The sequence below is a fragment of the Electrona antarctica genome, assembly GCF_951216825.1.
Source record: "Electrona antarctica genome assembly, chromosome: 4".
Taxonomy (NCBI): domain Eukaryota; kingdom Metazoa; phylum Chordata; class Actinopteri; order Myctophiformes; family Myctophidae; genus Electrona; species Electrona antarctica.
The window spans coordinates 20,572,805-20,643,666 of NC_136809.1; the positions used below are offsets into that span (position 1 = coordinate 20,572,805).

General features: G+C 41.0%; 5 protein-coding genes across 11 annotated transcripts in view; all 5 read left to right on the top strand.

Annotated features, from left to right (window-relative positions):
* The first annotated feature begins 6,098 nt into the window (after positions 1 to 6,098).
* LOC306921515 (uncharacterized protein) lies at positions 6,099 to 13,948 on the top strand. Its single transcript, XM_079498663.1, has 12 exons — positions 6,099 to 6,106; positions 6,371 to 6,478; positions 7,796 to 7,970; positions 8,595 to 8,647; positions 9,074 to 9,233; positions 9,414 to 9,506; positions 9,599 to 9,676; positions 9,775 to 9,867; positions 9,956 to 10,036; positions 11,042 to 11,101; positions 11,314 to 11,556; positions 11,818 to 13,948. Exons 2-12 carry the CDS (start codon positions 6,461 to 6,463, stop codon positions 12,615 to 12,617), a joined length of 1,854 nt encoding a protein of 617 aa, XP_079354789.1. The 5' UTR covers positions 6,099 to 6,106; positions 6,371 to 6,460; the 3' UTR covers positions 12,618 to 13,948.
* A 287-nt stretch (positions 13,949 to 14,235) lies between these two features.
* On the top strand, positions 14,236 to 25,070 carry LOC306921549 (uncharacterized protein). 3 transcript variants are annotated; one of them, XM_079498720.1, is made up of 11 exons: positions 14,236 to 14,375; positions 15,368 to 15,780; positions 15,886 to 16,311; positions 16,641 to 16,979; positions 17,604 to 18,092; positions 18,499 to 19,218; positions 20,725 to 20,786; positions 20,917 to 21,069; positions 21,506 to 21,719; positions 22,675 to 22,941; positions 24,145 to 25,070. In XM_079498720.1, exons 2-11 carry the CDS (start codon positions 15,693 to 15,695, stop codon positions 24,771 to 24,773), a joined length of 3,387 nt encoding a protein of 1,128 aa, XP_079354846.1. In that variant the 5' UTR covers positions 14,236 to 14,375; positions 15,368 to 15,692; the 3' UTR covers positions 24,774 to 25,070. The 3 variants fall into 3 exon arrangements, with proteins under 3 accessions (XP_079354846.1, XP_079354847.1, XP_079354848.1); XM_079498721.1 differs by having other exon boundaries at positions 14,252 to 14,372; positions 15,388 to 15,780; XM_079498722.1 differs by lacking the exons at positions 14,236 to 14,375; positions 15,368 to 15,780; positions 15,886 to 16,311 and having other exon boundaries at positions 16,704 to 16,794.
* Positions 25,071 to 26,522: 1,452 nt separating this feature from the next.
* Positions 26,523 to 36,988, top strand: LOC306921800 (uncharacterized protein). 2 transcript variants are annotated; one of them, XM_079499103.1, is made up of 6 exons: positions 26,523 to 26,725; positions 30,845 to 30,981; positions 31,300 to 32,246; positions 33,733 to 33,919; positions 34,036 to 34,152; positions 34,623 to 36,988. In XM_079499103.1, the coding sequence occupies exons 2-6, from the start codon at positions 30,864 to 30,866 to the stop codon at positions 35,762 to 35,764; spliced, it is 2,511 nt and encodes an 836-aa protein (XP_079355229.1). In that variant the 5' UTR covers positions 26,523 to 26,725; positions 30,845 to 30,863; the 3' UTR covers positions 35,765 to 36,988. The 2 variants fall into 2 exon arrangements, with proteins under 2 accessions (XP_079355229.1, XP_079355230.1); XM_079499104.1 differs by lacking the exon at positions 26,523 to 26,725 and adding an exon at positions 26,787 to 26,932.
* A 920-nt stretch (positions 36,989 to 37,908) lies between these two features.
* Positions 37,909 to 52,436, top strand: gaa2 (alpha glucosidase 2). Of its 3 annotated transcripts, XR_013789827.1 has the most exons (22): positions 37,909 to 38,331; positions 39,277 to 39,380; positions 40,154 to 40,714; positions 41,214 to 41,359; positions 42,272 to 42,437; positions 42,912 to 43,008; positions 43,410 to 43,529; positions 44,070 to 44,188; positions 44,843 to 44,974; positions 45,253 to 45,363; positions 47,057 to 47,170; positions 47,310 to 47,394; positions 47,543 to 47,660; positions 47,842 to 47,975; positions 48,556 to 48,707; positions 48,853 to 49,001; positions 49,085 to 49,226; positions 49,430 to 49,528; positions 49,625 to 49,789; positions 51,416 to 51,562; positions 51,672 to 52,252; positions 52,289 to 52,436. XR_013789827.1 is itself a non-coding variant. In XM_079499063.1 (21 exons), exons 2-21 carry the CDS (start codon positions 39,285 to 39,287, stop codon positions 51,735 to 51,737), a joined length of 2,919 nt encoding a protein of 972 aa, XP_079355189.1. In that variant the 5' UTR covers positions 37,909 to 38,331; positions 39,277 to 39,284; the 3' UTR covers positions 51,738 to 52,436. The 3 variants fall into 3 exon arrangements, 2 of the variants coding, with proteins under 2 accessions (XP_079355189.1, XP_079355190.1); XM_079499063.1 differs by having other exon boundaries at positions 51,672 to 52,436; XM_079499064.1 differs by having other exon boundaries at positions 51,675 to 52,436.
* Positions 52,437 to 58,842: 6,406 nt separating this feature from the next.
* Positions 58,843 to 70,862, top strand: part of micall2b (mical-like 2b) — a 25,017-nt gene continuing 12,997 nt past the window's right edge. The window contains exons 1-5 of one of the 2 annotated variants that reach the window (XM_079499670.1): positions 58,843 to 59,184; positions 63,408 to 63,456; positions 68,234 to 68,375; positions 69,796 to 69,989; positions 70,315 to 70,445. In XM_079499670.1, the coding sequence (XP_079355796.1) occupies positions 59,042 to 59,184; positions 63,408 to 63,456; positions 68,234 to 68,375; positions 69,796 to 69,989; positions 70,315 to 70,445 (659 nt within the window). In that variant the 5' untranslated portion in view covers positions 58,843 to 59,041. The remainder of the gene's footprint in view (positions 59,185 to 63,407; positions 63,457 to 68,233; positions 68,376 to 69,795; positions 69,990 to 70,314; positions 70,446 to 70,862) is intronic. The other variant, XM_079499669.1, reaches the window with a different exon arrangement.

A 70,862-nucleotide genomic window follows, 5' to 3' on the forward strand; every position in this document is an offset into this window, starting at 1 on the left:
AAGACTGATGTTGGCTTCATTTGTCAGACTGGAAGCCTCCGCTTGTTTTGACCTCTATGCACCTGCACCATGGGAGATGTGAATTTCCGCACACTTTCTTACAAAATCACACCCAGACTGTGGTATTTTTGTCTGTTTAAACGTAAAACGCTTACAGCAGTCAAAATGTTGAAAATTCAAGAAAAAACTAGTCAACAAACAGTTTGTGTGTATTGTGAAATATGTTGGTGATATTTGATCGAAGACTGAGCAAAGAAATGGTTTACAGTTGTACTGTACAATATATAATTAAAAAACATATAATCTCAAAATTGTAGGGAATAAAGATCCACTCTTTTCCAGTTTAGTCCAGAACTCCAGATATGCCATTTGCACGTTTTTTTGGTCATTTGGAACTGTAACTGTTCCAGTTCATGGGACAGAGATCCTGCAGAAGAATAATCCTAACAAATGTATACAAGCAATTGACCAGACCAGTTGTAGAATGTGGAAAGGTTATCATTTGTGGCGGACCCTGGTGGCAGAATATCCCAGGACTGGGCCTAGACTGGACCTATTTGGCATCCCAACAGGTGCATCAAGACTACCAGACTGGTATAGATACTATTGAGCAAAGAATAATAAACATACCTGTATTGCTGCTTTAATAGAACTTGGAAAAGATGACTGGAGCGACATGTTGCTTAAGGTCATCACCTCTCTCCCAGACTCAATGATTGCTCAATCGATGACACCAGGCTGACGAATCTTCCACTCCACATTGAAGCCCTTTGAGTTGTTAGGATCAGGACCACGGGGCTGTCTCACAATAACGAGGCGGGGACCGTTGGCATTGTCCAGGGTGGTGCTCTTGACTCGATTCACCAGCCGATCAGGACGCGGGGTCGCCACCAGCCGATCGGGACGTGGGTTCGCACATGGCCGATCTGGATGTAGGGTTGCCACCAGCTTCACTCTGTTGTCTTCATATGCAACCACTCCCTCCTCAGCGTCCTTTTCCTTTCCCTTGCTGGGACTAGCATTCTTGGTGGAGGCTGCGGCCACTTCCTTCTCCGCTGCACCTGCAGAGCAGTCCTCTGACTGTGTGTGAAAAGACACAGTTCCCTTAGGCAGCTTCTTGATGCGCACTGCGTGGTTCCTTTGAGCGGACATAGTGTCGGGTACGACGGTGAACTCCACTTCATCTGAGATGTGCAGCTGACTGTCTTCCAGGACCTGGCTAAAGTGAAAGAACATCCTGGCATCCCGATTCACGCATGTGACAAAACCAAAGCCTTCTCGCATAGCGGCGACCACACCCATTTCACGACTTTCCTTGGTGAAGCTGAAGGTGTCAGGGAGGATTTCAATGTTGGTGGCTCTCTCCAACTTGTCTCTGCGGTCGATGGAAATGTTGAACTGGACATGGTCACCTTCCAGGAGGGTCACCTTGGACATCGTGTCTCTCTGCCCGAACTGCAGGTCCTTGTCAGTGGAGACAATTCTGGCAGTGATGCGGCCTGGTAGTGGGTCGTTCTGGTTCTTGCTCAGAACTTTGGGGATAACCTTTGTGACAATGCCCTCAAACTGCTTGTCGCTGACGTCGTCAAACACTACTGTTCCCTGGGGGAGCAGCCGCACGTCAATGGCCACCTCTTTACCCTGTCTTTCTTCGATGGTGAACTCCACATCATCTCCCTCCTGCAAAGTCTCCAGATCACCTTTGAATTCACTGTAATGAAAGAATATTTCCTTAACGACGTCTGCCCTCTGGATAAACCCAAAGGCATCCTTGGTGGCAACCACCACACCCTGGCACCCCATTTGCTTCTTCTTCGCCAGGTAATTGTTAACAATGATCTGTTTGATGGTCTCCATGTTGAAAGCTGACTTTGAGAACTGTAAGTCAGAGTATGAATTGTCCAGGTAGCGGTTCGTACAATGTTCGTTAAAAATTATCGTGCGTTTCTCTTTTCTTTTCCTTTTCTTTTTTCATGCAAAAACATCAGACCACACAGGCCTAAATACAGTGGAAGGCTGTAGCTTGTTTTTGTTTTTAAAATTAGTTTTAAGTATTTTTGGGAACAAACATTTGAATCTGTGTGGTGCGCTTGAAGTATAGTGGTTCACCACCAGACTTATATAGGTATGCACAGCTGCAGGCTTATATTGATGATGTATGCCTTCCCATATATGGTGTTTTGCGCTACGTTAACATTCTGCAGAAATAGCGGATCTACAAGCTCACATGCATTGCATCGCGTCTGCATGGTGTCGAGGTAAAAACGTAGGGGACCAAGTAGCCTATATTTAAGTGGTTATAATTAATTAGCACTTAAAAAGATCCCTGGCTAATAATGACAAATATGCCTTAATACATTTTAATTGCCTTAAACTAAAATAAAAAAATAAAAACACCTTAAATATTTTATTTATCATCAACTTGCAATAGGATTTGACCCTATTGAGTGAAAGATATGGGGGGTCAGATCAACATGTCAGAACAGGTCAGCTCCATATATTATGGAGATCTAAGGGTACAAGCGGGGGCAGTGTCTTGAGTGTACAGGGTTTGATGAGGGCCCAGGTAGGGCCGGGCCTTAATTTTCAGGCCTGTTGAGAACTCTAGTTTTCGCCGGCTGCACTAATAACTTTGGGGCGGGCCCGTCTAGAGTTTGAATGGACAGGTATCAGTCAAACGGGAGAGATCGAGTTGCTGGCCGGCTCCTATATGCAGATCTATAGACGATGATCCAGTGAGGTCAGTGTTGTGATCTTCATATATGGAGATGGCCATATATGGTGGCGTGACGTGTCACGAGACGTGATGTCACGAGGCATGTCCATATATGGAGGCGTGATGTCATGAGGCGTGACCATATATGGAGGCATGACCGCCCAACCAAGTAATAGTAAACTGCGATCTACTGTCGCAATTCAGCGAAAATAAAGTAACACAAGAATGAAAGCATGTATTTTCTAATCTGTTGGGTACTGGTCAGATGAAATTCTATGGAATCTTCTGAACATCGTAGACACTCAGTGGGTGCAGGTTATTATAGGAGCATTTGGAAGTGGGCAAGGCAATAAGGCATCATCAAAGATTCAAAGTATCTGATCAGCTTTCAGAATAGGTCAACCTGGACAGTCACTATCAGACAGAGTTACAAAAACTCCGTTCACTTATATGGGGCCAGTCCAATGGCGTTGTTGTGGGTATCAGATCTTCTCCACAGCGGCTCTTCTACATAGACTTAAAACTAGGCTCCAGACTTCCCAAAACAAACTGGTCAGGCTCCTACTCACCCCCCGAACCCACCTCACCCCTGCCCACTTTGACAGACTGGGATGGCTTAGGGTCAACGACAGAGTACAGCATCTTGCAATGGGTCTGGTCCACAAGATTCGATACTCCACCAAGATACCCATGTACCTGTCTAGATACTTCCTTAATGTTAACGAAGTCCACACCCACAACACCAGAGGAAGTGCAACGAACCATGTACAACCCAGATTCGGCACAAACAAGGGACTAAATTATTTTCGCTCCTATGCCACCAAAATGTGGAACGCCCTACCAACAGTCATTAAGACATGCGAATCCCTTGACTCCTTCAAAAGCGCTCTCAAAGGGCACCTACGGACGGCTGCAATTCGAAACTGGCCCCAGTAAAAATCTGAATCCCCCCCCCCCTTTTTTCCCCTCACTGTATATGTTTCTTTTCCCTTTTTACCTCTATGATGAATTCCTGTTCTGTTCTTTGACTATATAGAAGTGTCTATTTGTACGTCTCTAAATGTTTTGATGAATTGAACATGATGGACCCTCTTGTAAACAAGTGTAATGCTTAATTGGGTCGTCCACTCACAGTTAACAGTCTTTGTATTGAGTTTGTGCTTGAAATGTACTGTAATTCTGCAAACTGTTAATAAATATTTCAATCAATCAAAAAAACTTCTATTGAAAATGGGGACAACAAATTGGGACAAGTCCTGGACCGGAAGTAGGCAGAAATGCATTGGCAACAGCCAACAGCCCAGCTTTAACGATCTTATTCTTAAATCCCTTTGTTTTAGATTGTTTTGTAGTAAACGTACAACATAAACATTACAGAGACTTTAGTTGTTATTGTACAATACTTTAAAACAGTTGGCATGTTGCACACATGCCTAAAATTGCTCTTATTTACGCCGCCCTCGTTGAAAACAATGTATTTCAAACTCCTGCAGCTTGTCCCCCTTTCAGGCTGCATGAACAGCGCTCGCCTCGAGCGCTCGGTTTCTGCCCCCTCAATATCATAACTCTTCTATTAGATGGCTCTGGACACTATGTAAGCATATGTATAGAGAGTGGTATAAATATTATATATGACTGTAGTCGAGTCAGGTATAAAGTTATGTAGGAGTTAACCATGTAGTAACTAAATCCAGAGTGTGGCAGTAATGCAACACAAAGGACGCAGGCTGCCGTTAAACCGCAAAGAAGAAAAATAAGTGGCCCAGCCCAGAAGAAGAAGATAAAGCCAAATTATGCTTCGCCGCAAGGCGGTGTGTTTTGCGCCGAAATTAGCAGACCTGCAAGCTCACAACGCGTCCCGTTAACGTCGCGTTGTGAGCTTGTAGATCTGCTACTTTCAGCGCAAGACACCGCCGTGCGACGAAATGGAGTCATAGCCATTACTATTACGCACTACTAGCCTACCAGACCAGTCAGTACTTTCTTGCTCTGCTTCATATCCAACATAAAACTTAATTTAACGTATTCGTACTTTGCTTCTTGTGGGTTATTAATGGTACAACAAAGAGCCATCGAACACGCGGCAACCGTTACAAATGCTTGAGGTAGTAGACCGTATTCAAGTTCTGTCAAGATAGCTGCACGTCGACTACATTAACGTTCATATTATTATTGCATACATTGCAGCTAGTTGTAAATAAAGCTAACTAGCGACTGCAGATTTACCAAACTATTAGAGAAAAGTGTTTAGCGATAACATTGACTTAATTTGCTCTGCTTAAGTTAACGTTATAATTGCTTTATTGTGTGAATAACGGATTTTATATCAAATGTATTAATGCCACATAATTGGTTAGCTAACGTTAGCTAAATAGCTAATGTGTTGTCCTAAACCTATAACCAGTGCTGGCTGCATTCAAGAGAGAACTCTGAATGTTGTTTAAAGCCTCCCATAGATTTTGACCATGAATGTAGTCTTTTAAAGATCTTTCCGAAATGTTGTCAACAAATCTGGTAGTGAATGGGAGGCTATATGGTTTTATAGTTAAATAGGGACTTAATTAGACCCTGTTTAACGAAACGAAACTAGTCTGTTTAGTTTCGTTTCGTTTTTTCGTTTTTTTCCTCATGTTTTAATAGTAAGACCTTGTAAACTATGGTCTTAATATTGACATAGATTCTTAAATAGTTTAATATGATAGATGGTTATAATAACCATATTAAAGGGGTATTTCACTTTGAAAGACTTCTTGACATGTTAACATCTACCCAGGGTTTGTGTGCACCCAGTCCAGTTTTTAAGTTGCTTGATTCAATATTTGTTATTAATATTGTCACTATGACAAACTCACAAACTCCACTTTCTTTCTAATGCGTGATATCCTTTAAAATTGATTAATATAATATAAATATTAAAGTGAAATACCTCTTTAAAATAGCCACACTTTTTTTTGCTTCATTGTTTGTCCTTTTATTTTCCCTCAAACTGTCCAGGTTAGAGCTCTACTTGTGCTTCAAATGAAGACGAGGCAATTTCAAAGCTGCATGTCAACACAACTGCCCAGCGGACACTAAAGCGTAGTGACTGAATGTTCAAACTGTGGAGAAAATCTTTGACTTTGAGGAAGTGCATAGCCTGTGCAGACAGTCTAAAGTCCCATGTATGTCAATGTTTTCAGGAATCAGGAGGCCTGCAGCCATTTAGTCACCCTCTCTGTTAACTGGTCTATTCTAATAGATGTACCTACAGGAGAGCCACATACTTGTGTAACACCCGGGAATCGAACCCTGGTCTCCTGTGTGGAAAGCCAACTTCTTATCCACTAGCCTAGGGGAATTCCCTCTTGGCCAGGGGACATTGGGTTTTGGTCATCAGGCAGAGGCTTTGAGGTACTATTGCTACAGTAACTTATATACTCTGGAGACATACTCCTGCATTCTTAGTGGAGCTTCTCCCAACCCGGTAGACGTGACTGTAAATCCCCTCATAAACAGTAAACACTGAAGAAAAACTCATGCTATGCCTGTGAGAACACCATCGTCCAGAAAGAGAACATGAAAGCCCATGAAAGGTCAAATGCAGGCGAGCAGTACCAATGTTCTGACTATGGCAAAGACTTCTCTGCGAGGGCTAACCTAATGGCTGACCCACAGCCCCACCCAGAGTGCTGTGCTCAGGACCAGAATGCAGGCGATGAGCAAAGTACAACTTTGCATGAAGAACCTGAGGATCAAAATGGAAAGATGGCATCTGGTCACCGAGTAGGTCAACATGAAATTACTACTGTACTACATTATGAGGATTCTATATTAATTTAAAATCAGCTTCTATATTTCCTTTATGGTAGTGGTTCTTTAACCAGTTCACAATTGTGGCTCCAATGTTTTGACCCCTGAACCCACAGACCTTGTTGTGTCAACTAGAAACAATGTGAGCTTCAATCACTTTTATTGGTTCAGGAATGAACTTTGTTTTGAAAACAGATGAAAACTAGAAAAATTTGCTCCTCGGAGCACAGGTCTCCACCAGGCCAGTTAGTAGAAGTCAATCTTAGGCAATCAGGATGAAATTTGAAAAATTCCGTCTTGATGACATGAGTAGAGATGTGTGCCGCATTTCAAAATCTATAGGAGTAACAGCAAAGAATGTGTTTAACAAAAAACGACCTCCTGGCAACAGGCTGATGCAAAATCTTTGGGGAAAACGTTCTGCTCTGGCCTCCAGGAAGTGTTTCACGTCGATCTGGCCAACGGTACCGGAGATTAGCTGTACACAGAGGGATGGACACACACACACACACACACACACACACACGGACAGGGGCCTTCGGCCTGGCGGAGACAATACATTTGTCTTAGAATGCAGAATATTAGGGTACTAAACACTGTTATTTTGTGATACGCTACCATTATGCATTTATAACCATTCCCATGATAGCTTTCTAAAAAAAGTTATGAATTAGCCAGTGGTGGAGTCCTGAATAGGCTCTGTGCATGTTCCCTTTCCCAGAGGGTGGCATTCTCGTTCCACAAATGTTGCTATCCAAACATCACGCATACAGTATCAGTTCATTATCTCTATTATTTAGTCATGCCATATTAGCCTGATTGCCTAAGATACTACCTGGCCTGGTGGAGACCTGTGCTACTGTGATATTGGTCCCATTATTGCTACATTGATGGTGTAACAGGCATCCTTTTGCTTGGCACTCCAAAAACACCAAAATGTAGATTTGAAGCTATATCTCTTTCAACAGCAACAGGGCTGGACTGGTCCCTAATACACCACTTTTACCAAAATACATCCTACCATGTTCTGATATTTACCGTAATGAAGACGTTTTTTGGACCACTGGCCCGGCCATTCACACACCGGGCATATGCCCGCTGTGTCAAAAGGCCAGCCCACCACTGAACAGCAAAATCTGCATGTGAAATTATGTTTTTATTTTCCCTTTTTTAAACAAAGCCTGATTGGGTTGATGTAATCTTCAACTATAAATGTAAACCACAGTCATTGCAGTTTATTTCCAACAAATGCTGAACCTGGTGTTTGATACCAACTTCTTATGCAATTAGGGTTCTGGCGAATTAAAACGGATGATTCCTCAAGATGTGAAGATTGTGCCAGAAAATGTGAAGGATGAAACACTCCACCTGACTGTCAAGCTGCAACAGGAAGAGGAGCAGCAAGAGGAGACAGAAGAAGTCATTTTGATCAACTCTGATGGTGAAACGGTTGATTGGGATCCTAGTAAGTAGGAAAAACATCAAAACACTGCATATTCAAATTTTCATTTGAATATGCATTCAAATATGCAATATTCATCAAAGTGGGCCAAGAAATTATTTTGGAGGAATTTCGGATGGCTGGCCATTCTGTGATGATAGCCACAAACGCTTGATTTTGTCAAAACTGCCATAAATCAGCAAAACTTATTTCAAATGAGATTTTTTTCACAGCAAATGTGAAATGTGAAAACTACTTAGAAAGGGAGAAAGATTCTTCAAACATATAATGTCCAAATTACCATGTTTTTGCCAGGGTAGGCCTAAGCACTATTTATATTTTACATTGACAGAAAACTTGGAAATAACATAATATAAAATATCAGATCATGTTATGGCCCACGCCATAAACATTGTCCTTCTTTCACTCCAGAATGGGTTTGTGTATTTCAGAATCAGAAACGAAATGTATGGCCAAATGTATCTACCTTAGAATCTATACTAAAAGAATGCAGAACTATATAGCCCGCAAAGTCAAAAACTAGGCCTAAGTGGTAGGTACACTACACAGCATTTTGTAAGACTTCTGTATTTCATGTCAGTACTGTCTGTGAAGTATCTCATTCTCTGCATTACTTTATTTTGATAGGCTGCTGTGATAACACAGAAGATGCTCAAACAACACAAACCACTACTAGCAAGGTAACACCTTTTTTAAATGCTTTTTTAAATGATAGCCCAAAGGGGAATTCCACTCATGTTCAACATTTTACTATGTCATTAATATACCTTAGAGCTGTTGTGTGGAAATAATAAAGAAAACTCCCTCCAGACCTAGGTTCAAGGAAACACAGATTGGGGGGACTTTTTTATTATTTCCACACAACAGCTCTAAGGTATATTAATGACTGTAAATGAGAGAGACTGAAAATGTTGAAAATGAGTGGAATTCCCCTTAAGTAATTCTTCAAATGAAAGTAGTACTTTGACTAAACTTTCTCACTCCGATGTTATCACTTTAACTCTGCAGTTATTAATTCTCTGGGTAAGGCCCAGCCCCCCGTCCCCCCCGTGTGGCTGTTGTGATGCAATAAGATATGTGGTATATGTGATAATTTTTGACTCCAGGGTGACAGCATTCCCTCAGTGTCTTATCTGGAATGTGCTTTCCAGAGGGTGAGCAGCAGTCCAACCCTCATGATGGAAGTCACAACTGAGGGTGAAACGGCAGAGGGAGGAGAGAAAGAAGAGCGAGTAGTAAAGATAACAGTCTCTCCAAAATACCATGGTAAATTAAGTCACGATAGCAGTGGTTAGAATTAACACTTGTTAGGTCTAAATAACACTTTGTTGTGTAAAGCTGGCCGTGGCTCACCAAAAACAACAGATTTCCAACCTACAACAGAAGTTAAATAGATTGGGCTCTAGATGTATTGGTTTGCTGATGTCTTTGCCCCACTGTTAACAGGAAAGAGACGTGGCAGGAGAAAGAAGGCTCCGGCAGAAATAGTGGTGTCTCTGGACACCACAGAGGAAGAAAAAAGAATTAGTCCGTATCCCGGTGAGAAAAGTATTATGTTAGAGAGACCCAAGCAGTGACAAGGGTAAATGGAAGAGTCTGTGAAAACATTCTAATTTTTCTTTGTCACTCAGGGAGGAGAAGAAAGAGGACGGTAACGGCACCAGTGATTCCAGTAGAAGATAAAATTGTTAATGCCCACCTCAATCCTGGTGAGTGTGCCTTTTTACGCTTAAAAAACCCATCTGACCATTGTTCTGTTTTTTAAATGTATAATTGTATTAATTGAAACTCACATACTACCGCGTAGTTAAAAGGTATTCCCGAAGAAAGAGGGCATTTCCTACTGCAGTGGCATCATCACAGGGTGAAATGGACTCAAACGCTGTCCCACCCGCTCCCGGTAAGAGCATAGAAAAAGTGCATAGTACTGACATTACAGCCTTAGTTGTGTTATTTGTGTTTTAATTTGTAATATTTCTATCAACCAGCAAAGCGACCTTACAGGAAGAGGGTTACCACTCCATCTAAAGCACTGGATATGGATGGCACATCTTCTGAATCCATTCCTGGTAAGTGCCGATAAACTGCTTCACGAGCACATACAATAAGTCAAGGATAATACCTGTCTGATTGTATACAGAGGTGACCATTTACTGTAAGCCCTGTTGTATACATTGGCCGTTATGTCATATGATGGTGTCATGTGGTGCAAATAACCAATCTACATGCTCACAAAGTGACATGAGGAGAGAGTGTAGATTTTACTATTTTGGAAACGTATAGCTCACCTATGCTTAAAATAGTGATTCCAATTTTAAAGTGGTTAAATAATTTGAATGGATGCTGTTTCTTTGAACAATAGATGATGCAGCAAATACCAATACCCCTTAGTTCCGACATACTATTGGTCCTGTCCTATTGGACTGTCATTAGACCGACACCCTACCCAAAACCCTAACCCTAACAGCAAGCATGGACCAACGCATGTCGGACCTTTGTGTCGGATCTGCGTGTGCCTCCCAGGGGAGGGACGTTTCTTCCCAGTAATAATAATTTGCAATGCATTGATCTTAAAGATGGTGATTCAATAAAGCGACAGATGTAACATCAATCGCTTATGTACCTATATCTGTGCGTATATGTAACAATATGACTTAAGACAGACTTGATGTTTGCTGTATCATTTGTATTGTCTGTATTCCACTAATATTGAATAAATCAGTTCCTCCAGTTAAATTTGAGAATTCCGTGTATTTTTAAACATAATTCCGTTTTGAAATCAATTGATTGTTTAAAATGTATCACTGTGCAAAAATTAGGCATTGCATGAGCATCGTTTCTTAATAGTAATTGAATTTAACCGTTGTGAGGTTTAAAGATTTAAATCCCTACATAGTATGCATCCAAATGGTTTCAAGTAATGGTCAAATTGCACTGCACACATTACCATGGCCACTTGCTTTCAGACAGTGGTCAGTCATGGACACTCCAGCATGTTGAATTGTGTTCTCTTGGCATGTTTTAATATAAGTTGTTCCCAATGTTTATTCAGTTCATTCTTTTTGTTAACACAGGAAAGAGGCGCTACAGAAAGAGAAAATCTCACACAGATGGAGAAACAGAAAATAATACAGGTATTAACCTTTCTGGTAGTTGTAGCAGAGGAAATCACTCAGTGTTATTTAAAATGTAGTACAAAGCAAATATTGTATGTGATATATTTTTTTTTTTTTTGCATTATCTTGCTTTCTGTATTATTCAAAAATGCATTATAATTACAAGCTACGTCTGTGTTAAATAACAAAATAATTAAGTCCACACTGTTCTCTTTTCTTTCTCTGAGCAGCCAATAGACGCCCTGGCAGAAAGAAAGTCCCTGTACCAATAGAAATACCACCTGAGCTCCTGAAGAAGCCCCGGGAGAAGTTAGAGTACCACTGTTCAGTGTGTGGCAAAGACTTTCCTAATGGATACAAACTAGAGAGGCATGAATTGACACACACAGGAGAGAAACCTTACCGCTGTTCAGTCTGTGCCAGGGGTTTCAACCAGAAGGGAAATCTTAAAACGCATTATAAAGTTCACACAGGTGAGACAATATCTCCACAGTGCAACTCATTATCACATTGCCAGTTACAATGTTGTACATTACATTACTCCAATATTTTCATAGAATTCTAAGAGTTCAGGGAAATTATTTGAATATTTTAAAATTAATAATTGCCATAATCACATAATACATAGACTGTGTGCAGATATTTTTTTAGTTTATTGCATTACATTGCATAAACTTTTATAAGTGAAGACAGAGAAAAGAAAGCATAATTTGTTCTCCTGTTTCTTCATGTAGGCGGTAAAGGCATCAAGGATTGGTCTGGTGACGTTGGTCCCATGACAGGGGGACTCCCTGATGCTGAATATGTGGAGAAGTCACCATCACCGTCCAGAAATGAGTCATCTCTACGTTGCCTGGAATGTGGAAAAGAGTGTGAAAACCTCTCAGCCTTACAAGCACATCACATCACGATGCATACACAGACAACAGCTGACACACATGAGGTTGATCCCAGTGCACTAATGCTGTATGCCTGCCGTTACTGTGGGATTCAGTTCAGTAAAAAAGAGCAGCTGGAGGAGCACACGAAAAGCCATGTCAAAGAGAAACCCTACCCCTGCCCTGACTGTGGTAAGAGGTTTATCACCGAGAGTTACGTGCAAGTGCACCAGCGCCTCCATACTGGGGAGAAGCCCTTCCTTTGCTCCCATTGTGGTAAAGGATACCACACAGCTTCATCCCTCAAGCTGCATGAGATGCAGCATTCAGGAGACAGACCATTTGCTTGCACCCTTTGTTCGAAGAGGTTTCGCATTAATTCCTATCTGTTGGCTCATTACCAGACCCATATTAAGGATAGACCTTTCCTATGTAGTGTTTGTGGGAAGGGTTATGCCAGAGCTGAGGAACTTAAGGTGCACCACAGGCTTCACACAGGAGAGAGACCCTATCAGTGTGCTGTGTGTGGGAAGAAGTTCAGTTACCGCCAGGGCCTGAGACAACATCAACGCACTCATGCTGGAAGGCGTGTGGGTCCCACGAAACAGCTTGGTAGACCCAAGCAACAGGCCAGGCAGGAAGACTCCCAAGAATGACACAATATACAGTGCAATGGTTTTGTAAACTGTGGTTTAAAAAAAAAAACTATTATGCTGGGGCTATTAATCTAGTCCACTTTTCTTTTGCATTTATTTCTTCCTTATCGTCTTTTGAAGCGTTGTCAATTCATGTAGTTAAAAGTTAAAAAGTTACTAAAGTGTATTATTTTACCATAATACATAAATAAATACAGAAATGCACATTGTTGGGTGGAAAGATTCAGTTGTAACATGACTGAAGCTTCTCTAGACGAATGAGTGGAACATGAGTGGAGCAAGTATTTTGCCTTTGGATTCATAGAGGACTGTATATAGCCAGCCACTTCCCCAGTTTATGCCTGTTCACTGTCTAGTGAAGTTACATGTAAATCTGTCTGAAGTAAATACTTATGTCTGTCTTCTAGGAATGTGATGACATAGGAATAGGGTTGGAATCTTCTGCTATCACGATTTGATTCTGATTCTTGTTTTTTTTTGTAATCAAAACAATTAGCGATTCGATTCCGATTCTTGGGGTCATGATTCTTTTTTTAAAGGAGGAAAAACTTTAACCAGTTTGGGAAATTGTGAAATTCGAATTCAAATCGATTTTTTCCCACACCCCTACATAGGAATGTGATGTTTTGGGGTTGTGTCTGAGTATAAGGCAAGGGGCAGTGGAGGAAGGGATATAAAGAAAAACTGCTATTACATAACTACGATGCAACCAGAGTCGACGATGGGTTGTATGGAGTCAAACGTTTGGGGGTCAAAAAGTAGTGTGGCATGTTGTCATCGCTAGGACAAACCTATATACAGTACATTGTAGTATGCAGACATACGACACAGACAGGGTTGAAAACATGATCTCCTGGTGAAGAACAAAAAGATTACTCAAACATTTTAGTGGTTTATTGTCTTTCCATTAAAATACAATTATTTAAAAAAAGAGGGCATACCTCTCATTTTGTTTTCAAGTCAAACAATGAGTAAAACAGGGTTGAATCCTTCATTACAGTCCATGTACCATTTGAGACCTTTGTGTACTGTAAAAAAAAAAATAGATCAGAATGAGATATGTGTCTTAAACTAATACCCACATTTCTATGTTGTGAAGTTAATAATTTAGAAGTCCATTATGTTCAATTTTGAGTGCCTTTATACCTTGCATGGCAAATTATATTCACTGTTGCCAAGTATGCACATTACCATTGTTATGTTAAAACAATACTGAATGAAATAGAAGAGTTTCTAATAAAATGGTGTTGCTTTCTCCCTCCCAATATGTGCAATTCTTTACATGATTAAAGTTTGGTCAGGGAGAGACACATTGCTTTTATTAAATTCCAATTGGCTTTTTAATACTTGTTATTAACTTTAAGTGATACTAAAACAAAAACATTTGTTTTGATTCATAAGGGCTCTTGAATACATTTGCTGTCTGCAAACAGGTCAAGAAGAACAGAAAGCACACGAGTAGTCTTAGCTGTGACTGCGATGCAACATGTTTAATCCGCTGTGTGAATTTATTCCACTAGGTGGCGGTATGCGCTTAAATTACCAGACGCAAGTCAAGGTAGAAGAACCCAGAACTGAAGAACCGGGGCCGTGCTCTGGCAACTACTTCATTAGCATAGGCGCTAATAGGACAGTATCGATTGGCTTGCTCGACTACACAATCAAACAAACCAATTTGACCATTCCAAGGGATATTGTTACGTTGAACTTTAGCAGATCATGCTATTGCTAACCCAGGGATTTGAATCCATGAATGTGGTGAGTGTGTAATGTATTGTAAACCTCTTGAGGAGGCTCAATCAGTGCAACATACTGTAACTAACTAGCTAACTGGCTAACAACAACAAACAGTAATGATTTATTTATTTTAGTCGATCGTATAGTAAAAGTTCTCGTCTTGTTATGATTACATCTGAAATCTGATGGTAACAGAGACCAATAAGGGGGGCTTTATTTGAACACCGTGGATGTCACATATTACACATTCTATAAAGTGTTATTACACTTTTCACCGTCCTTTTCAAAACACCCCTTTCTCATTACATATCCATATAAATTTAGCCTATAACCTGTTTAACACGTTTATTATAAAGTGCTTCAAGAAGAAGTAATCTTTCTCTACATTGAAACCTATAACTGATGCAGTTTTAATTAAATTAATCTATTTTAAAATTATGTTCTGGACATATTTTTATTATTTTATTCCCACTCTGTTTTGATGTCACATCACACACAACAACTAACCTTCCCATATCAATGGAACAATGGAAGAAAATTATGATATGAACTAGTTAACTAGTCTGTAACAGAGTAAGTTGTGTAATTTTACAATTAATTAGCTGTGTCATTTTGATGGCATGCAAGAAAATTAGGCTGCCAATGTCTCATCTAATTTTTATGGTTCTTTTTGAGAATATTAACATTTAGCGTGGTTTATATTTGATTATGTGCTGTGTTGTGCATCAAAAAGCAGATCTGCGAGCTCAGACGAATGCGTTGACGGTTTATTTTTATTTATGTTGCATGCAGGATCACACTGGAAATAAGTGTTTCATTACTCTATATCCAGGGTATATCCAGGGTTTAAGTTATATTGTGATTACAAAATCAAATCAGATCAAATACACAGAAACAGTATCTTAACACCTTACCACGTCCAACAAGTGTAGATTATCTTTGAATCGTTGCGAAAATGAACAGGTCGGACTATTATAATAGTTTTACTAAATCACTTTTATTTCTTCTTTTAGGAATGAAGGGAGTCGGACAGCATTAGAACAACCTAAACTGTACTGGGAGGACCAGACCGGCCACCAAGATATATTACTATCAAAGATGCAACAAACCACCTGATACTCTCATTATGCTGTGTCAGCATGAGAATAGCCTCGGTACCCAGGTTTTTATTTTCGTCCGCATGAGAAGGATCACTATGGAAGAATAAGTCCTCACAATTGTGTCCAGAGGAAATAGATTTGCGTGTCGAAACGCATTCATCTAATCTGTGATGCGTTTGGCAAACATATTTTATCAAATAATATCTTGCTTAATAATTCAACAACAAAGACCACTGTGATGACCAACATGCAAGAGGGAGAGGATTTAGTGTCTGGTTTGATCAACTCAGATGGGGAGTTTGTTGATTGGGATCTTGCCAGTCTTGGTGAGTTGAAGCTTGATTTTGTTCATTGCTTAAAAATCAAAGAGACTGAACTTATTTTCCTTACTGACACACAATGTTTTACACTCCATATTGTTTTCTCTATAGGCGATCAGAAACCCTTCTCTGATGACAAGGTGCCACATCAGAATGCATCAGAAAAAAATAAACCACACCACGAAAACCAGACCAATGTCAAACATAGCTGTAAATTGTGTGGGAAAAAGTTTGGTAGTATAAGTAGACTTAGTCGACATAAGAAGAATCACAGAGGAGTCAAAACCTTTGAGTGTGTCCACTGTGGGAAACGGTTTGCCCATCGAAATGCCCTGAAAGTTCACCTGGCAATCCACACTAAACGGAGACCCTCACCGTGCCCTGTGAGTGGTAATCTGGGCAGTGCAAGATCTCATAACAACACACACACCAAAAAACCCACTGGCACAACCAGTGGGGTGGAGGAAGGCGATGAAGCAGCCAGTGATTTTATCAACTCGGATGGAGAGGAAGTTGAATGGGAGCCTTCCACTTATGGTGAGTGGAAATGGTAGAAATGTCTTCACATATCTATTTGACAGTTTACTTGGTAGCTATACTTGCCCAAATAAACTTTTTGTCAGGATGATTTTGCCCTTTGATATAATATGCTTAACACCTTAGAGTTACATCGTTGGCTTTACTGTTTTTGAGACCAACCAGTTTCCATGCCAAGGAAACAGTTGGCCTAATGCTTACATGAATGTATCATGTAGCTGACCGTAGATTCTATGACAGTAACCAAGTTGTAGAATCTGTATTTTAAAACACTTTTGACAGTTTCTCTATCATTACTCTAATTTGGCCTTTTCCTTTCCATCTTCTAGCTGTTGACGTGAACTGGACGGGTCATCAACAGGCTGACGCTGGCAGTACGCGGCGTCTTCGCTCTGATGTCAGTGGGAATGACTTTGATTCTCAGAGCTCCTTGTCTCGAAATGAGAGGGACCACACTAAAGACAGGCCTTACCAGTGTGTCAGGTGTGGACTGAGATTCAGATTCCGCCATAATCTGAAGAAACATGTAAGAAATCACTTGAGAAAGAAGATATTAACGCGCACGCGGTGCAAGACGATGGCTCTGCGGGAGACACACGGCAGAACCTCGTTAGGAGAAAACAAGGAAAGGGCTGAATTAAAAGAGGAGGGAAGAACGCCAACCCAAGGTCTCTTCGTGGCAATCTTTTTCATTTTTACTTGAGCAAATCAAATGACGGGGATGAACATTGTGTTTATCATCCAGTTTATCCTGGTTTACACTACTTGCATGTGAATGTGCATGTGGATTCTAGGTACACTTTCCCTTGAAGTTAGTACTGTATTTGATAATATGGGAAACCTTGTTGAGCATACTTGAAAGAGAACAGGCAAACCATTAGCATTACATTTCCGAAAGAAAGAAAGAAAGAGAGAGAGAGGAAAAAATAATAGATAAGACTCTATTTTAAGATAAGAATCTAATTTCATTTTGTTTACTGCTGCAGAAAATATTGCAATGCACACACAAGCGTGGTGTAGATCCTCACAACAATGAAAGGTAGCTAAGAGAAGCAGATTTTCAAGGTGGTGCCATCATGTATTGATATGATAGTATTATTGGATTCATTTGACTATGATCAACCATTTCGCTATTTTTTTAATTGCAGTATTTTTGGCAAGTGACTTGTTCTAACAAAGCCTTAGGTATAGAGGAGAAAAAGACCAAAAAGCAAACAGGATGCCACGTCTTGGCAAGCTGGTGTTGTTGAACGTATGCATACCTTCTCTAACGCTTATATCGTTATGTGCAGGAGAGGCTTCAGATGCAGAAACGTCTGACGATGAGTGTACCACGTCACCAGCGAAGCCTGAACACACTCGAAGATTGAGACCCAGGAAGCGTCGAAGGAAAGATGATTCTGGGGAGCTCTTCAGTTGCGAGGACTGTGATAAGAAGTTTCGGAGCGTATACACCAGAGATCGGCATTTGAGGGAGAAGCACGACAAAAACCTTCGTCATAAGTGTTCGGACTGCGAGAAGACGTTCAGAGCTAATCGAAGCCTGATGGTTCACCGGCGCATCTATCATCCATCTCCAGTTGTCCCGGTCGAACCTCAGGAGCAGTCCAGGGTTCCGAAGAAGCACCTCTGTTCAGCGTGCGGAAAGGAATTCCCCACCAGTGCGTCTCTAAGTAGACATCTGATCATTCACTCAGGAAAGAGGCCATACAAGTGTCCTGTGTGTGGAAGGGGTTTCACGCAGATTGGAAACCTAAAAACACACCAGAAAGTCCACAAAGGTGAGAGTCTTTTCTTGAGGTTGGTCGGTCTGTCTGTCTGTCTGTACTGTCTGAAGAAATGGTCTAGTGTTCTAGTTTGTACTTTAGTTAAAAGTGGAGATAAAATGAGGGACTTGCAAATGCTGCTTCAATTTAAGCTTCAATGATGAACTAGACATCAATTAGAAAACATCATATATTATTTTCTATAATCACTGTAATAATAATAAATATATAAAGGCGCAATATCAACAATATTGTTTTATTTTAAAAATAAGATTGTCTTCATTTCCTGAAAAAATATATTTTTAATTTCCTGAAAAATGAACATTTTGGAGTTAGCTGGTTTCTGCCTGACAGCAGAGATATGTTGATTCTACATAAATACTTATTTAGCTACATATTGCTCATTGTGTCTTTCATGCAGGGGTGAAACCCACCAATGTCACAGTGAATAAGAAGAGTTCTGCTACACCCGAAGAGGCTCCGCTATCAGTGGGAGTCTGTATCTGTCATTTGTGTTGGACACAGTTTTCCGAGAAAAAGCTATTGGAAGAACACATGAAACTGGTCCATGAGTCAAAGAAACCATACGCCTGCACAGAATGCAGCAGGAGATTTACACATGTCCAGAAACTGAAAGAACATCAAGCTGGGCACGAGGGCGTGAAACCTCATCAGTGCACACAGTGTGAGAAAGGTTTCCAAACGCCACAGGGACTTGAGAACCACATGAGAGATCACACCGGAGAGAAGCCTTTCCCGTGCACTATATGTGGAAAACGGTTCAAGCAAGCATCGACTTTGAGAGCACATTACATAACCCATTCTGGAGACAGGCCTTATCTCTGCTCCATATGTGGGAAAAGTTACACCAGGGCCGAGGAGCTAAAGGTCCACTTAAGAGTTCACACCGGAGAGAAGCCGTACCAGTGTGATGAATGTGGTAAGAGTTTCTACTATAGGCAGGGCTTCAACAACCATAAGAAGACTCATAACGCCAAGCCCATTGGGCCCACGAGGCAGCTAGGCAGGCCTAGACAGCAAGGCAGTACCAGGAAGGCAAGGAAGCCCAAGAGGATCCCACGGAGACGCCTACATGATTCTGATGGAGAAGAAGATCTGACCTGGGAGCCTCCTAATCTTGGTAGGTGCTAGCTTTTTGACACAAGTTTTTTTTGTTTTTTTTAAATCGGTCAGATTTGACCCGAACACTATTTTATTTGTCATGCACATCAACTCTGGTGAACAGGTGCGCCACAAACAGAACATCTCTCTGATGTCTGTTAGATCTCATAAGGATGTTTGCAAATCCTTTTGGGATCTACAATAAACAGAGCGGGTAAACAGTGTGCAGACTCTATTTGCATTTGTACCATGCTCATAACAAATATGTGCAGTGAAATGTTAGTGGCATGCCATGTAATACCAGATTGTGCTAACATTGTCCAACATATAGAAAGCCAAGACAGAGACAAGACATTAGTCAACACGCAACAGCAACTATTTACCACCTTTTCTATAGTTTTAAGTATTAGTGTAGGAAATGTTTTTCTTGTCTATGTAGACTTAGGTTGACTTAGATTGTTGGCTGGTTGCCAGGAGGAGAAGAGGGCCTTTCAGCCAAGCAATGATTTATTGGAAAGTTGACCAGTGCATGGATGAGTGACACACACAGCCCAGTGGAATTCAATGCAGACAAGTAGCCATGGCTCCTAAGTCACATTTTCTTTACATTCTTGGATCTTCAAGAGAAAATTACTGTAAAACACTGAGTTCCTATTATCACTTTCGGTCTTCAATTGGCCACTTGATGCCAGCATTTACAAGTTGTTGCCAATATAATGAATTATGATTTATGGTCAGATATTGGCTTTTGGAGCTAAGGTTGACCCAAAATGTTATCAGGCGTCCAAGAGTGACATAGATACACAAATGTCAGAATCGATAAAAAAAAACCTCTCAAGTCTTGGTTCAAGGTTAGCTTGTCACAGGATATTGCAGTTGGTCCTGCATCTGTGAACAAAACAACTAAAGATGGAATAGGTGTGTTTTTATGATACTTGGTGGGAATGATCAGCCGAAGAGATAATTCACTTTTAGGTTAAAGTAAAAGGTCACGGCGATCAGGAGAAAAGTTAGTTTCTACAATAGATGTTAACAATTTAGGCATTTAGCAGACAATTTAGGCATTTAGCAGACGCTCTTAATCCAGAGCGACTTACTTTAAGCAATAACAAAAAAGCATGGCATACATCACATACATAAAAAGTAGTTATCATGAAACATGGATAAGCTAAGAGTGTAACAGTGGAGTATCTATATAATGAAACTATATAAACTATGCATACTATACTATATTATACTATTATACTTACATAAAATGCAATTCTAGTGCTGTCTATGTAACATGCTATAAGTCTGTATAAAATGCTATCTAAGTCTACATAAAGTGCTATCTAAGGGGCTAGGGCAAGTGCTACGGGCCATGGTGGAGTCTGAAAAGGTGGGTTTTCAGACTACGGCGGAAGATTGGGATTTGGGAGTGAGGCTGCAGTTCTGACTGCAATGGGAAGTGCATAACACAGGCAGGGTTTGCAACAAGTGTATTATTATTCTTTTTTAATTTATGTAATCTGATTTGTTGATGCAGGAGATAGTCCTAACCATCGCCCTGGTAGCCAGGAAAATCATACTGCACCTGACCACAGCCAGGTGAGGGAAATGGCATCACACAGTGGATACTGTTATAGTAGTACAGTGTGATACGTTTATACTAGTAAACCTACACACATACTGCCAAGTCCTTGCATCGGAATATCGTCATTAACGTGTTTATTTCTAGATGTCTCAGTGGAGCTATGATCAATACACATCATTCAATCCCTGGGGACAACATCCAAACGCATCTTACTGGAAAGGAACGGAGGGCCACCAGCAATACTATGGCCCAGGAGAGCCTAGCATGAGTTTTAGTGCCCTGCTGAGGAGTACAACAGTAAGCAACGCTTGTGGCATTCATTGTTCTTGGTTTACATTTGAGGTTGAGAATACATAACAGTATCTTTTTGTGCTTCACTTGCTAAGGAATAGCATAAAAAAATGACTTGAAAAGAATCTCAAAATAATTCACTTATGCTATAGCATTAATACATCTGCAGCTTTATTCTTTTGTGGCGAAAAATACATACCACATCACAATGGTTTGAAACTATAGGATAGAATTGTTTGGCCATAACTACTGCAGTAGTCTAATTACTTTTTAATAATATTGAAGAACAGACAAGATGAATTAGTACAAGAAAGATAACTTAATATCTGTCATTGAAATTAAAAATACTATGTCAGTGTCCTGGCCACTTTATGGAAAAAATGTAAGTACCGGTAATATCTGTTATGATAAAAGAATAATACAACACAGTGTTCTATTTTAGGATGAAGAGCAGCAGGTCCAGGATAATTGCATAGCATGGCGTTCTGGGATTCCCCTTGTACCGCCACCTTCAGAACATGGGCTGGAACCCTCGAACTCACTTAACACCACATCACAGAAACCAGACTCCAGCACGAGGACCTCAGAGATAGATGAAGAAGAGCATGAAGAGAGCACCACAACACAGGACCAGGACCAACAGAAATCACCCTTAGGTGACCTTTTGGAAGTCCAGAAGTCATAATTAGGATTTCTGTGATGTAGAACAATAGATAAGAGCTTATATACCTGTACACATCCAAATATAACCATCTGGGCTGGTGCTGAACTGAATGTAGGAATTGCAACATTCAGCGTTTGCACACTGCAGGTGCATAATAATTCGCATAATTTAATTCACTGATCTGACACAGGAGTTTAATCAAAGTGTTTTTTTTACGAAAAGTCAGCTCATTCGGTCACCGACTTAGAAGTCTTATGAGCAATACATTCTGGCTGAATGGGGATTGGGGGGTCATTTTTAATTGCAAGTTATTCTGACATACATATGATTATATAGGAACAATGAGGAATTGTATATTACACATTGTTAAAATGAACTCCAAAGAGACATTGGTTTTCAACGTCATAGAATAAGAAGTAATAACTTTAAACACCCTCTTGTGTAATATTGCATTTATAGACCAATATTTCTTTTTTATTCTACAGAATATAAACTCATCATACAACAGAATATGTAGACATACTGTGGCCTCTCTTAGCTATACTGAACAGGTCAAATGTCCATGTAGGATGAGTCACATTAACATTCCTTTCTTTAAATGTCAACTGTCACTCAGTGGTGCATCGAATTAAATCATGTAAAGGGAGCCCTGCACAGTTCAAAGGATAACTCTGATAGTTTATGAACATGAGCTATTCATACAAAGTTCAAATGCATTTTTGTTTCTTTCACTTATCATAATGATGCTTTTTTAGCTTAGCCACAGTTGAACTGTATTATGGCCAACTAGATTGGTCATTCCCTAAAATGTATAATCTTAGAGAATCAGCCTGAACGTGAGGTTGTGATGATAACATGATGACAAGTAACCCTCTGAAAGAGCATAATGCTTACACAATCAGTTTGTTCATGCAGAATAAATTAATTTATCATTATTTATCCTGTAGGTGAAGCTTGTTGTGAGAAGACAGCTGTTCCAAAAACACACAAGGAAGCTGAAGAAAAACAGCCTGAGGAGCCAAAACAATTCCAGGGGACACGCAAGCCAAAGAAAACCTATGATTGTCCAACGTGTGGAAAAGTGTTTTCTAATAACACAGGCCTAGGACGACACCTGGTAATCCACACTGGAAAGAGACCTTTCAACTGCTCCTTATGTGGGAAAGGATTCACCCAAAGTGGGAATCTCAAAACACACATGAAAGTGCACAAAGGTCAGTATAGAATGTTTAAAATGTATCTTATGTAGGAAGACACTCTACTTGTAGTTATTAGACACTCCATGCCCAGTTTTACATCTCATCATCTAGTGTAGCACTATGGCTGACATTTTCAGAACACTGCTATACAAGCTAAACATTTATAAAGCCAAGCGACAAAATACCAGGTGCTGGACAGAAGAACTAAATAGAGTCCGACCACTGGACATTCATGCTCCTATGAATTACATTACCACCAAAGATGATGTGTTGAGCATCTGAGGAAGAAAAAGCCACCTGAACCAGTGTAGTGGTAGAACAGTGGAGAAAACCCCTAACAAACCTATACTGACTGCTTTGAAAACCAATTTGTATATACCATCCCAGTATGAAGGACTGCCTTTTGTATTGGTTCAGCAATGTGGTTTATTTTGAAGTTTTGCAGGGGTTTGCATTGTACACCAATTGGTTCCTGAAACGGGCACATCCATCCATCCATCCGCTTATCCGTAGTCGGGTTGGGGGGGCAACAGCTCCACCAGAGAACTCCAGACCTCTCCACAGCAACATTAGTAACTTCATTCTGGGGGATCCCGAGGCGATCCAAGGCCATTTGGAGATATAATCCTCCCATCTCATCCTCGGCCTGGCCAGAGGTCTCCTTCCAGTGGGGTGTGCATCGAGGAGCTCCCTAGGGAGACCCTCGAGAGGCATCCTAACCAGATGCCTGAACCACCTAAGCTGGCTCCTTTTCAAGCAAAGAAGCAGCGACTCTACTCTGAGTCTCTCAAGCGTAACTGAACTTCTCACCCTATCTCTAAGGGAGATGCCAGCTACCCACCTGAGAAAACTCATTTCAGCCACTTGTATCCGCAACCTTATTCTTTCGATCATGACCATAGGTGAGAGTAGGAACGAAGATCGCTCGGTAGACAGAGAGCTTTGCCTTCTGGCTAAGTTATCTTATCTTATCTGTCACAACAGTGTGGGGTACAGCACCAGCAAACGTTGCCACTGATTGTTTGCATACAACACTGTTTTGTTTTGGGGTTTGTTTGGGGGCAGGAGGTGGCATTCAACAGTTTTAAGCACCCACGGGCAGAAACATAATCGGTGCTCATGGTTCAGGTACTGCACCAAGTGTGCCTAGAAGTGCAATTGTTTCAGGGGTTCCACTTGGTATGTTCTTAAAATACAAAAACTGTGTTTCCATTACAGGAGAGGTACCCATTGATGCAGCAGTTGAGGAGAGCATTCCTGAACCTGAAGAACCTGCCATAACTTTCCATGTGTGTGGAGATTGTGGGATGGACTTCCCTGAAAAGAAACAGCTTGAGGAACACCAAAAGGTCCATGACAAACCATACGCCTGTCCACACTGTGACAAGAGGTTCAAAAATGAATATTACTTTAAAATACATAAGCGCCTTCACACCGGGGACACGCCTTTCCTTTGTTCCGAGTGCGGGAAGAGTTGTGTCACACTAGATGTCCTTAAAAAACACGAATTGACACACACCGGAGAAAAGAAATTCCACTGCGATCAATGTGGACGGGCGTTCATGCAATCGGCCCACTTGTATGTGCACCTGAAAACGCACACTGGTGAGAGGCCTCACCTGTGCTCCATCTGTGGTAAGAGTTACTCCAAAGCCTGTGATCTCAAAGTTCACCTACGAGTTCACACTGGGGAGAAGCCGTACACGTGTGAGACATGTGGGAAATGCTTCTATTACTCTCAAGGTTATCGAGCACATCTAAAGACTCACGAGAAGAAACCAAAACGACAGACGAAAACATTAGGTAGACCAAAACAAAAATCATTAACAGATGAGACGGATGATTAATGTTGTATATTACTTTACCTGTCTTATTTTGTGAAATTGTATGCATTTTAATATTTTTTTAGTATCGATTGATTGTGATGTTTTCTATCATCCTCGTGTAATTCATCATTAAGAGTATATGGAAATGAAAACAAAAAACAACAATATTAAAAAATAATACAATATTGTGAAATAATTTATTTTTCATTTTGTTCATTTGTGGGTTGCCTTTTCAATTTAGCTCACGATTAATACACTCTAAAAAATGGTGCAAATGATTTTTGCAATAAATAAAAAATAAATATATATACATTTCTATATACCGTAGTATCAGTTTTATAATTTCTATATTTTCTGATATGGACATTTATGTAAGCGTCTTTTGTGCCTTTTGGTCAGCCCTTCAATTGGAATTTTACTGTGGTATATTCAACAACGTTTTGGTTTCTTGTTTGTATTTACGTCACAGTTATTACTGTAAAACACTTGTATTTTTGACCCATGGATGCTATTCCGATTCCCTTTATTACTATTTATTTGTTGGGGCTGTTAAGTGACCTTGCATTGTTTTGTGTCTTTTCATTTCAGAAATGTAATGGGTATTATACATACTAGGCCAGTGGTTCTCAACCTGTGGATCGGGACCCCCAGGACGGTCCTCTCATGATTTTGGGTGACAGTGTAGTGGCAATTTAAGGGAAAAATATATATGAAAAAAGGACCATAGGCCTACTGTATCAAAAGTAATCAACAAACTACTATTTAAAAACTGGTCAAGCATTGGCCAAATTGACATAATATAAGGAAGAGGCACAAACCTACAGCCAGCGAGCTCGCAACGCTTTGCGTTGCCAGGTGTTGTGAGCTTGTAGATCGACTATTTTCACAATATCTGTGGAACCGAGTCAAACAAAATGCAATGCCTCAACTCTACATTCCAAGAGCTTGTCAGGCTTGCCAGTTTATGGCCTGAAAAGTTTGAGAACCTATGCACTAGATTTTGGGGCTAATGGACCAAACTGACAAAAAAAATATATAGTCTTGAATCTGAGTGTCCTCCTGAGTCCTGACTGTTCAGCCCAAAATGTGGTGTATGTACTGTAGATCTGTTCATTACAATATACACTTTGATTGTATCTGTAGTCCAATGTCATATTGATCACTGGTTTATGCTTGGTTCTGCCAGCTGCAATAAAATAAAATGTTTAAAATACTGTATTGCTGAAGCAACTTCAGCTTCAGTTTAATTCATTTTCTGGAGATGGTGCCTGGCCTGCAGTAATATTAAGTTTCTCTAGTTTCCCTGGATTATATGAATATTATAGTTTGAGCTGCTTTAAGGGGTTTATCTACTTGAAACAGTTCTGTATATTGATTTGGCATGCTTGCATCTGTGATTGAGAATTTGTTTGCTGAACACTTTATTTGCCGATGGGATTCTCATTGGCTGAACAGATTGGAAACGAGTATGGCAGCGGTGGCCGAACGGATAGCGGCGCGGTCTAGATACCGGAAGGTTCCCAGTTCGAACCAGCCGTCCGACACGTTAAAATTACCACCGCTGAAATGCCCTTGAACAAGGCATCAACCACTACGATGAAATGTGTTCTATGAGCAGGGCCTGGCTGGAAACAAGTTCTTGAGCTTAGCCCAGATACCCTGGGTAAATATAGATTTCATTTCATTTCATTTCATTTCATTTCATTTCAATAAAGTTTTGCTTTTATTTTGATAGAAAATCAAATGAACCGGAAGCTGTTACACTAATGGCAGCAGTAGGGCTAGCGGCTAAAGGGCTAGTTATGTGCAACAGCCTACGGTAGTTATTTAGTTTAAGTCACTAGCTGATAAAACACACACTTTGCTTGATGATAATGAGCACAAACGTGACAAAGCAGCAAAATATATTACCAAATCTGTGTTGGTTAACTATCGAGCGAATACTCTGTATCTAAAGGGAAATCCATGCCGAGGTTTGTCAAAGACCTATTGTCTCTTGTTAGACATTAGCTAGCTTACATAGCCACTAGTCGAATGAGATGTTTTTGCAGAGATGCTAGAAACGTTACTGTAATATCACTGGGACATGATGGGATGCGGTTGTGCACTTCTATTTGTAGTGTTTTGCTTGGATTGCAGCATCAATGGCTAAGGATGCTGTCAAATATGTCCTAGTCTAGGTAAGCTATTATAACCATGTTAGGACCCTGTATAGCTGTTAAAATGGTGCTGAGCAGCAATGAGATATGTAGTACATCCCTGTGTTGTTAATGAATGAGACTTGTAAGGTCATATTGGCGTGGCAGTGTGTTTCTTTCAACAACTTTATATTATGGGTTTCCCAGGATCACCAGTTCTAGCTTCTACCTTAGCCGACAGGGATGTTGATGCATGGTGCACAGTATAGCAGAAGTTATTTGTTGCAGTAAGCTAACGTTGTAGGCTATACCTATGCGTGATTGTGAAGGGCTTTATGGAACATATTTCAATATCAAAGCCACCGGAAAAAAATGTCATCATATCAAGCAAAACGGCTGTCTTTGAAACACAAGTCATTTTTAGAGAAATGTACAATTACTGGGTTGTTGGCAGTGGACTCAAACGGTGCATGCATATTGTTTGCTGTCTTTGAATGTAAAGGGATACAACTCAAAGTATGTGTACATGATCCCAGAGGACAGTGACAGTCCCTTCGGAACATCATGTACTGACTGGACTGTCACCATCTTTATTACATCTCAGTTTCAATTTCCACCGATGGTTTGCTATGATGTTTCAGTTGTTGTTAATTAGGATTATATTATGTCATAAACATGAATTCAAACTTCAAAGCAAATATGGGTGGAAAATTATTTAAATAAATAAAATAAGGAAGATGCTGAAAGTGTTTTTGCCAGCTGCTTGAAAATATCTTGGACTACATTTGCTACTACCTCTAGTAGCGACCGTAGTGGACACTTTTTCATGATTGGTTGCCTCGTCTCTAGTCTGCCTCAGAGTAGTATAAAAGAGAGTAATGACACTCCCGTTGACTCTCATTGTAACAATGGAATGCGGAAGTGCTCATTCTATCTCAATGGAATAGTTCCAGCCATAGGAGCAATGTTTGGAACTATCGCCCATAGGCACCCGCTTTGCGGCGAGATCAAATCGTGTCACCACTCTCTTACTACATTACTCTGGTCTGCCTCTAAGCCATAAAACTCATAACCCATAGTCTGAACAGCGTAAAACCCCATACTCTGAACTCTGTGTGCCTCAACAGTGACACTTTAGGTTACCCAGTGGTATTGCAGCTGTTTTTACTCTAAACGGACATACATAGGGACATACATAGGTAGTTGGGTACACACAGAGAGACACATATGGCCAGTTATTGGACGGTATGCACCGCTCAAAAAACAACGGCAAGAGGGGCAACAGAAGGTGGCGGTAGTGTCGGTAGTGCTGTCGCCTCACAGCTAGAAGGTCATGGGTTCGATTCCCGCTGGGTGCGTGTTCTCTCCTCCGCGTTATCAGTGCCCATACCCGAGGCGGGGTTGGCGAAAGGGCCTTTCTGTGTGGAGTTTGCATGTTCTCCCCGTGTCCCCTAGGGTAGGTACCCTCACAAAAAAATGCAGTAATCCTGGTCTCTAAACTACCTCCCCTTGGCCAGCCGGGGCGCCTGATGGAGGGGAAAGGAACTGGTCGGAATAACGTGTTCCTTCCACACGTTACGTCTGGCCGGGGAAACTCCCCCCTGTCAGGTGAAAAGAAGCGGCTTGGACTCATCATGCATAGAAGGAAGCATGAGGTCAGTCTGCTGCCCCCCCCCCCAGGTTGGCAGAGGAAGTGTAGTGCCCAGGATTACATTCGATAATTCAATTCAATTTTTATTACAGACTCACGGTCCAGATCACATACAGAGGAACAAAAGACAGTAAATAATAAAACAAATTAAAAATTAATTATTTGACATAATTATTGACACTGGGTGAAAAAAGGGTTGCAAAATCGTGGGATAGAAAATTAACAAAACAAAACAACAGCCCAAGCACAGATTAAAACTCAAATATGCATAGAGGGACATTTTCTGGCTGCAAAAATAAATTATATATATTTGCTATAACCGTTTATTAAAGGGACATTTCACCACTGGAAGAAACTCCAGTCACGCAATGTTACTTTATTTGTAGTAGATAACAGTAGCACATGTCCACTATGGTGTAAGGAACCTTAAATAAAACTTTTAAGCCTTGGAGTTTACTTCAGTGTGCGGGCCCTCTCAGCTATTGGTGTTGATTTTCGTCTTACACAAACATTAAATTGACAATGAATGGAGAATTTACGTCATATGTGGACGAGCAAATAGACTATTTTTGTCCTACATTTACGTCATGTGTCTGAGCAAATGATGATGTATTGTACGATGATAATAGCGCCCCTCACTTCACACCGGTGTGATTTTTTATTTCTTCTATCTTTAGCCTCGGCCCGGCACTTGGCGTTTAGTTAGTGGATGTGCGTGCTCTATTGTTTTTTTCAGGATTACTACAATGACCATAATGCTTTGGTGCACTCACCCCACCTTGTGGAGAGGGGCAGGGCTGTCTTACTGAGACAACATGTAGTCCACGCTGGCAAGACCTACGCTGTAGAGTGCATTGCTGGAATTTGGCGGAAGTAGCTCGGTTTTGGCCAAAGTACTGCTCAAGGAAATGACGTTGACGCTTCACAAATCTGGTTACTTTCTCCGTGTATGAAACGTGTTGTGATTGGTCGGAAAATATCGTATCCGGGGGAAATGTTCCGGCCTGACATTTCCGGCTATGCACTCTCTGCCTTAGGTTGTGACGAGGCCTTTCTCTTTGCAGATGAGTTAGGCTGATAGCACTATCACAGACACGGATACTAAAATATCTAAAAACACTTATTATTACCCACATAAAAAAAACAGGAAAGTGTTTCTTGTCTCCCAAACATCATTAAAATAAGATCTCGTTGCAAAAGGGGTGAAGTGTCCCTTTAAACTGTTCCTATTACTTCATCTGGTTTTGCCTTTGGGGTAAAGTTGTTTTATTTCTATTCATCAGGAGTCATAGAAAACAAGATAATGTCAGGTTTTTGAACAGTTGAATGCAACCCACAGTGTTTACATCACTTGAATGATACTCGGGATACCGGCTTTAAGCAGGCCGTCTGTTTATTTGATACAACCCCAGCATTCCTATTCTGGGGGGAACATTTGCCAAAAATAGCAGACCTACAACTCAGTGTGTTGTGTTGCAATGCTTTGTGAGTGAGTGAGCTAGTATCCGACTATTTTTTGCAAAGAGATTTGGTATAGAGGAGAAAAGAGTGCACAATGTATACAAGCAACTAATGTCCATGGGCAACTTTGATGATGGAGAGGGCCATTATTTCCACACTCACTCCAGAGGGCCACATTGTATACTGTCGGGCAGAAACCTCTTATCTCCGTATTTTACTTTTGTTTTGGTAAAATAATGCCCTACTTCATCATTCTATGTCACACAAAAGTAGCAAAAATAGCCACTGCGACGCGTTTGGAGTTGGTAGATCTGCTATTTTTGCTATATTTGAATTGGAATCCTGAATTATTTTTAATTGAAATCCTGAAAAGTAAAATTTGTATTTGATTTCAAATGCATTTAATTATACTTATTTTAATGTTCTGAACTTAAATACAAATAAATTGGACAAGACAATAGAATTGTAATACTAGTCATTAAGCTACTAATATAATAGTAGTAGACTGAAGTAATTAAAGTGGGTTATGTTTGCATATTTGGAATTGTAACAGCTGAAATCAATAATATATCAGTATTCCGAAATTAACCTGCGGGTCGCATTAAGTGAAGGTGGGGGCCCCCGGGTCGCCAGTTGCCCATGTATGGTATAGGGTTTTGTGGTTAATGGATCCTGGAAAATTCTGTCTGTACTTGTGGTTTGGGATCAGGTCACGGTTAACTATAAAGTGGAAATATTGCTTCCTTCCCATGATGATGCACAGATAACTTTCTTTTGCTTGGTCTTATAGTCATATTTGCGTTTTGTTCACCTACCACCGTGTCTGTGTGTAACCCCACAAGGTTGTTCATCATCTAAAAGATGGGCTCTGAAAATCCATTGGACTTCAGCCAAGCTCTGATACTGGTCGAGGATGAACAGCAAGAAATAGGAGGCCTGATCAATTCTGATGGAGAAGAAGTATCGTTTTCTGAGATCAGTATGTATTTGAAGTTTAACAGTAGAATGCTTTGTTTCCTGTATTTTTCTGTATTGGCTTGTGTATCACATTATTTATGTGTAATAGAGAGTGGTATTGAGATTGGAATGATAAAGCTGAATCATTTGCTATTCCATAAAAAGACCTAATGCAAAATAAACTGAGATCCACAGAAATCAAAGCACACATGTACCCAAATATATTTGACAACTGGGATATAAGGCCAACTAATAATAAGATTCAGGGATTGATTATTGAGGGGAAAAAAGGTTTCCCTATGGTTTACTTTTTTTTTTTTGTTGCTATTTCTTCAAATAGGAGATTGTGAGGAGGACACTGGGTTTGTGGACACTCTGCCATCAGAGCCATTGGATCTAAGTGAGAATGGAAAGGCAGAGCCCATATACGGCTGCGCAGTGTGTGGCAAAGTATTCCTCAATGGCTCCAAGCTACAGCGCCACCTACGGACTCACTCGGGAGAGAAGCCCTACCCTTGCTCCATGTGTGAGAAGAGATTTCCAGAGAAGGGCCAACTCATGATTCACGAAAGGGTTCATACAGGAGAGAAGCCGTTTCCTTGCACTGACTGTGAGAAGAAGTTTGCTAGCCAGGGGGAGCTGAGGCTACACAAACGGACACATACTGGCGAGAGGCCATATCACTGCACTATGTGTGGAAAGAGATTCTCCCGTCATTGGCACTTGAAAACACATCTAGAGGCGATGCATGCAGCAATTGTTGCTGGCTTTGCGAGGAAAAAGTTTCCTTGTTCTGACTGTGATAAGAAATGTAACTCTGCAGCAGAGCTAAGGGATCACCAGAGAACACATACTGGAGAAAGGCCATACCAATGCTCTTACTGTGACAAAAGGTTTGCCTTGACCGGCACACTAGTGAGACACGAACGCCTCCACACAGGCATCACACCCTACCGCTGCGCTGACTGTGGGAAGACGTTCGCACAACAGTGGACCTTAACCACACACATGCGGACACACACCGGGGAGAAACCGTATGCCTGCACACATTGCGAAAGAGCTTTCATTGCCCCGGGGGAGCTAAGGAGACACATGAGGATTCACACTGGGGAAAAACCATACACCTGCACTGACTGTGGCAGAAACTTCTCTCTGGCAGGAACTCTGAGGAACCACAAGCGGTCATGTACTCATGTGAGGAACGGATCAGACACAGACACCATCCTTATTCAAGTTACTAGTGGTGAATCATCACACCAGGGGCTGATAGCCAACATTAGCTGTGAGGTAAGCGCAAACCAACGTTTTGATATTATTTAGATATATGCTGGGTTTGATGTTGTATACCTGCAATTATTTTTTCTTAGCACTGCTTTGGATCTTGCAATGTGTAAATCACTCTGGATTAATGTGTCTGCTAAACCAGTGTTTCTCAAACCTTTTCATGTTAAGCATCACCATCAGATTCGTGCCAGGGACTCTGTTTCAAAAATATAAAACAATGTCCACTTTTTTTAAATATTATTTCAGCTCCAACACGTGACTGTGTGTGTACCATTAGTCTTAGTCCATCATTACATCATCATGGTAAAAGGCACCGCTCACTTCACATGGGTGTGACTTCTTTTTTGAGGGGCGCTAGCCCCTCCTATATTCAGCTATTAGTGTAGATTTTTCTCTTACACAAATGACAATGAATGGAGAATTTACGTCATATGTGGACGAGCAAATCGGCAATTTTTGTCCTACACAAAGATTCAATTCAATAAGAGCGCCCCTCACTTCACACGGGTGTGATTTTTAAATAGCATAAGCAAGTTTATGGCCCCTACAGACTAGGAGTTTTAAAGTTGTAGGCGAGTCATCAGATAGTTATGTATTTCACACTACAGTCTTTTTTTTTTAATCAACTGTCATATCTGTGTGGCTTTCACACTAAACGATTGATAGCCGACTGGGCATCACACACTGCAAGAGTTCACCAAGATGCGATCCAGACCCGATACATATAGGCTACATAATTTGTTTTTTTTATTCCAATTCATTTTGACATCTCACGCACATGCTGCATGCCATGATACAAGCGTGAGACCGACACAGGACGCCCCCCTATATATTATCATCTGATCATATCTATCGATACAGTTGACAGACAGACAGTCTCAGCGAGCACAGCTGTCCTGTTCTCTCATTGGCTGTATAATATGGCCTTCTCGGGACGCGGTCGCAACCCATTTCATACTGTAGGATGTCCAGTCGGCGAGAGAGCCAAATATCAAACCTGCTAGATATTCGGAAACGGTCGGGATGGCATCGGCGATCGCTTTTATCGGCGCTATATCTTCTCGCAGAGCCTTTCACACACAGCGAGCAAAACCTCGGCGATCAAAGCCCGATCAAAGCCCGATCTTGCGTCAGATCGGGAGTTTTGTCAGCGAACGCCAAAAATGGTCCCCGACAGCATAATCGGAGCAAATATGTGCATTGTGTACGAGCCATTACAACGTGTCACATCAGCTATTTTCAAATTGCCTAGGGTTAAGGTGATGTGGTGCTATTCGGCCCCCTCTGCCCCTCAAAGACTCCTGGGCGTCCCCGGAACCCCACTTTGACATCCACTGTGCAAAAGTACTAAAATACTAAATTGTTTTACTTTTTGGTTTTCACTGTCGACGGCCATAGCTCAAACTAGAAATGCTGTGAGTATCCAGTAGCTCTAGTCAAGGTGATCTATTACTGAACTCTTGCTTCCTGCTCTGATCTGTATTTACAGGCTTCTGCTAGCCAGACTACGGTGGAGGAAGTTGAAGCCAACTCCTCAGAGGGTCCTGATTGTAGCCAGGCCCAGTATGGAAGTGAGCTTGGTGTACCAGAGGATGTAGTGGATCAAAGTGGTTCCAGTCCTCAACATATGAATGTTATACTTGTGAAAGAGGAAGAAGAGGAGGAACCCTTATGTGGTACATAAAGCATGACGTGACCTTTCCTATTGTGAAACATTACTTACTTTACTGTCATTTTAGTGAAATATAACTAATATATTTTCCTCTAATCGTAATTATTATTTTCCTCACAGTAAATGTGTCCGATACATCTGCTAGTGAGGATAACTCCGTGGTGGGAAGTCAGCACCAGGAGAGCAGTACAGAATTTGAAGTTATGGTGAAAGATGAGGAAGAGGAAGCTGCTGATGGTAAGCGAATGTATTATAGGAATATAAATGACAATTGTCATCAAAGTGATCCTCAAGATAAACCAAGACATTTGTGAATGATACCTAGTATGTATACAATATCATATCCTATAATAAATAATAAAATACCCTGGATTACATACTTCCGATTGGCCGAGAGTGACAGATGGAATACACCTTACTGTTCTAATTCATTCATGTAGTAATTAATGAGTAATGACACCTTGTGGCAAAAATATGTTACTGTTGCTACAATGACAGAATGGATCAATAAGAATCATGGACTACTTTTGTAATCATTTCAACATTTTTGGGCAATTATGGAGGAATCTTTGGAAGTTGGTGTAAGTGGGATAATGCACTGTAAGCAAGTCAATCATGAGAACAATAGCACTTCATGGAGGCTTTTGTGTGTGTATTAAACTTGATTTAATGTTTTACCTGTCATATTTCTGTTTGTGACTCATCAGGGTATGATCCTGATCACATCATTATTGCTGAGGAGGAAAGTCCTCCTGTGTCACACCAGCCGAAAACGAAGAATAAGACCACAAAGAAGTCCTACTGCTGTGGGCTGTGTGGAAGAGACTGCCATAAGATGTCTGCTCTGCAAATACACATGAGAATACACTCCGGAGAGAAGCCTTTTCAGTGTGCTGTTTGCGGGAAGCAGTTTACCCAGAAAAGTCAGCTCAAAGGCCATCAAAAAATTCACACTGGAGAGACCAATATCTCAAAGAGTTCCTACTGCTGTGGGCTGTGTGGAAGAGACTGTCATAAGCTGTCTGCTCTGCAAATACACATGAGAATTCACTCAGGAGAGAAGCCGTTTCAGTGTAATGTTTGTGGGAAGCAGTTTACTCAGAAAGGCCAGCTCAAAGGCCACCAGAAAGTTCACACTGGAGAGCGGCCATTTTCCTGTCCTGACTGTGGCAAGAGTTTTGCTCATTCCGGGGCGATGAACAGGCACCGCCTCACACATACAGGAGAAAAGCCCTACCACTGCTCTGTATGTGACAGGAGTTTCAACCAGTCTGGTCGCTTGAGGGAACACGAGAAGGTTCATTTTGGAGAGAAGTATGACTGTCCCGAGTGCGGGAAGAGTTTCACCAGACCATCAAGTCTGAAGAACCATTTTAGGCTTCACACTGGAGAGAGACCATACTGCTGTAATATATGTGGTAGGGGTTTCAGTCGCTCTCAGAGCCTGAGGCTTCACAAGCGTAAGCATGGGCAGGGTCAGATTGATGACGAGTCGTTATTTAGTGTGAAGACTGAAGACGACTCTTCCCAGAATGACGATTCGCCTGCTGATGACACCTGTGTTGCTGAGCAGAACGAAGGCGACTCTTCAAAGAATGACAACGATTCTCCAGTTGATGACTGCTGTGTTGCAGAGCATGATGAAGACGACTCTTCACAGAATGACGATGATTCTCCAGATGACGATGACTACTGTGTTGGAGAGCTGAATGAAGATGAAACTTCAAAGAATGACAATGATTGTCATGTTGATGACACCTGTGTTGGGGAGCAGAATGAAGATGACTACTCTTCACAGGATGACAGTGATTCTCTTGTTGATGACTGTGTTGCAGAGCAGAATGACTAATTACGTATTAGTCAGTGTATGAACCACAGACATATAAATAGAAGTTTTATATCAAATATCAAAGACACAGTTTGTAAAATTTTAGGTGTTAAAAAAATATATATATACAGAGAAAGGGACCAGTCCAGGAAGTGCCTCAACATAATGCCCATCCTAGACCACTGAATGCCATTTTGGCTCTACACTGTTAAAATGAAACTATAGGTCAGCCATGCAAACAAAAGCTTTAAGCCCACAACAACAAAGTCCAGATAAACATCCATCTGAGGCACATCCCTAAAAAATTAGAAACTGTGTCTTTTCTTAAATCATTATTAATGTATGAAAGGCCACGTGAGATCTCTTGACTTGTTATGCACTCCATGTTACAGTAGTAACGAGGTGGACCAGGGATTCAAAGGTTTCTGGTTCGATCCTCAGCTTGAACAGGAGTGTGTGCTCCAGGTGGCTGGAGGATGGCTAATTCACATTTACACTGACCTCACTGAAGGAAATGCATACAGCATAGGACTGTATCTACTGTAGGAGGGGTATGCAACATGTTGATTGACAATTAAGTGATTCTTCTTTAGCAACAAGTCACACAAATATTAAGATTTGTCGTAGTGCAAATAACTCATTTCAAGGCCGAATATAAATTGTATCCATGCAGTACTTTACATTCAAACTTTGTTATGTGGATATTTGATGGAAATATTAAGGGATTATAATGATTATTAGATGGAAGAATAATGTCTGAGAGTAGTCTAGGAAACAAGTAAAACTGTAATTGTTATGTCTAGCCATGCAAATGTCGGCTGCCAGTGGTAAATGAATGTTAAGTCAGAGGACCATCAGCATTTTGGAAGAAATAATATTAAGAAAAGTTGTATTGATTGGTATTTTTAACTAATATGCAACATGTCACTGTTTGTCTTATGATTCCCAGTCATGTAGCATTATCAGCAGCTCGATTCTACGGTTTGTCTGCAATTAAAACTGAACCAAACCGTGCCTTCAAGTTTCATCTGGTTCCTAGACAAGTCTTATGGCCAAATACAAATCTGAATATTGTAAAACAAAAAACAGGTATTATCCTGATTAAGCTATGTCACAAACAACGGTAGCCTTTATAAGCATTGTTGATGGGTAATTTTACTAACTGCCCATTGTTGCTCATGTCTTATTGTCTGGAATATGTGCTATACACTGATCTAAAAAAATAAAATAATATTATGGAAATCACTTACTAGTTGAATGATTCTTGAAACTGATTAAACAGATAAACACAGACTGTAAAATGTTTGGATTGGGTTATAATTCGTTCAAATAGCTTGTATCTGAAGCCAGGGTAATTGATGAAACATCTGTAACGTTTATAGCCAGACAAGGACATTAATTATGCAACGTCTTAATTCCCTGCTATGGTGCGTTCACTGCGTTGCATACACTTCGCTATTTGGAGAATTGGAGGTTTACCACCCTTGATTGATTGATTGAAATATTTATTAACAGTTTGCAGAATTACAGTACATTTCAAGCACAAACTCAATACAAAGACTGTTAACTGTGAGGGTAACAAGACAACTCGCCCTTTTTGCACCTCCAAGTGAGTTGTCCGGACATCTCACCCCGAAAGTCCGGACAACTCACCAGACATCTCGGTTTCGGGGGTGAGATGTCTTCACTTCCAGGGTGAGTTGTCTGACTGAATATGTACCCTTTGAGCTCTTTTATATACTTTACTGAATATTTCACAAGAATACTTCACTGAATAGTGTGTGTGTGTGTGTGTGTGTGTGTGTGTGTGTGTGTGTGTGTGTGTGTGTGTGTGTGTGTGTGTGTGTGTGTGTGTGTGTGTGTGTGTGTGTGTGTCACACAAACATTCTAAGTATCAACCATTACTTGGAAGTAAAACTGTGTTGGCAACTTGGCCATAGATATGTTAATATTAACTGGACCCCTCCTAATTTGTTTACTCAAGATAGTTAGAACCGAAATTGAATTACTGTAATGGGTGCCACGGAAAGTACAGACAACTCACCCCACAATGTCAGAAAGTGAAGACAACTCACTGGGGTGAGTTGTCCGGACTTTCGGGGTGAGCTGTCCGTCTTTTCCCTTTACCAACTCGCCCAACTTGCCCCAGCGGAAAGTACAGACAACTCACCCGCCATGTCAGAAAGTGACAAGAGGGTCCACCATGTTCAATTCATCAAGTCTAGTCTTGTATAGTTTCATTAAACCCAATGGTCGTCGACAACTCTTACCTCACGTTCGTTAAGTTAAATTAAAGAAACGGTCAAAATGCCTCACGAATAGTATTTTCAATCGAAACGCACAAAAGCCGAACTGAACATCGTCGAGTTTACGAGTTCTCCCGAAGACAACTGCTGGATCAACAAACTCATGTAGACGGGCTAGCAAGTAGCCGTACATTGCGGTAAACAAACAAATCATGCTTAGCCGACCAGTGACAGCCGTTCAAGCCCATGTCAGTGGAACATTCTGCTCGTCTGTCTATTCTCCATCTCCAACCTCGTATTAATGAAGACATAAGCGGGACATTGACGTTGTTCGTGCGGAAGGTAAACAACGCATTCGTGGTGTCCTTGCTTTGGTAGCTATAATTATAATACCGTATAGCTGTCCTGCTAAAGACAGATTTTATAACCGAACTTTATATTATAACTGTCACTTAACGACTCGAAAAGTAATTTAATTGTGTATTACTTGGGAAGTCATTGAATTGCTTTTAGCTAGCACAAAGCACTTCTCTGGGGGTGCATGGTGAACTTTGCATTTAAGCTAACAACACACAGCCAGAATACAGTCTATAAGTTTGTATGTGAACCAAATGCACAGTGCCATTTCCAAAATAGCCCCATATGTGCCCTCTCCCTACGCTCATTCTGTAGCTCATCTCGGAGCTACAGAATGAGCGTAGGGAGAGGGCACATATGGGGCTACAGAATGAGCGTAGGGAGAGGGCACATATGGGGCTAGTTTCCAAAAATGAATTAGCAGTGGAGACATGCATGTTCACATTCACAATTGACAATTCACTCAGTTCTTTATGGGACTTAACTAAACTAATGCAAATAGGATAAATACTTAGTGGAAAAACTGTTTTGGGTTTGTAACGTTGTTTATGCTTGTAAACTATTTTGATAAGAAAGTTACATATTTTCCATCTACAAATCAGTCATTGAGAATGCATGCGTGGCTAGTTGGATACTTGTTTTTAACTTTAGGCATCTGCATCCCTTATTGGTATTTGGTTACTCAGGAACTGCACCTTAATGCAGAAGAAGATATTGAAGACCAAGAACTGCAGACCTCTACATGAAAACACATTCTTATATATTTCCTCTAAGTGTGTTTGATTTGAAGTTGTATCAATAGACAACGTCCTGGCTTATAGAATATTACACAAATAGTGGCATTTGGCTCCAATCCATCAATGTTTTGAACGTATAAATTAGGGTTATTATTTAATAGGGTTTATAACTTGCACTCAAATGTTCTTTCAGACACAATCATGGCCTCATACAAGCGCCTGAACCCAGAGGACGTACAGTTTTACAATGCTGCAGCAGTGTCAGAGGATCCTGCTCCTGTCCAAGAGGTAGTTATGGTAAGCTAACTGCAGATAGATACTTTGATTGATTTATTAACAGTTTGCAGAATTACAGTACATTTCAAGTACAACTCAATACAACAACTGTTAACTGTGAGTGGACAACACCATAAAGCATTACACTTGTTTACAATAGGGCCCACCATTTTCAATTCATCAAAACAATTAGACGTACGAATATACACAACTATATAGTCAAAACAGGAAATCATACTGTATTATGTCTACACTGGTTCTCAACATGGGTGACTGGGTCTCACAAATAAAACATGTATCAAACTGGGGGTCCTTAATACATAGTCTGGACTCCTGAATTAAACACAGATACGTAACTGAATGTGGGCTAATGTGTGGAAAAGACAAACAATAATATACAATAATATGCAACACATCATATACAGTAAACAATTTCTGGTGATAAGCTTAGAGCTTTTACAGGGGACATGCAGTTACAAATTGCAGACACCCATAAGTGCTCTTTTAGAGCGGTTTTGAAGGAGGAAGGAGTCACACGTTTTTATGACTGTTGGTAGGGTATTTCACATTTTGGTGGCATATCAGTAGAATGCATTTAACCCCTTGTTTGAGCCGAATCTGGGTTGAACGATATTGGTGGTTCTCCCTCTGGTGTCGTGCTTGTGTGCGCCTTTAACGTTATTGAAGCAGTTTGACTTCACTGTGTGTACTCTACTGTATAATGTGTATATACAATTATGCAGTATATATTTGTATAGGCCTACTGTATCTGACTTTATGTCTCTGTTTTCAAGGTGACGGAGCCAGACGAATGTGAGCAGGCCTTGCTTCCTCGCAGGGCACCCTGCTCTACGACCACAGCCCTCCTGGTGCTGGGCTCTCTGCTGCTGCTTCTCTGTGGAGCCTGGCTCCTTGCCACCATGTTCTGGCTGCACTCTCCCTCCATCCTCCAGCCACACCGGCCCCCGCCGCATGCCCCCGCATGGAAACAACACTCTGAAGGATGGACGGAGTTGGAACGTGCTGCTGCACCACCTGGTCATGATTCGGAGGCGTGCGGTTCTACCTCTGAAGCCTGGAGGTTTGACTGTTACCCGGAGAAAGGGGTAGTCGTGACCAGAGAATTGTGTGAAGCCAGGAACTGCTGCTTCATCCAAGCCTCGGGTAAGAAGAACGGTGTTCCTTGGTGCTTCTACCCCCCAGAGTTTCCCTCTTACTCAGTGGTGTCTACGGATGACACTGCTCTGGGAGAGAAAGGCAGCCTGGTGAAAGAGGTTAAGACCTACTACCCTGGGGACATCCTCACTCTAGATCTGGAGATACGCCACGAGACGGAGACAAGGCTACGGGTCAGGGTGAGTAGAGCATTCAGATGGCCAGACACATTGATACAACTCCTTCCAGACCATACAGTACGTGTCAAACTAGTCAGTGGCAGTCCAATCTGGCCCGAGGGATGATTTTTGGGAAGTACACACAACCGCTAGTTGTGTATACTTGAAAATAATTGGACTGCAGTTAACTAGTACTCACCCACTGTGTGAATCTAGTCAACCCCACTATGTCCAAGGCCTCGACAAGGCTGTAGAAAATGTTGTTTGCCGTTGTGGTGTTTGTCATGGGTACCATTTCTGCAAACTCATCACAAATAAATATTCCCAATGAAGCTATATTGGCCACATTGGTGCTCATGTTGGTTGCAATAAAGAAGGTTTCAAATGGTATAATAATGGAAACAGTGTGGGGCTCCCAGAACAGTCAAATAGTTGTATGGCGTGGGCCGAGGCTCTGCCACTGTTTAGTGCATTGTCTAACAAACTGACGACTTCTCTGTTTGTATTTTTCCATATTTAGATTACAGATCCCTCAAATTCACGGTTCGAAGTACCAATTTCTGTCCCCAATGCCACAAATAAAGCAAAAAATCCAGCCTACACCGTAGAGCTATCCAAGGAACCTTTTGGTCTTATTGTCAAGAGGACATCTACAGGAGCTATACTGTAAGTTTGGTTATGCTTACGTCAGTGTCTAGATTTATAATTACATTTCGCCCCACACACTTTAGACTTTCTGATCTTTTGTTTATATTGACTGGTGAGCAGTGCCATCTTGGTGTTTGCTTTGAGTAATGGGTATTCTGGTTGGTTAGAGATTGTATGATAATATAATTATAGGTCTACCTATTTCGTCCCAGCTGCTTCTCTATGGGAGCGGTTAGGGGTCTTCAACGTTTTTCAGGCCAAGGACCCCTTAGCTGAGAGCGAGATGAAGTACGGACTACATAGTACATATTGTATAAATTGTGTTGCAGATTAAACTTTTTCTATAGATTCCATAGATAGCTTCATAGACTTGTGCTATTTGACAACACTATCAAGTATCAACCGTGTCAGGACATTTAACCACTCTTAAACCAGCAATACTTAGTACATCTGAGCTTTCACTCTGTACTTCTACTTTTCCCTCTACACCAAGCCTCTTTGCCAAAAATAGATGATCTACAAACAAGCTCACAATGCCTCACATTGTGAGGCGTTGCAATGTTGTAGCTCTGCTATTTTTGTTTAAGTTCTCCTAAGAATAGGTATGCTGAGGTTCAACTAGTAAAGGTAAAAAAAATAATAATAATAATCCTATAATACAAATATTTGGAGGCCCCTATAGTAACTTTTGAGAACCCCCTAGGGGTCTCGGACCCATGTTGAAGACTGTTGGTTTAGTGTCTTGCACTTTATTTGCACTATACTGTATCAGTTACATACATCCCAGTCTCCTACGGCCGTTCACTATGTTGACTTGTACTTTATTATATATTTTTGTTATCTATGTTACAATTGTGGATGTATACAGTGTTGTTTTTTATCATTATAGTACTAAAAGTTTCCCTTCCCTTTCTCCTGTTTTCTTCCCAGTCTGGACACGACCGTAGCGCCGCTCTTCTATGCGGATCAGTTCCTTCAGTTCTCCAGTTCCTTGCCTAGCCAGTATGTCTATGGCCTGGGTGAGCACCGCTCCTCCTTTCTTCATGATGTCCACTGGAACACCCTCACTATGTGGGCAAGAGATGTGCCTCCCATGGTAATGTTAGCACAAGCTCACCTAATTATCTAGTTATAATAGACCTTTTTCATGGTAGCCTAGCCATATTGACATAAATAGTTGTGTAATGTTACTGGTGTTGCCAATGATAATTACATCAATGTTTTTATCATTGATATCTTAATGTTTTGCCAATTATTTGGGGGCCCACTTGCAATACCCTCAAGGCCCACAGGTTGGCTGATTTACATTCTACATTTGGGTCTGCTGAAACAGCCAAATATATTTTTTATTACAGTGTGGCTTTGAAAGAGGCTAGCCTCTAGCATCTGCCCTTGGCATCTCAATTTTTCTTTTTCTTTTCTTTTTCAAATAAATAATAATAGCAGAACTACAACAAAAAGGCCTATTGCATTGCTAACTACATTATAATACTAACTTTTTTAAAACATAATGCTTTGAAAAGGTTGTCTTCAAACTCACATTAGCGATGTCTCCCTCTCTGCCATTTAGGAAATGACTAACTTATATGGATCACATCCTTTCTATCTGGCCATGGAAGAGGGGGGGAATGCACATGGCTTCTTCCTCCTAAACAGCAACGCTTTGGGTTAGTGTGCTAATTTGAATTCAGTCTTATGTTAGTATTTGGTATGTAGAGTAGACATGCCATATGGAAGGTCAGTTATTGAAAATAGCCAGAAGTCCTGTTTTAATGACCAACACCATAGTCATGTGGATTTTATTGATGCTTATAATAACTCAACAGCTCTACCTGCTGGTCACAGGTGGAGCTGTAATTCTCTAAGTTGTGCAAAAGTAAAGTCATTTAGTTAATTCCAGTGTCCAATACAACAAACTCAAACACTCATTGCATCCTATACCCATAATCTACATGCAGTTAACTTTATTATTTAAGTCCAGGTTCATTATACCCCCAAGCTGTTTGACTTCTTTATAAATATGTATTTTTTAAATGTATAATATTTTTTTTTCTATATATTTTGCCAGATGTTTCCCTCCAGCCTGCCCCAGCCATCACATGGCGTACGATTGGTGGTATCCTAGACTTTTATGTTTTCCTGGGTCCTGATCCTGCTTCAGTAATTGGACAGTACCTTGACGTTGTGGGTCAGTATGTCAGGAACCTCTAATGTACGATAATGTTAGAAACTAACAAAAAGACAGCTTTATAGTTTTGCATTGCTTCTCATCTAATAAAGTGGAAGCATGAAAATACTGTATATTGGCAAAAGACACACCAAAAATTATAAAATCAAGACATGGTTTCAAACACTGACAAAGGATTTCTTAAAATAACGTGTAAAGATGGGATTTAAAAGAAAAGAAGCTACATACATTGTGACAATGGGCAGTCTGGTAGCCCTGATGGCAAGGCTAGATCTCTCTTGGTCACTAGTCAGGACCTGGGAACAACCAGGAAGGCCCCTCGCAAAGACCTTAGGGTGCCTTCGCTCATAGGGGGACAAAAGATTGACATTATTCTTCTAGAATCAAACTAAACACTACCGTAGCTGTAATGTATTCTTTTGAGTTCATGGCTATTTCTTTCTAGGTTCTGTCCTGCTCTTATAATGACACCCACTCCCTGTCTCTCACTATTCAATAATTTCCTATTCTGTCTTCTCCTCACTTGTCCTTCCCACACAGGCTACCCTACAATGCCAGTCTATTGGGCGCTAGGTTACCATCTCTGTCGCTGGGGTTACAACTCTAGCAATGCCACTTGGGAGGTAGTCAAGAAACTGAGAAATGATGGCATACCCCAGGTGAGTTAATACATTTAGGCATGTTTATTTGTATGGTGCATTTCAACAACAACAATGCAATTCAATCATTAAGCAAAGGAAACACGTTATAACAGGGGGAGACGGATCCAGTATGAACTCCTCTTTCCAAATTGCACTTGCTCCAGCACCTTTTAAACGGGCTGACATTTTGCCCAAATATGACGATGACTGTCATCATAGTACTGGCAACAACCCTGATATGATGTGTCTGTACTCTGTAGTGTAACAATGGTAGGCATAATGAAAGAAATGGGATCTTGAAATTTGTCTACTGACATTTGCTATTGTCACTATTCGTTGAGTGGTTAACTATAGACATGCATGATTCTTGATGAAGCCGGTCAATTTGACATATGACTTGTCTCTGCTACGAAAACTGTGACTATGGGAGTATAATAATGATTAGAAGAGTTAGCTGCAACAATAAGATTGTCTCGCTAATAAGTATGCATGAGAACAGGAGTGTTCTTGCTGAAGCAACCGTGTGTGTGTGTGTGTGTGTGTGTGTGTGTGTGTGTGTGTGTGTGTGTGTGTGTGTGTGTGTGTGTGTGTGTGTGTGTGTGTGTGTGTGTGTGTGTGTGTGTGTGTGTGTGTGTGTGTGTGTGTGTGTGTGTGTGTGTGTGTGTGTGGTAGGATGTACAGTGGAACGACATAGACTACATGGAGCATTTCCTGGACTTCACCTATGACCCTGTCAGTTTCTCCACACTGCCTGACATGGTGAAGGACCTCCATGCTCATGACCAGCGTTACGTCATGATCCTGGTACGTCTGTCCTAATGAGTTAGCACCTGTGTGTTTATGTGCAAAGGTGGGAAGTTCACATGCAACCGTTATGGTTATTAGGGTGGAAAGTAACTAAGTATATTTACTCAAGTACTGCACTTAAGTACAATTTTGAGGTATTTTTAGTTTAGTGGAGTATTTCCAATTTTCAGTACTCTTTTTCTTTTTTTACTTTTCCTGAAGTACTTTTTCCACCACTGCCTGTGTGTTTATGTGTGAACTAAGCTGACATGCAACCCTTATTTCCCCCCATCTAGGATCCAGGTATCAGTAGCGTCCAGGCTGAGGGCTCGTACTGGCCATATGATGAAGGACTGAAGAGAGGAGTCTTTATTAAGGACTTTTCTGAAGACACCCTTATTGGACAGGTGAGTGGACAGCAGTTTAACAGTAACATTTGTTAAATTATTGAGTAGATAATTTGGAACCTTAATGAATATGTTCTTTATCTATAACTTTCTTCTCTGCGTTTCCCATGGGTGCATAGGTACGGCCTGGTATTTTTGGCTTGATTTGAACCCATTTAATCCTGTTGTAATCTATACGTTGTTATACCTTTCAATGCGGATGCTACCTCTATGTTTCATCAGTTTTTGCTATACATGTAGCAACATAATTATTGTATTTATTTATAATAAGAATTAGAAACGGCCTCAGGTCTAAATGTGTTAAAGTCCAAATTTAAATGTGGTTTTATTTATTCATCTTAAAGGGCCATCAATACATGCTGTTGTTTATTCACAAGTTTGGAAGAACATTTTCAGACCATTTTCCTTGTTTGTGGTTTGTATTTTCCGATTTCATAATTTACATTACCTCCATATTCATTGAAACATTACTAAACTTAACTGAATAATTAAGTCGGTGTTTGTTGGCTAAACATTGTTGTGTGCGTGGGCGTGGCTATTAAGTAATGGATGTGCAAATCTTTTCTCCAGGGACTACTTTCGGCGACAATTTAGGGATTTAGCTGATGCTCTTATCCAAAGCGATTTGGGGGTCACACCTTAGTCCGACTATGTGGCCGGTTAAGACTCACCCGTGACTTCCGTGTGCGGTTAGGGTTTGGGAATAGGGTTAGTATGGGGAAAGTCGTAATCTTGGTAGTCGCATGTATGGGTGTCGGATTATTGGGACGTCTGACTAACGCTACGCACCCAAGTGATTTAAGTGATGACTGAAGCTTGAATAAGGAGTTTGTTTGGCCAACTCCTTGAGAGTTCTGATTCTGTGGATGATCTCAAGTGCAGGAATGGGGCCAGGAATTCCGTGTATAGGACCAAATGATTGCTGCAATGTGTGCCTTGAAGGACAGATCGCTGTTTATAGGATCCCAGGTTCATTACAACAATGAGCAGGAGACGCCAGGGTGTTGTGAATGGAAATGAAAAGAGGAGGCATGACTTGCCAGGGACAAAGATGTTTTGTCTATGTTGAGCTTGAGGTGGCTGGGAGACATGGTAAGCTACGTGCATAGACATATATAAAGGCTACAGTAGATGACTCGCCCGCGCTGCTGGCCAATGGAGAGTAAGGTTGCCACATGGTGGCCATCTTGCTACAGTCCACTCATAACACTGTCTATACTGTAGGTGCATGTACTTTTTAAATAACCATAACTTACACAATTTTGTATTTGGTTTTGTTATAAACATCAGAGATGTAGTTATGATACTGAATACTTATAATGGACTTTCATATACCTGATTCATACAACGTTTGTAATAAACCAAACCATTTGTAAATCTGTCAAGATTTCAGCGAGTTAAGAGTATTTTGTTTGAGCAGATCACCAGCTACCATAGCACGTACCAGAAAAGTTGACTGTTGCAAAATGGCCACTGGTGAACTGAAGATACAGTAATTGCTGTTTCAGTATAAATTATATAATTATGATTTCACATTTTTCTGATTACATTGAGCCCTGCCTATGCACCCGTCTCAGAGCTACTAGTGTGCATAAGACTTTGTTGCCTACATCTATAGTTTTTGGCATGGTTTAGTAAAGGTCTCAAACTATAAAAGTGTGGGAGAGTTTGATCTCTCCTTGCGCCCCTGCAGGTGTGGCCTGGTCCGACTGCATATCCTGATTTCTCTGATCCTGTGACCCATGAATGGTGGTATGACAACCTGAGAAAGTTCCATGAGAAGGTGCCGTTTGATGGCTTGTGGATCGTAAGTATGCGTGGAAAAATACATCAGCAAGACTTGACTTTCGATTTTAGTTACAATTTGCATGTCAATTTGCTTTTGACATGCCTTAGTCTATAATCAAATGCCAGACAACTTTGAACTGTGTCATGTTTGGTTTTAGGATATGAATGAGCCATCCAACTTCCTGGATGGGTCCACCAAGGGATGTCCATCAAACAGTTTAGAAAATCCACCTTATACACCAGGTGAAGCACATGCACGCAAGACAAGCACACACACACACACACACACACCCATATATATATATATATATATATATATATATATATATATATATATATATATATATAAAAATAATTGTCTGTAAACCAAATTGTAATCTTTCACTTTTAGGTGTCCTTGGGGGATTGCTAAGAGCTAAAACTGTGTGTGCGTCAGCAAAGCAGAAAATGTCTTTGCACTATAACATGCACAGTCTCTATGGACTTATGGAGGCGAAGGCCTCTGCAAGGTACCCACAAACACAAGCAGCATAAGATAACACAACATAATTTACACATATAGTACAATATGGTATATTTATAAAACGTATTTGCTATTTCAACCATCTTGTGCCTGTTTCCTCTTTAAATTTGGTCATGTTTGTCTGGGCTCCTGTCCTTCTCCTCTACCCTTTCTTTCCTTGTTTCCAGTGCCTTGAAACGTATTGTGGGTAAGAGAGCGTTTGTGATCTCGCGCTCCACTTTCCCCAGCCAGGGCCTTTATTCTGGTCACTGGTTGGGAGACAATCGAAGCCAGTGGAAAGACCTGTATACTTCTATAGCAGGTCAGTGCACATGTGTAGTTGAATAAAGGGTATTTATAAGTGTGGTACTATACAGTAGGCCCAGTAACTCTGGAGATCAATGATCCAAACTTAAGTTGACTTATTGTAATGTCTCTGTTCACTGACACATTGAGATTTTCCCTTGTATGCACAGTTATAAAGCTTTTATGAGACTTTTACTAGAATTGTTTGATCATTCAACAGCACATACAGGTCTGCATGTATCTTTTCAGGAGTGTATTGCTTATGAATACAAATCCATCTCTTTTCACTCCAACGGAGGCCCAGAACGTCTCCTCACAAGCTGACCAGCCTGTATTCGCCGCTCAACACGACATTGTGTTTTTTGTGACTTCGTTCAAAGGTTGCACACATAGTAACTTAGTATTGATAGCTTAAGTTTGGACAAGGAGGCCACACTTTTATTATAATTATGGAAAAGAGACAGATATTTGGTTAGACATCTTATGGAGGCTTCAGATCTCTCATTGTCATGTTGTCTACTCATTACCACAGCCGGCACAAGTTCCTATCATGTTGTCACCCTGCCCACTTCTCTCTGTCTCTGTCTCTCCTCCAGGCATTTTGACCTTTAACATTTTGGGCATTCCGTTGGTGGGAGCAGACATTTGTGGCTTCAGCGAGGAGCCACAGGAGGAGTTGTGTGTCCGTTGGACACAGCTGGGAGCGTTCTACCCCTTCACACGCAACCACAATACATTGGATGTGAAGGTAGGATATCGGTGCCAACATACATATGTGAAACAGCAGAAGAGTAATACCAACCCATGTATGTCTGGAGGGAGGGAGAGCGCTCCCTCCAGGGAACACACTGAACTACATTAGACTTGACCTGTTATTTGTTTGTCTGTTTTAGCCCCAAGACCCAACAGTCTTCAGCCCACTGGCTCGGACTGCCATGAAAGAGGCATTGCTGTTGCGCTATTCTCTCTTCCCTGTGCTTTACACTCTCTTCCATCATGCACACGTACTTGGACATACTGTCGCACGACCTCTGATGTTTGAGTGAGTAACACACCAATATGCTCACCAACAGTCTGGTTTTAGTACATCTTTTCCTACTTTATTGCATCTTGTATAATATTTAGGTTCCCCAAGGATATAAGAACATATGGGATTGACCGGCAGTTTCTCTGGGGTAAGAGTTTACTGGTGACACCAGTTTTGGATCCTGGTGTGGACTACGTCACTGGCTACTTCCCTGAGGGACTGTGGTATGACTACTTCACGGTAAGATGTGCATGCATCTCACATAGATTTACTTACCATGTTTCATCTCCATCATCTTACCTTAAATGCACCGCATCTCTGTACGTGTGTATATACTGTATGTACGTCTGTAATCCACTTAACTCGAGAACCGTTCGCCCCACCGACTTCAGCGTGCAAAAAACAAAGCAGGTGCTCAGTTCAAGCTCTGTTCTTCTGTCCAGGGTGACTCGGTGCGAAGTAAAGGAGAAGAGCTGAGGCTCCAGGCGCCTCTGGATAAGATCAACTTGCATTTGCGGGAGGGCACTGTCATACCTACCCAAGTAAATATTATTTTATAATAAAAACAGACCACGTCAATAGTTTATTTCAGTTCTACAAGTGTGTGTGTGTGTGTGTGCGTGTGCGTGTGTGTGTAGAGGCCCAACCTTACGCTGTGGGTGAGCAGTGGTCAGCCTCTCCATCTGATCTCTCCCCTCTCTGATGATGGCTCAGCCAGTGGAGACATGTTCTGGGATGACGGGGAGAGCCTTGACACCTACGAGACAGAACAGTATGCTTACATAATCTTCAACGTAACACAGGTACAAACCGGTGTTTTTTTTTTGTCATTTTCAGCTCGTCCAATATTACATGACACTCTTCTCATATCCCACAGGGTTGCCTTCCCAAAGTTATAGCTCTGAGATCCAAAATGGCAGTCACAATTCTGTGGATCATTATTTTCGCTCCCATACCCGGTGTGCAATTTGTATCCCATAACCTGGAAGGACAGCTCTGGAATTGCTAGTTAGTTGTCTAACAGCTTGGCAACAATCAATTAAGTAGGATAATTTAAGCTAAATATATGCTATTTCAAGAGAAATTGTGCTCAGCAAAAATGCTATTTGCACAGGGTCACTATTAATATTTATACACTGAGCCGCATTGGTCGTAAAATGCATACCTAGTTACTTACTTACAACTATCTATTATGAGCTAAACGTTGAACAGGAAGGTCACACGGTCATTAGACTCTTCAGTTTTGCTTATGCTGTTTATCTAGATCAGTGTTTCCCAACCTGTGTGCCGCGGCACTTTACTGTGCCGTTTGATGTGTCCAGGTGTGCCGCCTGATTTGACCGAAAATAACACTAACCCTCCCCCGAAAGCAATATTATAGCTACTGGGCTGCAGGCTTCCTATTGTTGCGCCGTTGTTGTTGTCACACGTCTAACCATTAGACGTGCGATAACGACGGAACAATAGACTCTACGACCCTCGGCCATTGAAATGTTAATGCAAAAGAGATGCATCCAGAAGACGCTACATTTCGCGCATATGCACGTAGACAGCAGACACATACAGTCCTACATGTCCCGACCCAAACACTGAGGAGGTAAAGTAAACGTGACATTGTTGTGATTAAACATAATGTGCCACGAAAAATAGCTGTCCAAGTGTCCATATATGATCGCCTCGTTCGGCCAACACAATATATCTCCTAATCTCCCTCCCTCCACAGAAGCGCAGTGATGCCTGATTTATTCTTCGTCGTACACGTGTTCCATGCTGAAAATGGCTGATTTACAAGCTCACAGCGCGTTGCGGACGCAACACGTTGTGAGCTTGTCGATCAGCTATTTTCAGCACGTGGAAATATGCAGGCTGTGAGAACTGAGACCCTTCACAATAAAAGCATACAGCTTTCACAAGTTGGCCCATAATAAAGACAAGGAAAAGGATTAAGAATTAGGTGGCATTTCACATTGCATATGAGCTATTTTTTCTCCAAAATGTATTTTTTTAAAGGAATTATTTTTTTCTTATTAAATCCCCCAAAGTTTTTTTATTCAATAAAGTCTGAGGTTCTATATGGCTATGGGCTGTGGTACTGTGGTAATAATAATAATTCAAAAAAGAAAGAACGAAAAAGTAAAATAGTTCATTTTTTGGAACCATGAACTTTAGTTCAAAATATTGAATGATGAATATATAAATATATAAATATATATATACTGTATAATATACACATACATACACACATGTATGTATATAGATAGGCCTATACACCGTATATCTAGGTGTGCCCTGAGATTTTTAGGCTATGAAAAGTGTAACCCTGGGACAAAAAAGGTTGGGAAACACTGATCTAGATAAGACAAGCCAAGGCGATACTTTACTGAGCATGTACTGATGTGTGACTAATTCCACATCACGTTGCTTCCTAGAATGTGATGACATCACAGGTGCTTCATAACCACTTGGAGGCCACCTATATCACTGTGGAAACAACCTCCTTCTACGGGGTGAAGGAGGAGCCTACCAGAGTGTTGGTAAACTCCCAAGATGCAGCATTCACTTACAGAGCCAATCAGGTGAGTCTGGGTACAAAGATTTTGTGTTTCACCAAACCAGACCAGAGAAAGACATCAGGTTTAAATTATTTCTGTTTTTGTTTTTTTTTCTCTTCACTTGCCCTTCCAGCAGGTATTAACGGTAACAGATCTCGGGCTCAACCTTAGCCAGAACTTCACCATCAGCTGGATGTGACCTGTCTGATGGATTCCTGACACTGGATATTGTAGTCACAACCCGAGAGGTTGATCAAAGAAAAAGATATATTTGTGTGTTTTTTTTAATTTTATTATTATGATATTTTGTTTGATTGCTTGATTTAGACTTGGCTGAACATACTTGGATTGGCACATCATTGCTGGCTTAGATCACAAGTAGAATTTGTATTTATTTTTTTGTAAAACATTTAAGTGCAATAAATGAAAGATTAATTTATACTTCATAACTTAGGAGGATGCGAGCACTACTCAAATCTTCTAGTAATTTCTTACTGGGTGAATAGGTTTTTACAGTCGGCGGGATTACCAGCACTAATGGCAATTGTCAGTTGGCAGGGGTATCAAACAAAGCAACATACACGTTTTGGCATAATCTATAGCAGTGGTGTCCAAAGTCCGGCCCCAGGCCAATTGAGGCCCGCCAATCAATGTGCTTAATGTCCTCGAAGTCATGCATCCAAAAAGCTTTAAACTGAGCACATTGGACCTTCCGTTCCAGAGATTATGGCCAAAACATCTTGAAAACAGCCATTTTTCATTTATTTTTGCAGGGGTGGGGAGGTTACATTTGGTACTGTTAATAAGGCTGAAAAAAGACATTTGTGTTTTGTTCACAGCACAACTGAAAATGTACCATTGATATTTGATATTGATGAAATAAAAGAAATGCAATGCATTTCATGTGACTTTAATATGGTCTGAAAGTGCATTATGATGATAGGAGATGTAGTTGGGTGTTTTCTTATTTTATAATTTGGCCCCATTTGAAAAAAGTTTGGATACCCCTGAATTATACAGTCAATGACTTTCTACTTCTTCACAACTATGAATGTTTAGCAACCATCAAACTGCTTAATGAAATACTGTATTTGTATACTTGAATATTGTTCACAAGCCTGTTTTGCACTAATGGCAGTATTGTGACTGTAGTTGCAGGTGCCTTACAAAGGACCTAAATTATGTTAATCTTCCATTGTCTCTGGATTAGTTCCATGAGAAACCTTGATCAGTCCTGTGTTGTAAACCTGTTGTGAATCCGGTTTATAGAACTACTATACTTCATAACGGCTTTAGTTGCAACCCGCTTTTAGAACAGCTAAAAGTGCTCTGGAGCTCCTTTTAATGTGAACATGCCTTCTGTGAACCTCAAATGTATAATTCTTGATCAGATTTGGCAAAGTTATCAGTCCAGTAAGTGCAGGGTGGTTTAACCAGAAAAGCTTAATTTGATCAGAATTTCTCTTGGTACAAATTGAGAGAATATAGGAGTGAAAATAGAATGTAATGGTTCTTGTTGCAGTCTTGAAAAGAGATATATAATTGATTCAGAACATCTTACTGTATGCATGCACTGCAAACTTTACCAAAATGCTTGAATAAAATGGCCTGTCAAAAAAAAGCATGAGTGTGAAGTTGTATGTATGATTGTTTTTATGTATGTGTATAATTGATTATTGAATATCATCTGATATTTCATGTTGCTATATTTTTCTTTAAATTTGAGTATTAATTATAAATGTACATTTATTTGTAGTACTGGGCTACTGCCTGATGTGAAAGGAATTTTGAGAAGCAGCATTACCAGCAATATGGTGACACCAAAACCAACTATAATAACAAATTGGAATGTGAAAGCTACATTTTGGGTGGTGTTATTTTTTTTTAGGCTTTTTTAGGTTTGTTTTATTGTTTTTATTAAAAAATATACATCATGTTCAATATGTTTTCAATTCCATTGTATTTCTTTTTTGTATTTTTAATAAATTGTATTTTCATGGTGACCATGTTGGCCTACTGTGTTTTGAACTGGAGTCGTTTTCTTTCTCACGTGCAAGATGATATCTACAGCACCACTAGGGGTCCCACTTTCTTGATTTCATGTTACATGACGGTTCAACGTGACAATATCACCATTATACATTAACTATTAACCATTATTACATGGCTTGGTTGAATGCTTGATTCTGATTGGTCAATCGCTTAATTCAGCGGTGAGTTATCTCATGATAATGACCGCTCCGCTGTATAATGACCGCTGCCTAATCAAACCCTCTGAGCACCACCAGCTGCGCGGCTGCGCCCGCTTGATTTACTGCCGTTTCCAACATAACAGCCATGTAAACACACACACTACTGACACACAATGTAATTTACAGCTAAACATTGCTCTTAAAAATGTTTTTGAAAACATTTGAGCGAGAAATAGACGAAGCAGCTGGACCCGAAAATGGATTCTATTTGATCAACTCACTTCCTTGTTTTCCGACAGTGCTTCAGCCCTGCAGCTGGGCAGACGCAGCCAGCGCGAAGTTATGGAATACTTTTTTTGTTGTGTTTTGGATCAATGGATTCATTTATGTTAGTTAGCCATGTAATAAGCGGGATAATATCTGGCTAGGTGGTCATTGTCGGGATATAATTCACCTTCAGGGAGTGTAACCACCTCGGCTTCGCCTCGGTGGTTAAACTCCCTGTCGGTGAATTATCTCCCGACAATGACCACCTAGCCAGATATTATCCCTTACTTATAAATATTGTGTCACAATCCCATTAAAGGAAAAGTCAAAAGTGTATCAAGAAAAACAGACGGAAGAGGAAGTTAAATCAAAAGTTAATCAATACAACCAAATAAAATTAGTTGCAAAATCAGTGGCTTGCTGTACTGTAGAATAGAATATACCTTTCTTTTTCTTTCTTTCTTTTTTTGCTGATTCTAATTGTATTATTGTAATTGTGTTATTGCCATTCTAGCAGCCCTCTCTGATATTTAACATTAATATTCCAATTTAGGTCTTAGGCCTACTGCATTAATGATCTAGTGGTCCATTGATGGTGAAAACAGAAAAATCAGTTTCTGTTTGTTCTGGTACTTAATTCATTCTACTTTAATTCTTAAAAGGCATGGACATAAACGGAATGGACTGAGTGTGCTAGTTTTTTCTACTGTGAATAACAATTGCTGCCAAGCTGCCCTTGTACATTGATTGATTAATTGAATACTTTATTAGACAGAAATGCAAACAGCAGGAGGCACAGTACAGTCATACATTTGGGCTAAAAGGATAACAAGGGACACATGGGGACTTGTGTTTCCATTGTGGTCTTAATTAATTGCAAGGCAATAAATTAACAATATATGCGTTCATTAATATATACAGAAATCATTGCACACCTCTGAGTCTGAGGTGCTGTTGTGGAATACTGCAGTATGTTTATGTGTACAGTAACAGTACAGTCATAAAGTGCCTGTGTGTGGGGGAATAAGTTGGCTCTATGTGTGTACTATAGGGCCTACCTTAATAAATAATAAATGAGTGTGAAGCACATGGCAACAGGCCTTGTTCATAAGCCTAGATGACTGGTGGAAGTAACACTCAGCCTGTCAGCTTGACAGTCCAGGCCTTGATGCTTCAAAACCACTTGCCAGGCGTTATAGCAGCCGAAACAAACAGTCCATGGTTCGGCTAGGGCCCTTAATCATCCGATGGGCTTTACTGACACAATAGCCAGCGAAATCCGCATAGAGGGAACCTCACATCCACTAATGCTCTGGGCCAGGGGTGCCCAGAAGGAAGATTGTGATCTACCAGTATAGATCACAAAGGCTGTGCAGGTAGACCACATGACATGCCCCTAAAATATATTATTTAAATGTAAAGTAAAAAAGGCATCTTCCTCTTGAATTAAGCCGGTGACTTGATTGATTGACATCAAAAAGGGCCTCAGCTCAAACCCAACCCTCAAACAGCTCAAATGCAATACTTTGTTTTCAAGTATTGTATCACAAACATATAGCATTACAAAGTTATATACAAGAAAACCCTACAAATTAAAAAAAAATCCCTGTTTCCCATTCCAAGTGCGTCAAGTCTTTATATGTAATGCCATTGCTGCTGTTCCAAAGCCCCCTCAGGTACATTGTTTAACTATTTTCAGCAATTATTATTATTATTATTATTATTATATTTTCTTTGGTGAGTAGATCTTATTGAGCTTGTCATTTTGAAAGTAGCTCTCAAGTCAAAAAAAAGTGTGGGCACCTCTGCTCTGGGCGGTCCACACACGGTCGTCTGCAGTGCTTTTCAATTGAGGGCATGTTCCCATGCCATGGGCATGTTCCCATGCCAGGTGCATGCATACAAGTCAGGATGCTCTCTGTGCCTTTAGAAGGCCTGTGAGATCGTGGGCCCTGTTATCTATTTATTTGTTTTTGCATAATCATAGACACAATCCTGATTGAAATCGTGTTATCTCTGCAGGCTCATGTTAACAGCATGTCAGTCTGTCCATCACTGTCTCTTTTGGTATTTTCAGAGCACTAGGCACATTTTCAGCCTCTGAAAGCTCTCTTTAGCTCTCAATCACTGTTTTCCTATACATTTCTCATCCCTAAGGATGGGAAATCTAGTTCTCAATATTTCTCTATGGTGCTATTGTTTGTTTTACTATGGCCCCCTGCTGCAGCATATGAACAATTACTATATTGTCCATGCCATGCATATGCTTATTAACAAATGCCTGGACTAATGCATGACTGCACTTTAACTTAAGTGTTGCTGTTCTATTATTGTGTTGACTTGTGTGCTGTGACTCATTAGTGTGTTGTATGACTGTTATCTGTGTTGCCCTGTCTTTTTCAGTTGTTGGGTGAGTTGGTCACAAGGGAGCCGTAAATAAGCATTTCATTGTTCCTTAAACAGTGGTCTGTTTTTTAAACATGACAAATACATGTGGATCTGACCTGTCATAACGGGAGAGTCTTGGGATGTGTGTGTCATTAAGATAAGGTGGTCTCTTGGGAAAACTGAGATAAATGGGTTTCTCTCTAATCACTTAAACACAGCTCCTCCACTTCCACATATCGCACAACTTCTGCTCTCTTTACCATAGATGGTGTGGACAAAACAGGGTCCTGGACTGTTGCCAAATAGCAAATACTGCAGATAACAAGTCACCATACCACACAGCATTCTTTTTCTTAAACATACATTATACACACAGGTGATATGCTCAATTACCATGTCCCTGAAAGTGAAAGCAAATATCCACTCTACCTTATTACCTACCGTACAACTGATAAACTGCTCTCACAATCAACATGTTTTCAGTGGCTCCAAGCAAACTTTCACTAGTGACTGGCTAACTGTTTCCAGATGGGGCTGTCTACAGGGCATATGCGAGATCAGTCTTTCCCAGAGCATTGTACCCGATGGGCATGGGTGGAGGTTATTATTCTGTGAGGTTAGGGTTGGGGTTAAGGTTAGCCCTGGTCCAGTGCATTGGCGAGTTAGAGCCACTGGACCAGGGCTAGGTTAAGGTTCGACATAGTGTTTGTAAGTTTAAGGTTAGGGTTAAGGTAGCCTCGGAGACCCAGATGTCTAGGGTTAAGGTTAGGTTTAGACATAGTGTTTGTGAGGTTAAGGTTAGGGTTAGGCCGGGTTAGGTTTAGGCACGTCCATCAGGTAGAAAGATCTGGGAAAGAGATAGTCCCCAGGGCATATTTAGGCCTATCATTTAACAGGGAACAAGTTAGAGAGAGAGAGAGAGAGAGAGAGAGAGAGAGAGAGAGAGAGAGAGTGTGTGTGTGCAGGGAAGAGAGACAGCAGGGTTCTGTCAAATGCATTCTCCTCTGCTGACTGGGACATTTCCTGTCTGGATTTTCAGGGATTACGTTTGTGTGTGTGAGGTCAGCATGTGCATAGCGGGACACAGAATCCAAATACGGACAATTCAAACAAATAAACAAACAAACAGAGTTTATGTGAACGTTTGTTGTTTGTGTACACAGGTCTAATGTTTAATTTCTGACCGTATTACTCATTTTGGAATACTTAAGTAAAATAAATGTATTATCCCCCCCACACACATTCAGTTTGAAATAATTGAATATACTTCCAAAAACCATAATCCATTAATTAGGTGTCAAACTATTAGTATTTACTACTAATACTAAGTTCCACTTTTCTGCCAGATCTTCTTTCTGGCCACAGGTTTTGCAGCAACAGATTCAAATAAAGTAAAGAGTTGTGTCTCACATGATGAACACTAAAAGCTTTTATTTCACCAAAACATTGCATCAACACTACCCTGACCTTCACAGAGAGAGGATTTTGTTTTACTAAATATGTGAATTTAAAAAGGGACCTTTGATCCAAATTACAACAAGGCCATGTAACGAGAAGTGGATATGAATTACCGGGTATGTAAAAATGCTGATTTATTAAACAAAATAATCCAAAACACTGATCCGCTAATGTTCATATGTAGCCTACGGGAGTGAGTGTTTTTGTAAGAGAGTGTGTCCCAAAGGTCCACTGGCTCTGTGGGTCGTTTTTATGACCTGCATATTTACAGAATTGTGGCTGGTGTCATGTTGCTTGGTGAACACACCCACCAAGACAGGACAGGACAGGCCAGGTTGGCTGCTGTACAAAAGACACACCTATTGTGTTTTTTGTGGTTTCACCCGTTGACATGGCACGCATTAAGACACTACTTCTGAATTATATCCAGTCCACTGTTAAACTGCATGGGTGTTGTGATCAGTGGACTATTCTCTGGCTGTTCTATACTATACTATTTTCTATACTGTTCACATATTCCCTTTTTTTAACTGTGTATTTGCTGATTTTCTATTCTATTTTGCATAGATGTGTATATTTGTGTCTTTAAAGGTAGTGGAAGTGATTTTCTTTGGTTAAAATAAGTGTCTTGATTAATTGAAAATGGAGGACCCTGATTAAACAAGTCTTTAGTGCTTTTTCTGGCAGTTTGTATTGACCTGTACTTTCTTTGAAAAGTACCCATTCTACAAACTGTTAATAACATTTTCTATCAGTCAGTCAATCAATCAATCAATCAATCAATCAATCAATCAATCAGTGTGTGTGTGTGTGTGTGTGTGTGTGTGTGTGTGTGTGTGTGTGTGTGTGTGTCTGTTTCTCACTCACTCACTGACTCACACACACACACACCTACATTATGTGTATGTATGTACATGAGGGAGAAACAAAGCGATAAAAGCAGAACTATAGTCTCCACCCATGCTACGTCACTGGAGACCTTTGCAGGTGTCAAGTGAGAGAACATTTCTTCCAGTTTCTCTCTGACTGGCACTGAGAAGCCTTCCCATGTTCCGGATATACAGCCTACTACTGGCTGAGTCGGAAAACTTTGGGGGTTTCTCTTCTTCTCCGTCAGTGGGGGCTTGGCCTCTCATCCGCCGTCCTGCTTTGACACCACCCAGCTAGTTGCTTGTTCTGTGTGAAAGTCCGGTTTGCGATGTCGGCCGTCAAAGCTCTCCAGCAGTGGTGCAAGATCCAGGTCGACGGATACCGGGATGTCGCTGTCACTAACATGACCACGTCTTTCAGGGACGGACTGGCGTTCTGCGCGCTCATACACAAACACAGACCTGACCTCATGTAAGTAGGACTCACACACCATCCACTCCATCCAACAACCAGGGGACTCACTCACTGGTCTGGACAACACACTCGTTACAGCCACTTCTCTCGCACAAAAGAAAACGGTCGGCATGCCCTTTCCCTTTTATAGTTTACGACTTGTTGCAACAGGAACACTATGATTCCACGTCGCAAAATGGCTTTCCCGTAGCTATTATTATGTGAACAGGCTATGTAAATTGCTAACTTGTAGGTTTGTAGCTTTGTTGGGAATAATGGGATTGCTCCTTTGGCACTGAATGTCAGTGAACCCTGGGGATTATGTGGAAAGCCGAGTGGCAGAACGGAATTCACACAGCGGTGGGAGTACGCCCCCTAGGGAGATGTCAGTGGTGCTGTTCTAATCTGCTGCTTCAGTTCAGCAGAAGCAACTGAAGGCTGCCTGACTGAAGCACTACCTGAACTTCAGGTAGTAAAGTGCTGCTGTGTGGTTCCTAAACGTTTTAATTTAACAGACCAGTATAACTCTGAGTTACAGACCCATATGGTCCATTTGGAATCCCCTCAAGGAACCCTGAGTGGTGGTTGTCCAGGGATGGGAGTGGGACCCCTTATCGTCCTCGAGGGGTGCATATCTTTGGTCCAATATCTCCAGCTAAATTATTGATAGTTAATCTTCACCATTAAGTAAGGGTTAGGGTTAGGCGTTAGGCGCCTAACCCCTACAACTAGAGGACGTACAAGAATGGCTATTTCCCTCAGTTGATCAGTTTGGGTAAACCAACATCGAATTGGGGTTCCCTTGTACAGGTAATGCAATATGTAATGAGTGGCGCCAAACATTTATTTTCTACCCAGAAACTGGAAGTACACCAAAATAGCAAGAGAAACAGCAGAAAGCTCTCAATCCACAAGCCTATGAGCAGATTGTATCATATCATTGCTCCCTATCACAAGTGACACAAGTGACAAACGTGATTTTGGGTGTCCTGCCCCTTTAAAATGAAAAAGGTTTAGCAGGGTGTCTGCAATAACCTCACTGACCCCATGGTATTTTAGATTTATTTTTATGGTGAATTTTGTAAATTACAGTGCGGTCAGCGTCAGAATGCTTTTTATTTAGGTTTGCTCTTCTAAGCATTTTCTCTGTTATTTCTGCCTCGCCCAGATTTGTGTCGTATGACCTGTGAATTTAGGTTCCTTTGACTGTCTCTAAACTGAGCTTGACATGACCTCCACATTGCAAGATACAGTATCATATCATGATATCATGATCATGGTATGGGACGTGAGAGGGATTTAACTTCTGCAGAATGATCGAGCTCCCTCATCCTTTTAAGGACATGTATGTTTTAAGAAAGTGGGTGTCTCATGGGTGATCCTCCACTCCCTCCTTTGGTATTTTGTCTTCATTAAAATAAGAAAAGCTGCGAGGGAATCATGGGAGAGAAGAGAGGCCTTTGGTGCTGCTGCAAAGACAGGGTTGGGCGTAATGTGGGTTCAGAGAGGGAGACAGTCAGGGCCCAGTAGGGCCCAGAGAGTTAACTACTTACCTTACACATCATCCCTCTGGGCACTTAAGGTTATGTTGATAAATGCCAGTTAAGTTCCCACCAAAAAAATAAATAAATACAAAGGCATTTGAATGAAAACACAATGAAAGTGATATCTAAGCTGTTTCACTATCATAGACCTGTTTGGTGCTGTAAGCCTGTAATGCTTAACCCATTAAAAAGCATCTGTGACGTTGGCTTAATTTGGCTATTCAAAACAGAAAACTGTTAGGATTTAGATGACGTTTATAGAACGGGTTAAACAGCTTATAGTACATTATCAAAATATTTTGGGATTGTAAAAAAACTAAAAATCTGAATAAACTGATGCACTACCCTGGGAATATTAGGTTGTACAGTCAGAGTTATTGTAGTCATGGTGCTCTTTGAAGGTGCTTCAAATAATCCAAAGACAACACATTGTAATTTGGAAGATTCCTCTTGGGTTGTTTTCCCCCAGATGGTTCAAGGCACTCTTGAATATATATATATATATATATATATATATATATATATATATATATATATTATTTCCAGCAAAACAAAACAAAAAACGCATCTGCATTCCAACAATGCAGATTTGTTTATCTGCATTGTTGGAATGCAGATGCGTTTGGACAAGCAAAAATGCCAGGACTTGTTTTGGGATTGATTGTTTTGTTTAGATATTATGATTTCAAGTGAAGAACTTGAGTGTCTCTGTGTGCAGACTTCTGGACACACGATTACTCACTGTAATAAATCATTTTGACAAGCTTTTATCAAAGCAATCTCTGTGAAGAGGCCAGGGAACCATTTTGAATGTGCCTTTTGTTGTCTGTTACATAACTTTTATGGGCGCATATCTTTGGCCAGTCCGACACGCAATAGTCTGACACACTGACCCAACTAACCGCATGTGGAAGCCACAGGTGAGTCTTAACCGGCAATGCATGTCTGTGCCACGGTTGAGTCTTTACCGGCCACATATGTCGGACTATAGGGGGAGGGCATAGTGACGCGTTCGGTAGGATTTTGGCTTATTTGGGCGCCATCTTCCTGCCTACATGTAGGATGCTAGGCTACTTGGCTGCCAGTCTGTAGTTCGTAAGTTTTCTTGTCAGTGACGCTAGTGTGTATATTGTCACTGCAGTACACCATACATCTTCCATCTCTCTACTATCTTTGACTTGTCACAACTCTTCTACTCTATGGCTCTGGATCGACGGTGGTATTATTATTATTCGTCGTTAGAAAATGTTCGGGTGTTCTGATCTGATAGCAGCCTCCGCTCCCCTCACGTCAAAACAGTTCTCAATGTTTACATCTTACTTGACGAGAAGACATGTGGACATATCCTTATGGAAAACACCACGAGAGTGACGAGTGATCAGTCAAACATGTGTTCTCTCCGCAGTAAATAAATAATCTGTCTGTATGCGATCTGACCATTATTATTTTGATTACACTGTCATGCTCGTTTGAGGACAGTACATACATACACATACAGTACATACATGTGTTTGGGAATGTTGCTGAAGGTTATGATATTTTGTCAGCTGATACCCAAATAAAAATAATTAATTATTTTATATCTACAATGGTATGTCTCCACAGTGAGGCTGGAAAATGTAGCCTCGCAGCCTACTACTATAGCCTACTAGCCTACTGGTAGGCAGGGAAATGGCAACCAGAATAACCCGTTCTGAGTGAAACTGCTCCCTATGCACTGGCCCTATTTTTATGTCGGACTAACGTATGCCCCCCAACGTATATATATATAAGAATGCTGCAATGAGAACATCAGTTCAAAGCGAAGTGGCACTGGTGGTAGAATCCTAGACACTCATGGGTGTCAGATGCGTGAATCTATTCTACGTTCAAGCATAGACATGGTAACGCCCCGCCTGCCTCTGATTGGCCTACCGACACTGCCGGCCACACCAGGCTTTCCTCCGAGGTGGAGGATACATGCTGGATAGTCTGCTGCGAGGTTACTCCTTGGTGGGAAATAATACAAGTACGATATAATACAAGAAGAGAATGACAGCTTGGCACGCGTGACAGTGACTTTTATTTTTGTAGAAGAGGCAAACTAATATAGTTTATGCCGTTTGCTTTGATGGAATAATTGATTGTGTGTTCTTAATAAAGTGTGTTGATTATTGTGTCCTTTATTTGTATGTGTAAACTTGAAACATTATTGTACTGTAAGGTCTCTTTTCCCTTGATTCTTTATCTTTTTAGTATTAGTTTACTATAATTTGATTAATACACGATAATCAACACTAACACTTTATTTAGATCACAATCGTAGTACAACGTGATTGCACGTGTTCAATCAATTATTCAATCAAAGGAAACGGCATAAGCAATATTAGTTTGCCTCTTCTACAAAAATAAAAGTTACAAGTTAGTTACAAGCGTGCCAAGCTGTCTTTCTCGGAGGACAGTCTCGTGAGACCATGGGGGCAAGACGGGCAGTGTCGGTAGGCCAATCAGAGGCAGGCGGGGCGTTACCATGTCTATGCTCGGACGAAGAATGGATTCACGCGTGACGTGTCAGATAACTTATTAAGGGATTTGTGCATAAATTACTGAATGACAAACTTGTCAACAAAATAATGAAGGTTCATTATTGTTTACATTACATTGCTAATATGATTTATTTTAACCCCTCCCCCCCCCCCCTCTCTCTCTCTCTGGCAGAAATTTTGACTCCCTGAAGAAGGACGATGTCATTGAAAACAATAAACTGGTAAGCTGTGTGTGGCTTGTGGATATTAGTGGATGCCATATTGAATTATCCCCAACAGAGCAATATGCTGCCACTGTACCATTATAAGTAAACTGAATGAATACTAAGGATGCAACTTTGCATTCACAATCTCTCATCCATCATCACCACTGCTGTTTTTGACTCACTCCAGCTCCTTGGTTTAACCTTGGTCTTGGTCGTGTATACAGAATGGCGGTGCTGCTTGACATTGGGATCAGATAGTGCAGCTAGAGCTCTGGTCAATACATGTGACATTGATGTCACAGCCTATACATTGAAGAGAAATGAATTGAAAGTGCACTATTGTGCTGAATATAAGACTACATTTTTTTCCCAATGGAAATATCTAAGAAAACGGGGTCGTATTATAATCGGGGACTAGACTATTTGATGGGGGTTGTCTTATAATCAGAGTTGTCTTATATTCTGAACAATACGGTATAAATAACAGAAGGAAACAGTTGTAGGGTGTGCATATGTGGCTGAGAAAATCAACACAATGCATTCCCAGGATGATTGTGGTGTTAGTTAGAACAATTAAAGGTCTGCCTCTGTCAGTCAAATGAATTAACATTACAAGCTGTATTCTACAGGCTGACCTCATTTCAAAAGTGAAAGTGGCATCACAGTAGTTATATAAGCAGGCCCGGTGTTAGGGAGGGGGTGAGGGAGAGATGCTCCCTCAACCGGATCATCTCGCCCTAGCCAGTTTTAAAAAAAATACTTCTGGTACTCTTGAATTAATAGTGTTTTGCTATCGCTCCTTACTATATATGGTAGGTCTGATCTATGAAATAACGAGTAATTGAAATATCGTGTGTAATTTCTGCAAATAGCATATGGACACGTGAGTGACTAGACGTGACTGACTGACGGGGAAATGCACGATTTTATAGTAAACTGCGACCTGCAGTCGCAATAAACAATAGTTCCTTGGCTTACTCTATTAACACCAGTGCGACCTCACCCCACGCATCCGCCTGGGTGACAGCAGACTGCTGGGCGAGCACTGGCGCTTTTAAATGGGGGATCAGATCAACATATCCGCCTGGATGACAGCAGACTGCTGGGCGAGCGCTGGCGCTTTGTCATGGGGGGTCAGATCAACATGGAATGAATTCTGTACTGGCCACATATGGATCGTGTCTTGAGTGTACACTACAGGGTTTGATGAGGTCAGATCAACTTATGGAATGTCAGAACAGGTCAGCTCCATATATGGAGATCTAAGGGTGGCAGTGGGGGCAGTGTCTTGAGTGTACATGGGCCCAGGTAGGGCTGGGCCTTAATTTTCGGGCCTGTTGAGAACTCTAGTTTTCGCTGGCTGCCGGGCGTGGCTAATAACTTTGGGACAGGCCCGCCTAGAGTTTAAATGGACAGGTATCAGTCAAAAGGGAGACATTGAAGAGTAAGGATGGATGGGGAAGGATCAACATATGGAATGTCAGAATAGGTCAGCTCCATATATGGAGATCTAAGGGTTTGAGGTGAGATGTAGAGTTGCTGGACAATATTGATGGCATCAGGGATCTCCATATATGGGCTTAATATTGATGACATCATGTGATAGGCATGACCATATATGGGGCGTGACTGACTGACTGACTGACTGACGGGAAATGCACGATTTCATAGTTAACTGCGATCTGCGGTCGCAACAATAAAACTATCAATGAAACACAGGAAACAAATCGAGCAAACAATAGCAAGGCTCTCTGAAAACTAAGTGAAAGGGCACACCATGATATTTAAAACAGAAAATAGAGCCACAATAATATGATAATAAACACATTTTTATAGCTCAGGAGATAATCATGATAATGTGTGTGTGCGTGTGTGGCTGATGACATGCCTCTGCTTGTCATTGTCTCCACCAGGCCGAAGGCATGGGGAGAGAGTATGTTTTGCACTCCGTCCGTGTGTGTGTGTGTCCTTCCGTCCGTCCGTCCGTCCTTCCTTCCGTCCGTCCGTTATCAGCTAATCTCCGGCACCGTTGGCCCGATCAATGCCAAACTTTGCACACACACTCCCTGGATGCCAACGATGAACCTCTGCCCCACATTTTCCAGAACGGCCTGTTATAGCGCCACCATGAGGCAGCTTTTCACCTTTTTTACCTAAAACTGCACCGATCTGCGTGATACGTTGCATGCACACTCCCTAGAGGCCAAGGACAAACCTTTGACCTGCATTTTCCGCATCTGCCTTGTATAGCGCCACCAGGAGGCCGACTTTTGTAAAACACATTTTTTGATATTACTCCTCCAGATTCTGTCCAAAAATCTCACAAATCGTTACACAGTATCTCTATGGTCATGTGCTCAAGTAGGATCTGTCCGATATTTCATATTCCATCCTAATTGGCTATAATTGGCTTTCACAGTTTGCAAGATTGCCCCGTTTTGAACAAAAGCCTCAAATCATGAACGCAGCATGCAATTTTCGTGAAATCTTTCACACATTTTCTTACTAGGCTGAGGAATATATCCCACCCTTTTCACATTGGCCTGTTATAGCGCCACCAACAGGTTGATTTTTGCAAAACACATTTTTGGAACAAAATGCCTCAAAAACATGTTTATATTAATCCTAAACATTTTGCCAAACATCTCACACAGTCCTGGTGGAGACCTGTGCCCAGAAGGGCACTTTTTCTAGTTACATTTGTTTCCCCTCATGCTTCCATGGAACTGCTTTATGGAATCCAGGTGATAAAACTTTCTCTGCATCACACACGTTTAGGCTTGTTAGGGAGAAATAATGTGCCCTCAATTTGGTTTGGTTCACAAGTAGGCCATTTTAGTGTATTACTATTGTCATTGTCTACACCAGGCCGAAGGCATGGGGAGAGTATGTTTTGCACTCCGTCTGTCCGTGTGTCCGGCCATGTGTCCGTCTGTGGACAGCTAATATCTGGCACCGTTGGCTTGATCGCAGCCAAATTGTGCACACAATTCAATTCAAAGGGCGAAAACATACGTTTACATTGCCAAAGCAAAAAGTGGAACAATGCAATCAAAACAAAATGTATATACTGTACAATTGAAAGTCAGAATCTCCAATAAATCAATTTATATGTACAGAGATAAATCCATGCAGATAATGCAGGAATGCACACAATGATTAGTCTTTAGGGTGGTTGTGTTCCATTTGATATCCTTCTATCACAGTAGCTCACCAATCTTGCTGATGTGTTTGCACATTGTTGTACTTCGCCCAGCAGATATGGGACTTTTTTTTGTCATTGGTCATGTTTTCAAAATCTCTGTGGGTGATTGTAATCTGTGGGACGTATGTGTCTCTGATGTCTTGGTACAGTGGACAGATGGTTAGGAAAGGTAGCTCAGTTTCAAATTCATTGTGTATAGTGAGTGCATTTTTCAGGATAGCGCCACCAGGAGGCCAATGTTTGCACAACATTTATTTGACATACACGTACAGATTTTATCCAAACATCATGCAAATCTCTAGAGCCATTAAACAAAACAGGTCTTTCTAATTTTTCATACTCTGCATGATTGACTAAGAAGAAGTCAAGAGGTTTTTTTCCCCACCACTGGCCTAAGATTGGCTTCCAATTCCACAGAGTATAACAAAAACAAATTGGATAATGTAAAACAGAGGAGTGATGAAGACAGAGGTTTGTGTGTACAAACACCATTTCCTATACCATATCTTTATTATTTTGAGGGAATGGTCCATATACTGTGGTGCAGTGCTCATTGAGAAGGAGCACGCACAGTCGCACACGCACGTATGTGCACGTGCGACGTGCGTACCCGTGAGCGCGTGTACCTCACGTGCAAAAACAACTATTCACATTTCACACCACTTACAAAAGCTGTCGAGTGTCAAAAGCGTGAATTAACATAGGAAAGACCCTGGCTGGATGCATATCAATGGTCCATTGTGTGACCTGCTGTAGGTATACTGTTAGCCCCATATGGAACCTCTCCCTCCGCTATGTAGCTCTGAGATGAGGTTCCACTGACCCAGGTACCGACGCAGGGGGACACCGGCAAATATTTTCCACAAGGCACAATTCTTACCTTTTTTTTTTCCCCCGGACATCGTATTCAAAAAGTAAAGGTCGGGCCCCCTGCTCTCAGATGTTTTACTTTCTAGCTCGCAAGAAAATCTAACCGACAAGTTGAAAGTTGAAACAAGTGTTTAAATCTCTTATTTAGTCAGCCTGTGGCCAGTCAACCCCTGTCTGCATGCGCAGTACTGCGTCCGTAAGATTGCATTGGGAAACCATATAAATGCATGCGTGTGTGACGTCATTAAAGTAGCACCCCACCAGTTAAACAAATCACCACTACAACACTGTCCATATAATTGAAATGTAATTTGTGAACTAGAAGACAAAGGATTACTGAAAATAGTAGAAACCTTCAGAGAGAAGATTATTGCTGTATAATTAAGGTCAGGAATACATAGTTTGGGAAATCACTTCCAATTGTCATTGCAAGAATGGAACAAGGAATATAGAATGTGGAATTAAATGTTTTGAATTGTTCATGAAGTTTGTTATGATGTTTGAGCCTGGATTGGTAACTAAACAGCCATAAAAAGTAATGTAGTCTTGGTCAACGAAATAAATTATTTGTACACACACACACACACACACACACACACACACACACACACACACACACACACACACACACACACACACACACACACACACACACACACACACACACACACACTTCATCTGTTGAGTAAAAATCAATTCTATGTTTTTTCATTCCAGGCATTCCAGGTGGCACAGGAGAAGCTGGGGATTCCAGCCCTGTTGGATGCAGAGGACATGCTGGCTCTTAGAATCCCTGACCGCCTCAGCGTCATCACATACGTCTCCCAGTACTACAACTACTTCCATGGTCGCTCGCCCAGTGAGTAGACCTGTCACACAATTATTACATAATCGTCTAATTCAACAGTGAATATTAGAAATGTACAAATCAATATTCAACAAACCTTCAACAGTGTTGAAAGGTCCAGTATGAGTATCCAGATTAATATATGCAATTGCGCCAGAGTCCATGCAGGGGTCAAGCTTGGTTGTGGAGCCTTATGGCTACTTGCACAAAGGACTGTACAAGATGCTTTGTGGATAGTGCTGAGGAGGGATGACTCTGTGGCTGAATATGCTCCTCATCTTCAATAGAGGGTATGCGTGTGACATCATCATCATACCCGGAAGTTATACGGGAACGCCTACTGAGTGGCAAAAAAATACTTTTTGGCCTTGACAGCCCATACATCCATCTGATTGCATTAAACAATGTTAAACTCACTTTGCTGCTCGATTTGACACTCACTTTATGCATCCGCATACCCTCTATACTGCATATCGTTGCTGTCAGGAGGAAACCACCTTACTTGAGTTTATTTTTTATTTTTTTCATAAATCAATGCTATTGAACACCCTTTACGTCTGCGTGTTGGTTACAAAGATATTGAACCAAAGAAAAGTATTAAAATGCACTTCGGACAAAACCTCTTAACCTTTGGACCCTCAAACAGTCTGCTAAAGCAGCTAACTCCACCCCCTCTCCCCCTCTCATGCAAGTAATTGGCAATATATAAAGTCACAATACCAACTTTAATGAGGCAGTATTTGCATTGTTTAAAAAATATAAGGTTTTCTTAATTTCCTGAAAAATGAACATTTTGGAGTTAGGTGGTTTCTCCCGGACAGCAATGATATCACAGAGGCAATGGGAGGAGTTCTCCAGGATAGCGTCCAACTTCCTCCTCACCCTCCGATCTGCAAAAACCTCCAGATTGTCCAGTTCAAATCCAAGTACTGTACTACACTAGCCTTCCTCGCCAGCTCGTACAGATCAATTCGATTATACAGCTAATGCAATGTTGTTGTTGTTGTTGATGAACACAGTAGAGAAGTGCCCATTTTAGAAGTGGGTTGTCATTCAACCACAGTCTGGAAGAAGCATTCCTTACCAACATCTTAAGGATGTTATTACTGGTTTCAAATGCAAACGGCTTGTGTTCATATTTGGAAACCGTGGTAATGTCCATACATTATTTGTGAGAGGCCTGCAAATTGCAGGAATGCCCAAGCCAAGAGCTAAGGCTAAATTCTGTTAAAGCTAAATTCTGTTCAGTGTCTGTGATAATTGGCAGTCACCACATATGGAGGAGATGATGCTTCCTGTATTCGTGATGTGTATCCTGAAACACTTATTGTTGAGTTTCCCAAGTTTGTGCATCTAGTGTTGTTTGTGTTCAAGAATTTCTTGTTAAATGCAAACGTGTTTGTGCGTGTGTGTTTGTGTGATTCCACTGCAGTTGGAGGTATGGCAGGTATAAAGCGCCCACCAGATGGCTCTGCAGATGAACCATCTGGGAAGAGGAACCAGCCTGTGGTCTCTAAGGCGTACCCTTCCTCCAAACCTGCCACAGAGAAGCACCCTCCGTCCCCCAACCTCGTCATCAACACCACCTCCTCACCCTCGACAACAACAGCCAGCCCTAAATCACAGGTAGACCGTCCGGTCTCATTGCACTTCAGCCCCACAGAGTTACAACTTTGATTGGCTCCTCAAACGGCACGCATTGAGGGAAATATATTGACTGATGTTTTGCAAGTAGGCACTTTTGAGGAAATAGTATTTCCATAGCTAGTATAAATACCTACGCTTTTTTGTAAAACAGAACATTGATTTCAATGCTCTCTCTCTGACTTCATGAAGTCTTTAATATGTCTGTGACCCTTTTTAAATACATGTTTTAGATTTCTTACTTTTCTTACTCCTTCAACTGTAACTCCTTTCTCTTCCCGTTCCTTCCATTACAACCTCTCACCAGAACAAGGTGTTACATGACCGCTCCAATCGGACAGGCACTCTAAGCAACAAGTGTGTGTCCTGTGACATGCATGTTCACTTGGTGCAGCGACATCTAGTGGATGGGAAGCTCTATCACAGGAGCTGTGCAAAGTAAGGTTTTGTTCCACTATCCTTGGATTGTCTTAAAAACTGTAATCTTTAGTTTATTATTTTTGAACAGTATTTTTGATTCTGTTTTTGTGGTCTCTATTTTCATCACTGTCATTGCTTGTGAGTTTACATAGCAATGCTGATGTCCTGACATTGATTTGCATTCCAACCAGTCGCCAGTCTGCCTCCTATAAGGCCCATAGAGCACCGAAGTCTGACGTCAATATCAGTAGAGGGCGCTAAATCCACAGGTTCATGTACTTTTTATTTGCATTGTAATCCCCATAGGGGGATTTTAGATCGCCTCATATAAGAACTGTTTGAAAAATAAACAAATCATCCCGGCCGTTTCACTCATATGGATATAAAGAATCAACTGAAAACGAAGACTGTATGAAATATGAGTGACTGACTGTC

What these genes read in the sequence shown, in the direction of transcription:
- LOC306921515 (XM_079498663.1), top strand. An exon ending in AAGAATTAGTCCGTATCCCG is followed by an intron (nt 9,507 to 9,598) that starts GTGAGAAAAGTA and finishes TTTGTCACTCAG; the next exon opens with GGAGGAGAAGAAAGAGGACG. An exon ending in AGAAACAGAAAATAATACAG is followed by an intron (nt 11,102 to 11,313) that starts GTATTAACCTTT and finishes TTCTCTGAGCAG; the next exon opens with CCAATAGACGCCCTGGCAGA.
- LOC306921549 (XM_079498720.1), top strand. Translation starts at nt 15,693, where the DNA reads ATGACCAACATGCAAGAGGGAGAGGATTTAGTGTCTGGTTTGATCAAC. An exon ending in GGGAAGAACGCCAACCCAAG is followed by an intron (nt 16,980 to 17,603) that starts GTCTCTTCGTGG and finishes CGTTATGTGCAG; the next exon opens with GAGAGGCTTCAGATGCAGAA. An exon ending in CTGCACCTGACCACAGCCAG is followed by an intron (nt 20,787 to 20,916) that starts GTGAGGGAAATG and finishes GTTTATTTCTAG; the next exon opens with ATGTCTCAGTGGAGCTATGA.
- LOC306921800 (XM_079499103.1), top strand. Translation starts at nt 30,864, where the DNA reads ATGGGCTCTGAAAATCCATTGGACTTCAGCCAAGCTCTGATACTGGTC. An exon ending in TAGCCAACATTAGCTGTGAG is followed by an intron (nt 32,247 to 33,732) that starts GTAAGCGCAAAC and finishes CTGTATTTACAG; the next exon opens with GCTTCTGCTAGCCAGACTAC. An exon ending in AGAGGAGGAACCCTTATGTG is followed by an intron (nt 33,920 to 34,035) that starts GTACATAAAGCA and finishes TTTTCCTCACAG; the next exon opens with TAAATGTGTCCGATACATCT.
- gaa2 (XM_079499063.1), top strand. Translation starts at nt 39,285, where the DNA reads ATGGCCTCATACAAGCGCCTGAACCCAGAGGACGTACAGTTTTACAAT. An exon ending in AGACAAGGCTACGGGTCAGG is followed by an intron (nt 40,715 to 41,213) that starts GTGAGTAGAGCA and finishes TTCCATATTTAG; the next exon opens with ATTACAGATCCCTCAAATTC. An exon ending in AAATCCACCTTATACACCAG is followed by an intron (nt 47,395 to 47,542) that starts GTGAAGCACATG and finishes TTTCACTTTTAG; the next exon opens with GTGTCCTTGGGGGATTGCTA.